The following is a 72,089-nucleotide window of genomic DNA, read 5'->3' on the forward strand; positions in this document are numbered from 1 at the left end:
AATTCCTCCTAGCCCAAGGGGTAATCAAGCATGCTCTACAAGCTGGTGAAGACAGAATTCAGTTTCATCAAGTCTACAGTGAGATCCAAGCTCTTCATCAAATCTGCAGGTGACTTTGATAAAACAGAGATTAAGCTTTCATTATTTGGTCAAATCTTGTGTTTCTTGGCTTAATCCTCTACTAGACTCATTGCTATTGATGCCTTTGAAAGCATTTGAGCTCATTTGAAGTGGAAGGCACCAGATCTGGACTCCCCGCACTCTGTTTTTTGCACACAAAACAGAGCATTAATTTGCTTATCAGTGATTAATCAGTGCTAATCACTATACTTTTGGTGCAATTGAGGGTTCAAATTAACCATTAGGTATCTGATACAGATCCCTATAACTTCAGATTGCAAATCGGAGTTGGTTTGATACTCCAACCATCCCGTACAAATTGGTTACCCTTGATTTAATGTAATTTTTGGGAAATTTATGCTGATAAAATTGTGAAAATCATCATTTTGCGTTTAACCCTTGGTTAATGCCTGTAAATCTCACTCAAAATCAAGATTATTCACAGCCAGAGTTGCATTTGGGAATGTGCATAAGAATGAATGCTATACGCATTATGTATTGGGCACATTACATCAGTGTAAAAATGGGAACAGTCACTGCCCTTGTCCAGAATAAGGCAAGAGGTAAGACCTCCCGCATAAATTTGGGTTTGCATTGCATAATGATACAAAATAAACATAAAAAGCCCAAAGGAACTGTCAGCAAAACATTGAAACATGTTGCTCACATGGAGCAAAATGACCTGACGGACAAGCTCATGGCCCCAGCCATGGAAGAAGAAGAATATCTCTTCCCAAGAAGAGGATCCACACCAAGAAGAAGATCTGAAGGAAGACATGGACATGAGAAAAGAAGCTGCCACAAGAAGAGAAGCTGCCCCAAGAAGACTGAAAGAAGAGACGGACGCGTGGAGAGAAGCTGCCACGACAAGAAGACTGAAGAGAAGAGAAGATGTGAGGCTCCAAAGAGTGAGGAGCCATGTGAAAATCTCTGAGAGAGAGAGAGACCCCACAACCCAATGTAACCTGCCCCAATAAAGTAAAACCACCTCTGAGCCACCGATGATGTAGGCCACGTGGTAGATGTATGTGTGAGCACTTTAGTCAAGGTCACGGGCACTTATAGTAGCCTTGGACACATAGAGAGAGAGAGTGTCAAGGACTATGGAGTTTAGGGACTTGAGGCACTGGTCGCGGACTGTCAAGTAAGAAAGAAACTTGATACAGGGTCCAGGTGTGCTGAGATAACTTGAGGGGAGGAGTAGACACTGGTCCCGGACTACCAAGTAAAGGGAGGCAAACTTGGTATAGGGTCTAGGTGTGCTAGGATTATTCACTTGTTGAGGGGAGGTGTTGAAATATACAAGTGAATAGGGTGTGTGTGGGAACAAGCTCTTGGATAGAGGCTGTCAAAGAGGAGATGTAATTGTGAAAGAACCTGTGAAAAGGTTAGAAGAATCTACTGGGAGAGAATAATGGGTAGCATGAGGGAATTTAGGAGTGTGGAGATATTCTGGGAGATATTCAGGGAAAAGAGAAGAGGTGGAGAGAATCAGGCAAAAGGTGGAGATATTCTGGGAGTGAATCATGGAGAAATCAATGGGATTTGATGCTTGATGTAAACTCTATAAATTGAGGCATAGCCCTAATGAGAATTTGCTGGTTTTTGAGTATCCATGCCTACATTAATCTATTTGCTAATTATTCACTAATTACGTCTTAATCATTTGCTAATCACTTTGTTAATGATGTTGATTCTAGTGTATGATCCACCATAGCTCATCATTATGCTCAAATTTCAACAAAGCACAACCCCTCTATCACCATGTCTCACATACAGCGACAAATCTGCATTGGCTACATGAAAGCCAATAGTGACAAGATATTCAGAAATCTTGTCAAACCATGCTCTTGGTGCTTGCTTTAAGCCATACAAGGCTTTCTTCAACCTGCAAACATGCTCGGGGTGACCCACATCCTCATAACCAGGTGGCTGCAACATATACACCTCTTCTTGCAAATCCCCATGCAAGAATGCATTCTTTACATCCATCTGATGTAAAGACCATTGCTTTGATGCAGCCACTGCTATCACAACTCTCACTGTTGCCATCTTGGCAACTGCGCTGAAAGTTTCCTCATAATCAATGCCATATGTCTGTGCATATCCTTTGGCTACCAATCTAGCCTTGTACCTGTTTATGCTTCCATCACTGTTATGTTTAACTTTGTACACCCACTTGCATCCAATGGCTTTCTTGCCTCAGGCAATTGCACTAAATCCCAAGTTTCATTTCCATATAGTGCATCCATCTCCTCATCCATAGCTTTCTCCCAACACACATTTCCAACAGCCTCATCAATGCATGTAGGCTCTACAACCTGCACAACCTTTGCCATATATGCATAGTGATGTGCCACATAACCATCATATGTAAATCTCTGCACAGGGTTCTTCACTCTCTGTGATCTTCGTAGCTTTTCATTCATGGCTTCCATAGCCTTTTACACCAGGTGTTCTCATAGCTGGGATCCCAAGCTCCTCATCAAGGCTCATATCTGAGCCACTAGACTCTCCATCAACATGAGAATGCCCTGCAGAAATGTCAGGCATACCAAGGGGCTCAACCACTTTCTCTTTTCCTTTACGTGATGTACTAATCACATTTGCAGGACTGGTATTATGAAGCAGCCTGCCACTCCATGGTCTATCAATAGACCCACTAGATGAGGACTCTCCTGGTCCACTCAAAGACTGTGATTGCTGACCTGCATTCTGTGCAACCACACTTCCACTCACATCAGCCCCAACAGCTTCTTTTTCAGCAGCATACCAGCTGCTCATCTCATCAAAGACAACATCCCTGCTTACCCTCAACTCACGTGTAGCAGGGTTATAACACCTGTATCCCTTTTGCTCAAGGGAGTATCCAATAAACACACATTTGTCAGCTTTTGGATCCAGCTTAGTTCTCAGCTCATCTGGCACATGCACATATGCAATGCATCCAAAAACTTTCAGAATGAGACAAATCAGGCTTCCTGCCAATAAACCTCTCCTCTGGAGTTACATCATGTAAGGCTGCAGTTGGAGTCATGTTCATGATGTATACTGCTGTAGAAACAGCCTCAGCCCAATAGCTATGCGGCATATTCTTCTCTTCCATCAATGCTCGCGCAATCTCAGCAATGTGCTTGTTTTTCCGCTCAGCAACTCCATTTTGCTATGGAGTGTATCTACATGTAAACTATCTCCGAATACCATTCTTCTTCAAAAATTCAGAGAACTCATTAGAGAAGTACTCTCCCCCTCCATCTGTGTAAACATTCTGCCCACTCTGTTGCCTTTTGCAACCAACCTGCACTTGTCTTTAAAGTCTTCAACATAACAACCATCAGGGTTAAACCGAACCTGCAAACCCTGCTCAATCATCTGGCCAACTGAAACCAGATTCTTTGTTATGTTTGGTACATGAAGTACATCTGCAAGGTACTTCACTTTGCCATCCTGCATAGACAATGGCACATCTCCAACATGGGCAATTGGATGAGCAGTGTCATCCCCTGTTTCCACAAAACCTGGTCTTTTCGGGTTTTTCATCTCCTTGAACCACTCCCCATGACTCGTCATGTGGTTCGAAGCGCCTGAATCCACATACCATACATTATCTTTTTGTGCTGCATCAACATTTTCAGACATGGCATTCACGACATGCTGCATAACAAACAACCTTTCATTATCCTCATTATTTTTGCTTGAGGATGCATAGTTGTTTTGTTGCACTTTCCCATTTTGTATGTCAGCCTGCTTCTTATAACATTCTGCCTGCACATGTCCAGGCTTACCACAGTAATAGCATTCACGTGCATCATTATATTGCCTTTGCCAATTTCCACGGCCTCTTTGACTCCCCCTGCCTCTGAATTTGCCTCTTCCACCTGCGTGTTGTTGTTGTTATTGATTCTGGGACTGTTGTTGTTGCTGCTGCTCTGCTGGCCATAATTCTGATTACCTGTTCGGCCACCTCCTTGACCGCGTCCACGGCCTCCTCTACCTCGTCCTCTTCCTGAACTCGTGTAGAAGGCCTGTTGCTCTGAACTGTTTTTGCTTTGTGAAGACTGTTGGTCTTCACCCAGGCTCTTCTCTTCGATAATCAGCATAGACACCAAATCTGTAAAGTTGGGAATGTTTTCCGGAGTCTGAATAGACGTCGTGAACGCCTTGTATTGTGGCCCGAGACCACATAGACAGACTTCCACCTTGTCATCATCATCTACTGACACACCAATAGATGCAAGGGATTCCACAATACCCTTTATCTTCAGCGCATAGTCATTCACAGACATGCTCTTTTTCTCCACAGTATGAAGTTCATTCTTCAACTGTATCTTGCGTGCCTTGGTATTTGTTTCATAGAGCTTTACTAAGGTGTCCCACGCCTCCTTGGGGGACTTGGCATCCTGAATGTGCCCAATCATGGTGTCCTGTATACTAATGGAGAGCCAATACATAACCTTCTTGGCTCCTTGGTTCCAGTCTTTAAACTCCTTCACATCTGCAGCAGTCGGATTTATGTCCGTTATCTCTGGTGCCTCTTCATGCTCACCTTCTATGTAGTCCCAATAGCCTTTTCCCATCAGGAAATTCGTCAACCTGAACCTCCAAGCATGGAAGTTATTCTTGTCAAGCTTCTCAGCCACAATTTGAGTTATCCCATCATTTGACATCTTGCCAAACACACAAGTTTACCAGAAACTGCACTCTAGTTTTTCTGCACAAACTGCTGTATTTTCTGCACAGCGGTATTGTAGTACTCTCAAATGTCACAACCAGTGACTTTGCATACATACACCCAATGGCAACTGTAGACCTCTTTGCAGCACCCACAGTGTCTGCACAGTCAATCTGTCGTCCTGCAATTCTTAAAACAGAGTTCTACAGAGAATCGATGACTTACCCGCAGTGCTCGAAATCACCTGTTTTTTGAAAAACGGAGGTCCAGACGCGCCCGAAACGCGTTTTCGGCCCTGAAAATTTAGTCCAATAGGACAATATAGTTGCCCTATAGCTTTACTCCCGTGAAGAAAGCTCCTCAATCAGAGATCGTTTGCCGGTGCCTCCCGTAGAGCTCCCGACAAGGGTGTAGTCACCAACACAAATAGGGAAGAGTAGTTGAAGCTCTTACCCTCGTACCGCTTCCTGTGGTTCTCTTGCTTGCAGCTCAGCCCTTAGCACAAACCAGGCTCTGATACCATGAAAAGATGCAGGGGGGAAGAGAGCTTGAGCTCTTGCAAGCACACACACACACTAACAAAACCCTAATAGAGAACACACAAGGTGAGAGGCTGAAAATCTTCTTTTTCTTCACTCAACACTCAACACACCATATACAAGAATAAGAGTACACACAATATGAAAGGTACTCAACCAAATACATACACGGGTTCTCTATAGTGTGAACCCGACTAAATGAGCTGGTGCTATAACTATGCCAGTCTCTAGAATGGCTGTCACACAGCCTGTCATCCCATTGGCCGCATATCACCCAAGATCTCACCAACCATGCCAGTGGTGTAAGTGTGGGGTCTATCCCCCAGGCGGGTCATTTGTGTCCACCGCCTCACTAGACGAGCTCGATATCTCAACAATCTTTCCTCTCTTTCCTCTATTATTATTGCACCCTTGGGTGCTAGGGTTTTGTTTTGTAGGTTTGCACATAATGCTTTATGAATTATGCTCATGCATGCTTTATGCATAAGGCCTCATGCATAGCTTTATGCTTAAGGCCTCATGCATAGCTTTATGCATAAGGCCTCATGCATAGTTTCATGCTTAAGGCGTTATGTATAGTGCTTTATGCAGCATAAGACTTATGCATAAGGTCTCATGCATAGTTTTATGCTTAAGGCCTTATGCATAGTGCTTTATGCATAAGCCTTATGCATAAGCTTTATGCTTAAGCCCTCATGCATAGCTTTATACATAAGGCCTCGCATGCTTTATGCATTAAGGCCTAATGCATAATGCTTTATGCAAGGCTTGCGTAATGGCTTGCATAACGCATAGTGCTTTAAACATAATGCATAGTGTTTTAAGCTTATGCATAGTACTTTAAACATAATGCTTGCATAAGGCTTGCATAATATTTTTTTAATATTCTCTTTGTTTGTATAGATGTGGCATGGGTACTTGTCCTCTTGTCCGACAGACCCATAGGTTGAGGCTTTCATCGAGTCTCAACAATGGTTTTCTAGGGAGGCAAAGGGCATCTTTGGCTATACTCCCACCCCGTGCAGTTGGTAGCCTATACAACAGGCACCCCTTTACCATCAGGTCTGCCGCCCCCCACAGCCCAACAAAGTTCCTTGCCGGGCACTTTACCCTTGCCAAGCATTTCACCTGCCTTTACATTCACCCCTCATCCGTTAGCCCCAGTTAGTGCTACAGCATATCCTACACCTCCACCTTGAGGAGATGTGACACCTCACAATTATCATAGCTCTCATGAGAGTGGCAGTCGTCGTCATAGGGAGGGTAGTCGTGGAGATAGTGGCGGTCGTACCTCACGCTGCACTAGCATTAAGAGTGGAGGTAGAGGAGATAGAGGATGCCTAGGTGTAAGATTCCTCTCCCAACCCCTTTTTGATGTCTAGTATCTTCCCCTGTAATCAACCCCTCTTCAGAAATATAAAGACCTTGTTTCTAACTATTTTAGCCTAGAGAGAGAAAATATTCTAGAGAGAGAATATTCAGAATTTTAATATTTTGGATAAAAAATTATCTCATCTTATTAAAATAAGTTCCCCTGAAACAGAAATTCAAAAAGAACTTTCCAATGTGCAATTGGACTTAATTAGAAATGGGTATAAAGGACCTTAGCCTAAGGGTCTAGATTTTCAGAAATTTTTGGATTATGGTCCAATTAAGGTTCCTATGGGCCAATAGCATCAATCCATGTGTAGGAAGGAGATAAATCCAATTTGTAAAGAAGATACCCAAAAAAATGAGTAAATGCTCACATAAGATGAAGAGTTGAAAATGTACAATGTTTATTAGTAAAAAACTATGAGCAATATTAAAAATATGAGATATGTAAGGAAGGGGAGTTCTTTAAAGGAGGTGCATATTTCACATAAGATGAAGAGTTGAAAATGTACAAGGTTTATTAGTAAAAAACTATGAGCAATATTAAAAATATGACATATATAAGGAAGGGGAGTTCTTTAAAGGAGGTGCATATTTCACATAAGATGAAGAGTTGAAAATGTACAAGATTTATTAGTAAAAAACTATGAGCAATATTAAAAATATGACATATGTAAGGAAGGGGAGTTCTTTAAAGGAGGTGCATATTTCACATGCTTGAATGAGTTTTAAACTCATAAAAATTGAGATATTTCATCTCTCCTCTCTCCTAATTCAAGTCTAGTTCCAAAAAGTTAGCTTAGCTGACCTAAAAATGGTCAAAAATTGACCAAACTGATTTGGAAAATTCTAGAATCAGTTTGTTTTGGTTAGGAGCTCAATTTTTCCTATAAATAGAAGCCTCCCCCTTGTTGAAAAATAGATAGTGTTTATGCATCGTTACTCTACTCCATCTAAGCCAAGAACTGTGAATTCATTTAATAATTCACTAGTTTTTGGAGCTTCCCTCTTTCTTCAATCCCCATTAGTGGCTCCATCAACATACTTAACCAATTGATTGGTTGGGGGCCTCTACCGTGAATAAAGAATCAAGCAAATTATAAGGTAATTAGTGAATTTTGATCATTTTCTATAATTTCTCAATGTTTCTCTCTTCTCAACCCCTCTCAAGCTTGAGAAGCTTAATTGGAATGGTTTTTGAATGCTATTCAAGTTAATTGATGAATGTTAGTGAAGAGTTACATAATTTGATGAATGCTATTGAAGTTAATTGATTAATGATAGTTAAGAATTACATAATTTTTTTTTTGTTTAATTCTAATGGTTTTTATGTAATTTCTCTCTCTCACTCAAGAAATGGTCATACTCATGACCCATTCTCAATCCAAATGAAGCTTTTCATAAAGCTTTTTCTTAATCCAAGATTAAGCTATGCTTGAGGCCAAATTAATGGTTTTTTTTCTATGCTTTTAGTTTATGTATATTGATGATTCAATCCATTATGGATTGATGATCCAATTAGAGACCATTCTAATTATTTCCTTAATGATAAGCTTTATCTCTTAGAAAAATTGAGATATTATCAGTCATAGCAGCCAGCGGAGCTATGGCAAAAATTTTATAAAAATTATGCATAATATAATTTTATTCAAAGCATGAAAAGAGGACTTCCTACCATATTCTAGGAATTATCATCCTAGATTAATTGAAAGATATTCATTGTAATCATAGAGAAATTGATATTATGCATAATTGATTTTCATGCATAGAGGTATGCATAAAAGATTATTATTTTAACATAAAAGTGTTACTTTTATCAATTTTCATTTTCATGCATAGAAGTATGCATAAAGGATATTTTTTTTAATATTAAAAGTGTTACTTTTATCATTTTTAATTTTCATGCATAGAAGTATGCATAAAAGAAAATTTTTATATCAAAAGTGTTACTTTTATCATTTTTAATTTTCATGCATAGAAGTATGCATAAAGGATAATTTTTTTATATCAAAAGTGTTACTTTTATCATTTTTAATTGTCATGCATAGAAGTATACATAAAGGATAATTTTTTTATATTAAAAGTGTTACTTTTATCATTTTTCATTTTCATGCATAGAAGTATGCATAAAGGATATTTTTTTTAATAGTAAAAGTGTTGCTTTTATCACATTTGAAATTATTGCATAGAGGTATGCATAAAAGATGATTATTATATTGTAAAAATGTTACTTTTATCATAATTGGTTTTGATGCATAGGGTTATGCATAAAAGATATTTTTATACTAAAAGTGTGATTTTCATCATAAATAGATTTTATGCATAAATTAGATGCATAAGAGAAATTCTTTTATTCTAAAAGTGTAATTCCTACTAAATTGAATTTATGCATAAGAAGATGCATAAAAGATTGATTTTAATTCAAAAGTGTCTTTCTCATCTAAATTGAATTTATGCATAAGAAGATGCATAAAAGATTGATTTTAATTCAAAAGTGTCATTCTCATCTAAAATGAATTTATGCATAGGAAGATGCATAAAAGATTGAATTTTAATTCAAAGTGTCATTCTCATTTAAAATGAATTTATGCATAGGAAGATGCATAAAAGATTGATTTTTATTTCGAAAGTGTTAGTATCCTTAAATGGAATTTATGCATAATTAGATGCGTAAAGAAATTTTATATCAAATATAAGAATTCTCTTATATTCTATAAATAGATATGGGAAGGGATAGAATGTGATAAGACATATATGAGAAGAGTTATGATGTGATAAGATGAGTTAGGATGTGATAAGATGAGTTAAGATGTGATAAGAGACCTATGGGCTGAGTTAGGATGTGATAAGATGAGTTAAGATGTGATAAGAGACCTATGGGATGAGTTAGGATGTGATAAGATGAGTTAAGATGTATATGGGATGAGATAAGAGATGTATATGGGTTGTGATAGGGCGAGAATGGATGTGATATAAAAGAATAGATGTGAAGGCGTATGAGGCCATATGAATGGAAATGTAGAAATAGATGAATGTAGATGTGGATGTATGAATGTGAAAGTGGATGTATGCATGAAGATGTATATGCATAGATGTGAATGTGGATGTAGATGTATGCATGAAGATGTATATGCATAGATGTGTGAATGTGGATGTAGATGTGGATGTGGATGTATGAATGAGGACGTGATAGTGGATGTATGCATGTGGGTGTGGATGTATGGATGTGGATATGGATGTGTATGTATGAATGTGGATACGGGATGTGGATGTATAAATGAGGATGTGAAAATGGAGGTAAGCATGTAGATGTGGATGTATGGATGTGAATGTGGATGTGGATGTGGATGTATGGATGTGGATATGGATGTGAATATATGATATGTGATGTGAAGGAATCTGAAGTGAAGAGATGGAAAATGATGTGATTGGATGAGTACATATATAAATGGAATGTGGAATAAGTAATGTGGATTAATGAGGGATAATGTGGAAAAATGAGAGTTAATATAGAAACTGTATTTGTAAACTATTGTAAATGCTGTTTGTAAATGGCTGTTTTATGTCAAGAATGCTGGGGAAGCATTTTGACCGTCTTGTGATTAAGGTCGTGGAGACCTAACTGTTAAAGTTGCAACTGCTGACGGAGAGTCAATGGAGGACGTCTCGCGTAGCAAGGTCGACCGAGGTCTTGACCAGCCTCGGTTCAATTAAAAATGGTGAGCTTCCGGTACGGTGGATGAGGGACCAAGGAAGCGGCCTATGAGTGAAGCGCAAGGTCACCTGCGAAGAATCCTAGAGGGTGCTGACCATACGGTGCTCGGGCTCTAGGTCGCCTAGGATACCCACACGTGCGTCGAGGAAGATATTGGAACAAGGAGTAATAGATGTTTTGTGAAACCGGGCATGGATCTGGTTGATTGACCTTGCTGGTCTTCAATGGATGAGTCCATGGCTCTTTATATGGATCTGTTGGTTGATCTTGCTGATCTTCAACGAGAGTCCATCTTGATTTTTATAAGTGATTATATTGCCGAGTATTATGGGCTAGGAACTATTGAAAAGGCCCCTGTGTGGACAGGTGGTGAGCGTTCTAGTTGCCAATGATGCCATAGATACTCTGATGAAGGAATGATGGGAAATTATGAATCAACCGGATAAATTGGAAGATTGTGATCAGTGGTACTATGGTTTCATTAAAGGATTGTTTTAAAGTTAGCTGATGCTAAGAAAAAGGCAATTTCATATTGGGTGTGTAAGTAGTGTGGCTAGTTTTATGTTTGCATGAACTTCCGGCTAGGGGGCCTTGGAACTCTTTTCCTTGGTACCCGGGACAAAACCTAACCAAATTCCAAATTGGATCCCATCACTACAGTGGTTGGGCGGTTGGCTATGGGCGGTTGGCTAACCCATGGGATCGGAGGGGGTTAGGCTGGACTGATGGATCCGTAAATCGAGACTCAATTTCTGTTATTACAATAGATAAAGTAAATCTCGGATAGTAATTGTTCTATGGATAGGAATCAACGGCTGTGCCTCTTGATGGGGAAAAAAGCGTTGATCCCAATGATCCAAGTGCAAGTTTCTTCCTTGATCCGACCGAGTATCTTTATAGGTGCAGTCGGATCAGCGTGATCAGTAATGATCTTGACTACGTTAGAGTACAAAGTTATCTTGGTGGAATCGCCCGTGCTTTCCGGGTAAGGGAAGTTTTTCCGGGTTCGGTTTTGGAAAAATCGACGGATTAGTCTCTTGTCCGGATATCCGTGGACGAGGCCCCGAGTGTGGGTCCCTGCCCCGCGCATGAAGTGCTACTTCCGCTGCTAGTACCCCGAATCCGTCGCATGGTGGGGACAGGGATCTCACACTAGGGCAGTGCTTTGGGGGTGGGGATAGTTCTTCAAAGTCACCACCACATCATGGTGATATATCATATTATGATATCACATATGTGGGTGGCATATTTGATGACTCTTGTGGGAAGGAGGTGGTAAACTACTTGCACAAGTAGTTTTTGCACACTATTGTTAGAAAAAGTGATCTATGTCATATCATAGACAAGGTCAAAGGGATGTGGATGAATGAGGTGAAGGCTAGGAGTTATCCCACATGCAAAGGCAAAGCCCATATGGTACTTGGACCTATATAAAGGGTCATTTCAATGTAATGTATCACAACAACTCATTCTCAAGTACACAATCTCTTGGTCAAGTAAGTGCATCTTGTGTTGCTTTGTATTGCTTTTGTCATTTGTTTATAATCATGTTTAGCATTATGTTTGAGCCTCCATAGGCTAGCCTAGTCCTAGATCCATGATTTCCAACATGGTATCAGAGCCTGGCAGTTAGCTTAGATTAGTTGTTTTGCCATTTCTCTTCAATATGGTGCCCGCAAAAGGAAGTGCCATTGAGAAGAAGGAATAACAAAATTATTGCATTAGTCTTTGCACCATTAGGGATCTGGTAGGTTCAGCTCTCCAATAGCTTAGGTCTATCTCTCTTAGCTTAGCTTAGTATTTTTCACATCATTAGCACTAATCTCTTTCATTAGGATTATTGTGTTGGTCTCTTTAGTTTAGAGCCCTTTAGACTACCAAAGAAGAGGCTACAAAGGCCATAGTAAGAAGGGAGCACTGCACAAGTAGCTGGCCGCATCAACAGCAGAATAGCTGTGGCTTGTGAAGGACGAGGAGGCCCGTCGGCAGAAGGGACCAGGCGCGTTGAAGGTGTGGGTAGCGCAACAACTCGTTTGCAAGCTATGGACAATGATCAGCACATAAGCAGCATCAGAGGCGAGTGATGAGCAGCAACGAATGCGCCAAAAGCTTAGATACAGCCAAAGCCAAAACTGCAGGCGGTAAGGAGGAAGTGGAGCTCACCATTTTTCAAGTGGCAACGAGCAAATCCAAAGTAGTGAGCATCTAAAGAATAGACAGTACAAGAGGCAGCAGATAGCAGCACAGACAACAACAACGGGAGAAGCTGACGGCAGCGAAGAGGTGATGATCAGCAAGCAAACACGATTCAACTCAGCATTCATCAGCACCCACAACAGCCGAAAGAAGGAGTGCTTGAAGAGAAGCAGGCGATGCAGTTGACCAGATCAGAGTAGCGCAGCGTGGAGCTCCTGACAGATCCGAGATCAGCGCAGTAATAAACGCGCAGCGCCGGTGGAATAAAATCTGGCCATTTTTGCATTTGAAATAAAAGATTCTAGATTTATTATTTTTTTGAGACTAAGGTTTAAAAACCTTTAAGAGGTTGTTCATATGGTACGAAAGAAAGAGTGTTCTTTTACTCTTTTTGGAAAATTCTCTGCATTATGAAGATGCCTCAAGGATGGGAATGCACAGACAGTCTATGAGCAATGTCAGGACGAAGAAGATGCTATGCAAGATGAAGATGCAGACAGAGATGCAAAAATGGATGGAGACAAAGACGAAGATGTCAATGAACAAGATGCTGTCTATGTTGATTATTATGTCATGGCTCACATGTCATAATAACAATGTTTATGCCCTCTCTTACCCAAATGTTTATGTATGGACACCTCTAACCACCGATGATGTAGGTGATGTGTTATTATGATGCCCACAATATCTTTCAGTAGGCCATGTAGCCCTCAACAAGGGGGGATTGATGGGGAGTTGGGTCTCCATGACCAACAAATGATGACAAATGATGATGATGCCCATGGATATGATGATGATGATGCTATGATGATGATGGGGTATGGGAGAGGAATGTTTTCATGTAGGAATGTTTTCATGTCATGTCATTTTCTTTTCGCAATGTAGAAGCTATGCTCCCTATGAGCGATGCTAATTTCTTTTATGTACTGTAGAGCTATACTCCTTATGAGTTAAGCTTTTTCTTTCATGTAATGTTAGAAGCAAGGAAGGGCATTATGATATGCCATGATCAAGGAAGGGTGTTAGAAAAAGTGATCTATGTCATATCATAGACAAGGTCAACGGGATGTGGATGAATGAGGTGAAGGCTAGGAGTTATCCCACATGCAAAGGCAAAGCCCATATGGTACTTGGACCTATATAAAGGGTCATTTCAATGTAATGTATCACAACAACTCATTCTCAAGTACACAATCTCTTGGTCAAGTAAGTGCATCTTGTGTTGCTTTGTATTGCTTTTGTCATTTGTTTATAATCATGTTTAGCATTATGTTTGAGCCTCCATAGGCTAGCCTAGTCCTAGATCCATGATTTCCAACAACTATAAAGACTGCTTTATACATTTTAAGTAGCAAAGGGAGAGCTTAGTGGATGATTTCATTAAAGCTATCCATAAGAAGTATCCTAATCCTCATGACCAAAGGTTAAACAGTAGATGGGCGCGTCATAAAATCAAAGACAGACTAAGAATAGGAGGTCTCTAGTAAGGAGACATGCAAAGGAGAAGAAAGCCTGAATAGATGCCGGTCAAAATGGACACGGTAAGCCATCTACTACTCATAAGGGCGAGTGGAAGAAAGCCAAGAAGGAGATTTTAGAAGGAGTAGTGAACCAGCAAAGTGCAGCGACATGGATCATCGCACTTCGGATGTGGAGGTCGTGCATCATGGGAGGCCGAGTTTGTATGTATAGTGTAACTTCATGTCTTTTCTTTTTGTTCTCTCTATTTGAGTTGTGTTATAATGTTTATCTTGTGATGTAGCGTGACATTGTGGGTAGAGATCCTAATCCAATAGAGACTCGCTACCATCGTCACCAAGTAGAGGAGATACATGGGATTACCTTCACGATGAAGGGATCATCTCCTGACGAACAATACAATCGAGCAAGGAGAACACCAATGTAGGTAATACTTTTAATTTTCATTTACAAACATGTTTCGACCTTTATAATACTTTCTATTTTTATTTATATATATCTTTACTTTGTGTAGGCACAAGGTGGACAAGATGACTCAGAGTGATGACTCCTCCGAGTAGTCCGCTAGTTTTTCTTCATGTATAGTTTTGGTTTATGCAACTATGTTTCTTTTTCAAGCCTCATGTGGCTACCATCATGTATGGACAACTTCTTGGATATAAGATGAAATTTTTTATCTTCTTTATGTATCTATGTTTTTATTCAAGCCTTATGTGGCTATGATCATGTATGGACAAATTTTTGGATATAAAATGTAATTTCTCATCTTCTTTAATCAATATTCGAAGTGTGTTCACAAATCTTTTTGTGCATATCTATCTTTAATTTAAGTTTTTATGTTGATATCTTTGCTGATCTTGATTCGTCTGTGTACAAGTAAGTAAAACCTTAAACCAGAGAGCTTTGTGTGCAAAAAATGCAGTTGTACATTTGCACAGGTAGCTCTCTGGAAAAAAAATTAATTTCAAAGCGCATCTATAGGCACGTCTATAATGATATAGACGCGCCTATAGATGATTTTCTAGATAGATGCGATTTTAGACGCGCTTATAAATGCGCCCGTAACATTTTATCTTTTAGATAGTGAAAGCATGTTTTTTATCTTTAGGATATTGGAAAGCACTTTTGTAGTGCCCAAAGAACTTTTTATTCTATTTAAGATTTTGGAAAGAACTTTTGTAGAGTCCAAAATTCCTTTTATTATGCCCAAAGCACGTTTTTTATCTTTAGGATATTGGAAAGAACTTTTGTAGTGCCCAAAGAAATTTTTATTATCTTTAGGATCTCGGGGGCTTCACTATAAGTAAACCCTCTATATCACGTGCGTTCAAGGCCTATTTTAAAAATCCCTTATCTTTGAATTTTTTATAAATAAAACATACCCTTTTTCTATTCAACCCGTGAATACCCCCTTTAAATGGTACCCTTTTGTATATAAAAAATGTGTTTAAAATCCCTTCTGTTGAACCCATGTTATGCTTACATATTTATGAGTGACCCCTCCCCCCCCCCCCCCCCCGAGTTTATTAGAAAGCACTTTTGTAGTGCCCTATTAACCACTCTGGTTAACATTATTTTTCAAGCATGGTCACGCTTCTTGTAACTTATCTTTTTGTAACCGTGCAAAGTGCTGATTGATAAAAGAGATATGGGATGAACCAGCTTACAGCTTCTCTAATTCCAATCGTAGGAATAAGATGTACATAGAGCTAGGGGCCCCCAATTGTAAATGGGCTGGTGACCATTGCAAAAAGTGAGCTCTTGTATATAAGACATTTTATGGAATATGAAAGGGACAATCCCATTAGTCTCAATTGAGTTTCTCTCTCTCTCTCTCTCTCTCTCTCTCTCTCTCGCTTGAGCTTGTGGTTGCTTGATTGTGTTGTATATGCTTTCATTCTTAATTGTTGTTGTGTGTGCATGTTGGGATGGTGATGATCTAGCTTCTCCTCTCCTCTCCTCTCCCCTCTCCCCTCTCTTGTCTCTCTACCAAGATCCCCCTTGCATGTTGGGATGGTGATGATCTAGCTTCTCCTCTCCTCTCCTCTCCCCTCTCTTGTCTCTCTACCAAGATCCCCCTTGCATGTTGGCACATGAAGTGAAGGTAGAGCTTTCCATAGCTCCCTACTTCTTTGCTCTTAACCTAGCTTGTGAGTCTCCACTTGGGTGACACAAGTGGTGGTGCAGTGAGCCCCTAGTGGCCTTACATAGGGGAGTTAACCCCATCATTAGGGTTGGATAAGTTTTAATCTTCGAATCAACCCTTGCATGTTGTTTCTCTTCTTCTGTCTCTCTCTTTTGTGCAATGTTGTATATCTATCTTAACATCTTTGGCACCGCTGCTGGGGGGAGAGCACTTAGCTTAGGGTCCTCCACACATTTCATGTGCTACAGTCTTAATTTTTCCTGGTTTAAGTGCAAATCCATCGGTTGATTACATGTTGTCTGAGCTTGTTTCTTGTTTTATTGATTGTTCAATGGAGCTATGGAGGTCAACGGAGCATTGGAGCATCTAAGTCTTGACCAAATGCGAGAGACACAAGTAGATGCTTACTTTTTGCTCTTCACATTCATACAATTTCTAAATTTTTGCTCAACTTTTGTTAAGTTTGCACAATAGTTTATTCATCAAATTAATATCAATTTATTACGTTTCTTTATGCATTCTAAGTATCAATAGGTAGCTAAAGACTAGCTCTATACCTCCATAAAAATAAAAATTCAAAAACATAGCAGGGAGACACCTAAATCTGCAAAAATTAGAGGAGGGAAGTAAGCAAAAATTGCATTCTACATGAACCTCTGAGATATGAACTCCCATTCCATTCGTAGTGCATAGTCGTTGGGCAAGTTTGTCAAGCTCGTACCATCTCTCCCTTCTAAAGCGTATGCCTATGGTGGCAGCCTTGCCACGCCCGTACCATTTACTTGCCACGCAAGTTTGTCAAGCTTGTACCATCTCTCCCTTCTAAAGCGTATGCCTATGGTGGCAGCCTTGCCATGCCCATACCATCTACTTACCACGCCTATACCATCATCATTCAAAAGTGCACGTCCATTTTGTCTTGAAGCCACACGTGTCTTCTAGGAAATGTATGCCCGTGTCATATTATTTCTCATAAGTGTACACGTGTGTCTCAACAAAGCATACACCCATACCATCTTAAAGTGTATGGCCATACCATTCCCAAAACAAAATAGACTCTTCAAACAGGGGGTCGAACATAGTAATTCCACACATTCATGCACCTATGTTAGGAAAATTGGTGCGAAAAAACCCACTTTTTAATAATATAAACTCTCTTGAAGCTCCCTTGCTCATAAGATCAGACCCATTGGTCAATACAGCTTGGAGGCAAATGATGCTAGTCATTGATAGCACGAGTGAGAGTGACGATCATCCTAGCATGGGATGAGATACTCCTAACCTCGAAACAAGAGAACTTGAGGCTCAGTGCATGGATAGACTACCTGTCTAGGAGAAAGACCCTACCTCTCCTACACATTCATAGACAAGCCTTTCTTCGATGCTCCATAACTTTATTCTGGGAAATACATAGTTAGAAGAGCCACATCCCAGGATGAGAGATATGGAAAACTAATAGGAAAGAGAGCCCAAGCCACCTCTAGATCCTACAATGAAAATAGGGCAAAGTGAGAGCCAGCAAATCAAGACTCATCCACCACAGTCTGGAGGGCCAGGCCCCCGTCTCAAGGGTGGCTGGCCCATTCCAGACCTAGAGACCATACTAAACCCAGGGCCAGACCCAACTCCCCAAGCGCAGGAAACGTTGTATCAGAGAGAAAGGGCATACCCGACCCCATCATTTGAGCCTACGCCACCTACATATCAACAATACCCACCTTGGGGAGCATACCCAGGGTACCACATGGTGCCACATGAGGTACAACCAAATCCACCCAGTTCCAGCAATGGAATTCCCCCCTCATCATCCTCTGAGCTATCCTCTTCTTTCTCAGAGTCCTCTGTTTCATAATCCTCTAAGGAACTAGTTTCTGCAGCCTCATCTTCATCCTTTGAAGTATTCTTTGGGATCATTTCTCTCCCCTTGGTGATGTCATATCTAGCTTGCTTCCTAGCTGGCTGATCTAGACCCAAAATGAGGTGCTCTCTCCACCAATCTTTCTCTGATCTCATTGTTGTCAACCACAGTCTCCCCAAAATCAAACGGTAAGCTTCTATCCTTGCTGGCATGACATGAACATCCATCTCATCTTCCAACCTAAGAATAGTCACCTGTAGCCTCTTCACTACTCCCAAACATCTAACCTTCAAATTATTGGCCATTCTAACTTTGAATTCTAAAGGTGCACTCAATGTAAGTCTTCCATAGTTGGCTGGGTCATTACACAAACTTGGGCACCACCATCAATGTACACTTAAGGAACCTTAAACATGTTTATCCTAGCATCCATGATAGGCAGATAATCCTTGTATCCTTTGACACATACTATATTCAACTGTCCTACTTTCTTCTCCTTATCCTTCTTGGAAATCCTTGTACTAACTAGTTTGCACCAGGTTCTCTTGAGTTTGGGGCACATATGTATCAGTTGGGGGACAAGACAAAGTAGGACCCTTCTATTAGAGATCCTTCTTCAAATCATATTCTTTCACCTGAACCCTAGAGGAAAATCTTTCATTCCTATACACCTCTTGGGTCTGCTCTTTTTCTTAACCTCTTTCAAACAACTGGTCTTCTACCTGCTTCCCCTTCTTCCTTCTGGATGGTCCTGCTTAATCTTCACCTTCTGCACCCCTGGTTCTTTTGTTGGCTAACATATCTGCTTCCTCATCCCTTCTTGGTCTAGGCCCATTTGCTGGCTGTGGCTAAACCTAAGGTCTTGGTGGGTGTGGAATCTCCTCTTCCCTTTATGACGTCTCGCCTTTCCTCCATTCTAGGTGCTAGAGGATATACATCTCCTCCCATTCTCTTGGGGTAGGGACACTGAGGGGAGATATGACCCGTTTCCATACAAATAAAACATTGGACATTCAAGTTAGGACCTCCTCTGTATCTGGCTCTCATACCTTCCCTTTCTCCTGGCCTAGGGAAATTTATGCCTCCTTGCAACAAACTCAAATTTAAATTTTCCATTTGTTCAGTTAACTGATTAATACCTTGCATTAGTTGGTCAGCAGTACAACTGGAGCAGTCCTCCCTTCCTCTGTCCAATCTTAGCAGATCTACTCTCAATGTGAATCTCTTTGTGCTTCTGAGCCATCCTTTGAAGCTTCCACTCCTTATCTCTTGCAATCCTTAAAGCTTCATCAAAGGTTCTTGGGCTTATCAACTCAAACTTCTCCTTCAAATCATAATGAAGAGATTGAATGAGCATATCCTTTTTAAGAAGTATAGGTTGGTGCTCTGCTGCCAACAATGAAGCATCCATTTGCCCCACAAATCCTCAAAAAGATCAAATACATCCGACAAACTTTCCTTCAAGTTCTGTATATCTTTCCAAATAGCATCCGAATATTCACCTTTCTTGAAATGTTGCACTAGAGCTCCTTTAACATCCTCATATGCATGCCCCTAATGTGGCTGACTCCTCCAAGTCTGGAACCACCTTTTTGCATCCCCTTTCAATAACATGGACCATAGGGCCAATTTGTCCTCATCTTTGTCCTTTCTAAATGTAAAAGCTGCCAACTCCATCCCAACCAAAAATTCCTATGGACCCTCATTAGTATGCTCATGAAACACATGATAAGACATCATCGCCGCAACCATCTCCACAACTGACACTTCTTAGCTTCTACCAACAGTCTGAAAGGTGCCTTGAAATCCCTCCTCTCTGGAGGCACCAAAACAATGATGGCTTCAAGAGATACTGCCTATGTATCTCTTTCTAAAGCACACCACCATGAGAGGAGTCTATCACAAGCACCATAGCCCAACAAAAATAACAATAGAAGGCACTAGAACACCTAGCCACTATTCATTGGTCCTCAACTACCCCAATGGGATATTTCAATACCCTCCCAGCCTCCCTAATCAATCCAGTAGCTAACTCAGGTTATTCTCTAAGGTCATATCCTATTTCCAATAACTTTGATCTACTACCTAATAGCCTCTCCTGACCATAGCTGACATCCAGCTGACTAAACTCATCTCCAGCTAATACAAAAGTGCTCAAATTCTGCCTCCGAAGTCCTCTCTTTGTATCCTATTAGAAATATTCTCTCCACAGTCCAAAGTATCTTCCGTCATCTGCTAGCCTCAAATCTTTGTCCTAAAGCCTCTTAGAACTGAGTTGACCTCTATCTGACCATAAACTCTCCTGGCTGCCACATACAAGTCATATTTTTTCTGTCTTGTCCTTTTGAAATTGGATGGCTTACTCCAGTCCAAAATTGATCCTCCAGTATCCGCCTCGATCCTGCAGTGTCCGCGGACTTATAGACACACTCCCTAGACCTTCCTGATTGTCCTGCCAAACCTCCTCTGACCTTTTCTTCACCTTCCTCCTCTAGAGTTCTGCCTCCGAATTCTGCCACACAGAGAGTTGTGTACTTCTTAAGTCTACAGTTAATCTAAAACATCCCAAAATGTCCTCTACAGCTACAGACCCTCAGATGTCACTTATCTTAACAAGATATCACCTCCTAATCTCTCTGTTGACTATTACAAGTTCAGAGCTGCCTCCAAATGGACTGTTTCCACGCAACTAGCCTAAGTGACCTCGCTGACACATAAAAGCTTTCCTTTGAGTCAGCTAACACCATAGGGATCTCAAAACACTTAAACACAACTAGCTCCAATCCTCAAAAACTATCAGTTGACCACCAATGTCAGACTGCTGACACAGACACCCTGTGAGATAACCAAGCCTCCTCATAGTTGTCCTCAAACACAGATCCAAAATTGTCAGCTATACCTCAGAATTTCTTCCTATCAACCCAAATAGATTAGAATAAGATCCCAACAAGACTTGTTGACTATTCTGATGTCTGGCGGCTGACACAGAATCAACCCCACTACTCAGGCTGACTGGCCCAAAACAAACTCAACCTTAAATAGTTCTTCAGTTATCGCCTAGTCTTCTAAAGAGCTCCACCCATGCAACACAAAATTGAACCAAAACCAAAGAAAAACTCTTTAATTCACAAAACTTGATTATCTGTACATTCTGACAAGACTGTGTGACACATAACAAACTTTGGGAGTCGGGATTGAGCAAATGAATGAAAACCACAACAGAGCAAGAGAGCTCTCACACATATGACAATGACAAAAACCACATATATGTTCTCAACTTCAACAAAATCATCAACAACAACTATATAAACTGCTCCCACAGCTTGTAGGCTTCAACTGGCAAATATAAATGCGAGATGCTTGAGCAATCCTTAATCTAGCCCAACAACTATATAAACTGCTCCCACAGCTTGTAGGCTTCAACTGGCAAATATAAATGCGAGATGCTTGAGCAATCCTTAATCTAGCCCAAGTTCCAACAGTGGTGCACTCTTAGAGGTTCTGGGACATAATCTCCCAAACATAACCCTTAATCACTCTGGCAATCTCCTGCTCTGGACAGATATAAATCTTCTCAACAATTCCCCGTCGCCCTCTAAGCAGAACAAATCCTCAGAAAGCTAACCCACTTCACAGCTATCTTCACAACCATATACCAGCTCTCTTACCAAAACTCTTCTTCCAAAAACCAAAGCTCTCACACAAGGCTCTCTACACAACAAAAACTCACTTCCCCCCCCTTCCCCCCCCAAAAAAAAACCTGCTTTTACACACCCTCTCCTTAATGCGCAACTATGCTCTATCTCCATGCATATTCTTACCTACCCTACCCAATTATGTCAGCTAGCCACCATGCAACAGTCCTAACATCAACAGCTTATTACAAAGGAGTTACCAATGCGCAGCTACCCATGCAAGATCCTATGTTTCCTAATGTTTTTGATCATACCCAGTGTAATATTTTCTTTTTCTTAGGGTTGGGCTGAGCATCTTCATGGAGCATATCCCCTTGGCCACAAAAAAACCCTATCACCGAGATTTTCTATTTAAACCGAGAAAAATACACTATGAACCGGTTTTTCGAACACATGTGATACATCATGTGAAAGATATGTTATGTGCATAGAAATGCATGCCCCAAACATAGGCTTACGCACGTTACGTTGAAGCTAAACAAAGTGTGAAACCTTTGAAACGAGGAGGGTCTCTCTCTCTTTCTCTCTCTCAAAAGGAGCGCCGCGAGACAAGATGTGCGTCCGATGTCCGCAGATGGCACTGTCCACCACCCACTCCAGATTCCACATGGCAATGCTCGAAGTACTCTCCGTCGTAATTTTTGTATATTTCACAAAACCTCTAGAAACGACCAATTCTTAAACCTTCAAACTCAAATTCTGAAAGCGTTACGAAACATTTAAAATAAGAATTGAAGCTCCGATTACAAATTTGAAGTTCCAATTACAATGTAATGGAGTTTCTTTCTGGCATTGACCCCCTCCTCTCTCAAGTATGCCTCCTTTTGTTTCACAATCTACATATAAGGACAAGCGACCATTACCACTTACTTGAAAAAGTGACTCGTAGAACGGTTGGGTCCCATTATGGGACCCGGGTTCGATGCCACCACTGAGCTACACGATGGGGCTTGGTTGTGAGCCGATGGAGAATTCCACCTTCCCACCAACCAAAAAACTGATTAAAGATAGGTTCGCTTAAAACGTAGGCACGATGCTTTAAAAAAAGTGCTAAAAAATGTTTTATTGAGCCAATCAAAATAAAAGTTGATGTTGAAAGAGGAGATGATTGTGAAAATCAAACGTTGATTTGTTAATTGTATAAAATATAGAAAGGTCAACATCCTTCAATAGCTACATAAAAAGACAAATGTCCTTAGCAGCTTTCCATTGGTCTTCCATTGGTCTTTTTGTGAGGTGCTAGAGAGAGAGAGAGAGAGAGAGAGAGAGATGATTGTGTCTCCTTAGAAAAGCCACATGCATGTTATGAATTTTGTATGGTTATTTATATTTTTAATCATAATATTTATTGGCATAGTTTATGTAAGTGCGAATCCTTGGGTTGGATAATGGAGGTGAGCTGCTCTGGTGGTGGATCATGAAGATTTTGAGACACTTGATTTTGGGTGTTGGGGTTGTTGTATAATAAGGGTCCTCACTTTGGGACCGCGTGTCATGTAGATGGGCTTGATTGAGTTATAATTTCAATCAGAAATATCCCAAGTGGTAGTCACTAGATGCTTATGAGGTAACTTGACCAAGTCACTTAACCTACCACCTAGGATACCATTGATGACCATGTAACTCAAACGAGTTGTTACATGGTTGAAAATATCCACAAGGCACCATGTATCTCAACCAAATTACATAGCAGACATCCATGTATGGTCAATCGAGGTATAGGAGGTGAGCATCCACATAAATCGATTGAGTTACATGGTGGATATTCGCATAGATGCCACGTATATATCAATTGAGTTACCTAGTGGGACATCCAATTTGGAACTCGACCAAGTTACAACCTACATATGTGGATGTCCAATATGTAACTTGACCAAGTTACTTACATAAACCATGCATTCATGTACATTAAGCATCTCTCAAGCATGCACCTCAACGACTATGTAAAGAAAGAAAAAAAATCAATAAAATAAAATAAAATCCCACGTAACTCGATCGAGGTGGAGGATACCCAAAATCGTAGATGAACACGTGTGTAACTCGACCACTTGCGCGATGGAAAAAAATTAAAATTTTAAATTTCCACGTAACTCGACCGAGTTATGTGGATACCCAACCAATGATGGACATGTGTGCAGCTCCATGATGTTGCAAAGGAAAGGAAAAAGACTAAAAAATCATTTTTAAAACTTTTTCACGTGATTGGACCGAGTTACGTGGGTATCCAACCCATGATGGACACATGTTTTTTTATTTTGAAGTTGTAAAGGAAAGGGTTAAAAAACCAAAATAATAAAAAAATTTAAATTTTCACGTAACTCAATGGAGTTACATGGATACCCAATGATGATGGACATGTGTTTTGTTATTTCAACATAGCAAAGGAAAGAATTTTTTTAAAAAATATTTCTCCATGTAACTCAACTGAGTTATGTGGATACCGATGATGATGACCAACACGTGTAAAGCTCGAGGACATTGCAAAGGAGAGAAAAAATGCCCAAAAAATCATTTTTAAAATTTTTCACGTAACTCGACCGGGTTACATGTATACCCAACCAATGATGGACATGTGTCCACCTCGACGGCATTGTAAAGGAAAGAAAAAATCCCAAAGAATCCAAATTTTAATTTTTCACATAACTGGATTGAGTTACGTGGATATCCAACCCATGATGGACACATGTTATATATGGTAAGCAATCGTGGGGTGCCACATGTTCCTTGTCTCAAAACCCGAACCCTAACTTGATCGAGATATAAAAACTCCATGTTCCCCCCCCCCTCATTCTCACTATTCACTCTTAGAGCTCCCTCTCTCCCTAATCTACATTGGCCTTTCACATAATTACTCATCTAATCTCCACATTTTTTCCCTTCCACACCTAGCTTAGGGTTCTCATTAGGGTATCCTCACATCATCCTCTTTAGCATGGACTCACGCGAGTCCATTAAAGGACCTCATACCTATGATTCACTGATGATGGTCCATGAGATGCGAGTCCATTAAAGGACCTCATACCTATGATTCACTGATGATGGTCCATGAGATGCGAGTGCAGGTGTGACACACCATCTACCTTGCACATCATGGTAGACCTAGAGATGATGTTGTCCTCCTTACACAACCTAGGTAGCATCGTGTCTATAGATGAGTGGCTACAGACGCTGGCTACAGACGTAACATATCACTAGAGTTTTAGGTGCCTCTTTCTATCGTGACTTGGATAAGCTCCCTGGCATTCGGGATTTTTTAAAAGATGTATATAGAGATGGCCAAGGTGTCCATCCTTACGCTTGGGAAACCTCTTCTTCTTACTGGGTTCTCCCACCTAGATATAGTGGCACATATCTATTGCTGATATGTAGCTACTTATGGGAGGATGTCCCACTATTGCCAGGTTTCCTTATACTTTACAAAGCAATTATATGCAGAGTTTATATTGGGATTTGAGGTGGATTACAGTACTGATCATCCTAGCAGGGTGTGGGCATGGGTCGCGTTAGGTGAGCAAGGTAAACCGTGACCACACCGGCCCTTCAAGTTGTTGTGGGAGACCCAATCTTTGTATCACTTTCAGCCATTGAGGCTCTTGGATCACAGATTAGGGTCAATATCCACTTGGTACAAAGAACATTCAGCATGTGGTGTGGTTATTTTCACACAGCGTTTACAAGTGGACTGAAGTTGGTACCTATCTTTGATTTGTTTACTTACATGTATGTTAATGTCATGCACATTTTTTCTATGTATCTTATTCATGTTTTCTCTTTCATGTAAATGCCACCCATGCATTCTACTATGGCGCCATCATCATAGGCAATGTAGAGACTAACCATGAGCATATGAGGTTATAGATGGAGCAGATGAGAGCACATATGGGGGATCAAAAACATAGGCTATATGAGGAGTTCATGAGATGCTGCAAAGCTGAGCATAGAGCAGAGCACTTTTTTCATTTACTTTGAAGCTAAACTAAGTGTAAAACCATCTAGATAAAATCCTAGAAAAATCCATTGAAAAAACTTTGGACTCAAAAAGGACCCTCTAAGAAGAGCCATGTCATCACTCTTCTAGAAAAAAACAACCCTAGTGAACCTTATGTATCTTATGGTCAAAACCCCCACACGTGACATATTGTTGGAAAACTCTTGAAAAGTAAATTATTCTAAATCTACCACCTTCGATAATTTTGGAGTTGATATACTGATGTTTATGTCTTCTCGACTAAAAGGTTAATCTCAATGATCATTGAGATCCACCTTTTAGTGGGAAAGGCATAACTTGAGCATATCTAGATTCTAACGATTATGACATCCATAATGTTACAATCATGGGAATTTGAACACCTTTTAGTGGGTAAATAACTTGAGTATATCAAATCCAAATTTTTAATAGGTTGTGGATTTAGAATCTACTTTTCAAAGGCTTTCCAATGGTATGTTGTGTGTGGGGGTTTTGACATCAATACACCACGGCCTCTTTTTTCTAGAAAAGTGATGACATGGATATTCTTAAAGGGCCCTTTTTTAGGCCAAAGTTTTCGTAATCTCATGGGTTTGTTAAGATGACAGATAACCTATATACTATTAATCTAGATGTAAAGCATATAACAAGTGAGCTTCTGTAATACTATTTTTAAATGATTACATCATGTTCTTGTGCCCAGTGTTAAACTTTGGTAGAAGTCATTGGAATAAAATTATGGGGTCTGTAAGATACTTTTTGTGGAGAAAAAGGAGAAGTAGCAGGAGAGTGGCAACTTGGCTTGCATGGGACAAGCTGAGTATGCCAAAGAGTGAAGGAGGCATTGGTATCCTACATCTACCCACTCATTCTATAGCTAGAGTAGCTGTGTATCTTTCCAATTGTCTACACCAAGAGGAGACATGGGCTAAATTGAAAAGGTAATTAGTGGAAGACTCTCTTATCCTTATAAAAGGTAGATGGTTGGGGCTAAACTCAAAAGACAAGTTGCTATCCTATGCTCCTTTGAAAATTATAGGTTCTTCATTTTACAAGTTTCTATGTGGTAGATGGAAGGATGTGCTGGGGTTGGTGTTTTGGGATGGTTTTCCCAGATGTAGAGGTAATTCTTTTTTTAGTTTGGGGCTATGGTGGACTCATAAGTTTAACCCCCTCTGGCACTTTTGGACATCAACTTAGCTAAAATGATAAACAATAGGATTATGAGAAGATTGGCTAATTGTTGGGACTCATCATTGGTGGGATGGAAAGAGCTAGACCAGATGGAAGGAGAGTTTAGATTACTTCCAAGAGAGAGGCAGTTGGTAGGACAAGTATTGGCAAAAGTGTAGATAGAATGGGTCTCTACAGCCTTTGATGAGCCCTGGTGGTGGATAAATGACTGGGTGTGGTCTGATGGAGCTAAGCTAGACAAAGGGGCAACTAGGGTTATATATGTGTAACTAAGAAAGAATGAGGTGAATGTAGAGCAATGTAATAGAATCTAGAAGGTAGGATGAAATGCTAGTATTTGGAGGAAGAGGTGGAAAGCTATATGGGAAGTACACATTCCAGTGAAAGCTTAAGTATTCTTGTGGAGGGTGTGTATGTGGGCCTTGCCTATATAAAGAAGCTTCACTTTTGGTTGTTTTTCTAGGTGAAAAACTATTCTCGAGGATGAGAGGCATGCCTTCTAGAGGGGTATGGGATAGAATTGGAAAATGGGTCTCAACAAGTAGCATAGGGGTGCAAGGGTTTTGGGCGGATTGGGTTCTAGAGGCAGGCAGACTGGCAACCTCCTGTGAGAGTTGTAGATTTAATATTTAACATTATTAGATTCTGTTACTTGTCAGAGATTTGGAATTCTAGAACCAATATATTTTTCAAAAAGAGATTAGTATTGGGGTAGATGTTCTAGAGCTAATGTATAAATGCATTCATATGTGTTGGTCAGTATATTATGCTAATAAATTGAATGATGTTGCTTGGTACATTTAATTCAGGCCCTTAAGGTTGGGATTAGATGATCTTCTTTATAGATTGGTAGACTATTATAATTCTAGACCATCCTAAGTTGTTGGCATCATGTAGGGATATTCAGATTGTGATCTGAAAGTAAAGCAACCTAAGTTTGGGACAAAGACAAGAAGGTGGTACGTGAAAGAGAAGAAGCATATCTATACTTTTGTGGATTTTATTGAGAACTGTAAGATTCCTCCCCCAACCCCTTTTTGATGTCTAGTATCTTCCCCTGTAATCAATCCCTCTTCAGAAATATAAAGACCTTGTTTCTAACTGTTTTAGCCTAGAGAGAGAAAATTATTCTAGAGAGAGAATATTCAGATTTTGAATATTTTTGGATAGAAAAATATCTCATCTTATTAAAATAAGTTCCCCTGAAACAAAAATTCAAAAAGAATTTTCCAATGTGCAATTGGAATTAATTAGAAATAGGTATAAAGAACCTTAGTCTAAGGGTCTAGATTTTCATAAATCTTTGAATTATGGTCCAATTAAGGTTCCTATGGGCCAATAGCATCAATCCATGTGTAGGGAGGAGATAAATCCAATTTGTAAAAAGAAAATACCCAAAAATGAGTAAATGCTCACATAAGGTGAAGAGTTGAAAATGTACAAGGTTTATTAGTAAAAAACTATGAGCAATATTAAAAATATGAGATATTTTGGGTATCCAAAAATGAGTAATTGCTCACATAAGATGAAGAGTTGAAAATGTACAAGGTTTATTAGTTTAAAAAAAACATATGTAAGGAAGGGGAGTTCTTTAAAGGAGGTGCATATTTCACATAAGATGAAGAGTTGAAAATGTACAAGGTTTATTAGTTTAAAAAAAACATATGTAAGGAAGGGGAGTTCTTTAAAGGAGGTGCATATTTCACATAAGATGAAGAGTTGAAAATGTACAAGGTTTATTAGTTTTAAAAAAAAACTATGACACATATGTAAGGAAGAGGAGTTCTTTAAAGGAGGTGCATATTTCACATAAGATGAAGAGTTGAAAATGTACAAGGTTTATTAGTAAAAAACTATGAGCAATATTAAAAATATGAGATATTTTGGGTATCCAAAAATGAGTAAATGCTTACATAAGATGAAGAGTTGAAAATGTACAAGGTTTATTAGTAAAAAAGCACATATGTAAGGAAGGGGAGTTCTTTAAAGGAGGTGCATATTTCACATAAGATGAAGAGTTGAAAATGTACAAGGTTTATTAGTAAAAAAAACTATGACACATATGTAAGGAAGGAGAGTTCTTTAAAGGAGGTGAATATTTCACATGCTTGAATGAGTTTTAAACTCATAAAAATTGAGATATTTCATCTCTCCTCTCTCCTCATTCAAGTCTAGTTCCAAAAAGTTAGCTTAACTGACCTAAAAATGGTCAAAAAGTGACCAAACTGACTTGGAAAATTCTAGAATCAGTTTGTTTGGTTAGGAGCTCAAATTTTCCTATAAATAGAAGCCTCCCCTTGTTGAAAAAAAGGATAGTATCTTATGCATTGTTATTTTACTCTACCTAAGCCAAGAACTGTGAATTCTTTAATAATTCACTAGTTTTTGATACTTCTCTCTTTCTTCAATCCCCATTGGTGGCTCCATCAACATACTAAACCAATTGACTAGTTGGGGGCCTCTACCGTGATCAAAGAATCAAGCAAATTATAAGATAAGTATAGTGAATTTTGATCTTTTCTATAATTTCTCAATGATTCTCTCTTCTCAATCCCTCTCAAGCTTGAGAAGCTTAATTGGTATAGTTTTTGAAATGCTATTGAAGTTAATTAATTAATGATAGTAAGAATTACATAAAATTCTATTTATATTTAATTCTAATGGTTTTTCTCTCTCTCACTTAAGAAATGGTCATACTCATGACCCTTTTCAATCCAAATGAAGCTTTTCATAAGGCTTTTCCTTAATCCAAAATTAAGCTATACTTGAGGCCAAATTAATGGCTTTTTTCTATGCTTTTAGTTTATGTATAATGATGATTCAATCCATTATGGATTGATGATCCAATTAGAGACCATTCTAATTATTTCCTTAATGATAAGCTTTATCCCTTAGAAAAAATTGAGATTTATCAGTCATAGTAGCGGAGCTATGGAAAAATTTTTATAGAAATTACGCATAAAATAATTTCATTCAAAGCATAAAAAGAGGACTTCCTATCATATTCTAGGAACTATCATCCTAGATTAATTAAAAGAGTTTTATTATGCATGGAGATGTGGATGTTTGCATGTAGATGTAGATATTTGGATGTGAGTGTGAATGTGGAGGTGGATGTATGCATGGAGATGTGGATGTATGCATGTAGAAGTAGATGTATAGATGAGGATGTAAATAGAGATGTGAATGAATGCATGTAGATGTAGATGTATAGATGTGGATGTGAATGGAGATGTAGATGTATGCATGTAGATGTAGATGTATAGATGTGGATGTGGATGTATGCATGTAGATGTAGATGTATAGATGTAGATGTGAATGGAGATGTGGATGTATGCATGTAGATGTAGATGTATAGATGTGGATGTGGAGGTGGAGGTGGATGTATGCATGTAGATGTAGATGTATAGATGTGGATGTGAATGTGGAGGTGGATGTATGCATGTAGATGTAGATGTATGGAGGAGAATGTGAATGTGGATGTGGATGTATCATAGAGATGTGGATGTATGCATGTAGATGTGAATGTACGCATATAGATGTGGATGTGAATGGAGATGTAGATGTATGCATGTAGAAGTAGATGTATAGATGTGGATGTGGATGTATGCATGTAGATGTAGATGTATAGATGTAGATGTGAATGGAGATGTGGATGTATGCATGTAGATGTAGATGTATAGATGTGGATGTGGATGTGGAGGTGGATGTATGCATGTAGATGTAGATGTGGATGTGGATGTGGAGGTGGATGTATGCATGTAGATGTAGATGTATAGATGTGGATGTGAATGTGGAGGTGGATGTATGCATGTAGATGTAGATGTATGGAGGAGAATGTGAATGTGGATGTGGATGTATGCATAGAGATGTGGATGTATGCATGTAGATGTGAATGTACGCATATAGATGTGGATGTATGGATGTGAATGTGCATGTAAATGTGGATGTAGATGTGGATGTATGGATGTGGATGCATGAATGTGCATGTAGATGTGGATGTGAAAATAGATGTATGGATGTAGATGTGGATGTATGGATGTGAATGTGGATGCGGATGTAGATATATGTATGGATGTGAATATATGATATGTGATGTGAAGGAATCTGAAGTGATGAGATGGAAAATGATGTGATGGGATGAGTACACATATAACTGGAATGTGGAATAAGCAATGTGGATTGATAAGGGATAATGTGGAAAAATGAGAGTTAATATAGAAACTGTATTTTGTGACTGTTTGTAAATGCTGTTTGTAAATGACTGTTTTATGTCAAGATTGCTGGGAAAGCATTGTGACCATCTTGTGATTAAGGTCGTGGAGACCTAACTGAAAAAGTTGCAACTGCTGACGGAGAGTCAATGAAGGACGTCTCGTGTAGCAAGGTCGGCCGAGGTCTTGACCAGCCTCGGTGCGATTAAAATGGTGAGCTTCCGATACGGTGGATGAGGGGCCAAGGAAGCGGCCTATGAGTGAAGCGCTAGGTCACCTGCGAAGGATCCTAGAGGGTGCTGACCATACGGTGCTCGGGCTCTGGGTCCCCTAGGATACCCACGCGTGCATCGAGGAAGATATTGGAACAAGAGTAGGAGTTGTTTTCTGAAATCGGGCATGGATCTGGTTGATTGACCTTGCTGGTCTTCAATGGATGAGTCCATGGCCCTTTATATGGATCTGTTGGTTGATCTTGCTGATCTTCAACGAGAGTCCATCTTGATAAGTGATTATATTGCCGAGTATTAAGGGCTAGGGATTAGGAAACGGCCCCTGTGTGGACAGGTGGTGAGCGTCCTAGTTGCTAATGATGCCATAGATACTCTGATGAAGGAATGATGGAAAAATTAAGAATCAACTGGATAAATTGGAAGATGGTGATCACTGATACTATGATTTTATTAAAGGATTGTTTTAAACTGGTTGAATCTGTGAAAAGGCAATTTCATATTGGGTGTATGAGTGGTGTGACTAGTTTTATTTTTGCATGAACATCCGGCTAGGGGGCCTTGGAACTCTTTTCCTTGGTACCCGGGACAAAACCTAACCAAATTCTTAATTGGATCCCATCACTACAGTGGTTGGGCGGTTGGCTAACCCATGGGACTGGATGGGGTTAGGCTGGACTGATGGATCCATAAATCGAGACTCAAACTTTTGTTTTTACGATAGATAAAATAAATCCCGGACAGTAACTGTTCTATGGATAGGAATCAACGGCTGTGCCTCTTGAATGGGGAAAAAAGCGTTGATCCCAATGATCCAAGTGCAAGTTTCTTCCTTGATCTGACCAAGTATCTTATAGATGCAATTGGATCAGCTCGATCAGAAATGATCTTGATTACGTTAAAGTAAAAAGTTATCCTGGTGGAATCGCCCATGCTTTCCGGTAAAGGAAGTTTTTCTGGGTTCGGTTTTGGAACAACCGATGGATTAGTCTCTTATCCGGATATCCGTGGGTGAGGCCCCGAGTGTGGGACCCCTGTCCCGCGCGAGGAGTGCTACTTCCGTTGCTAGTATCCCGAATCTGTTGCTCGGTGGGAACATGGATCTTACAGTTGGTATCAGAGCATTTGGTTAATAAAGATCAACTGAGAAGACAAATGTATCAAAAATTTATCAAGAAACACAAAAAGGTTAAAATTTTTGAGTTAATTCATACAATTTGATATTCAAACTGAAATTCGTAATTTGGTAATTGGGTCTTCAGATGGAAGTACTGCAATTATATAGAATCCCTGACTTGCTTGAGGCCTAGACATGATAGTATTTACCTTATAATTCCAAGGGCCGTGACTACCCGTATATACCGAGAGTATACTGTAGCTCTTTACTGACAGTATATACGAGTAAATCTAAGACTTGAAATTATAAGCGTTAATGCTATCCAGATGATGATTTCGAATGTGATTGATATGATTTTTAATTCTGTTTGAGAATTGATGAATTGATTTGGATTCTGATTGAAAATGCTGATTGAAAAATGATGATTTTTAAAAATTAGTTGAAATATAATGAAACCACAATGAGGGGGAATGGGACGAGTCCCTGTGATGATATTCATAACTAGAATGATGATAATGAATTCAGCAAATCACTATGAGGTTAGTGGGTTGTGCTGTTAGATTGCTACTGTTAATACTTGATCGGTAGATCAAGTTAAGGGATGTCAAATTGAGAACTTGCTTGATTGAAATTTCCGTGGAGGAATGTTCCGAAGGAAACTTTTCGGTCTAATGGACCATTATCATGTTAAAGATATGAATGACATGATCTGAATGAATTGTTATTTAATGATGAGTTCTATATAAGGGATATTTATCCCAGTGTTCTGTTGGGTTGACCAGAATATAAGGAACCCCAGAATAAAATTGGATCTTAAGAAAAAGAGCTGTCCTCTACCTTACGAGATGAGGACATCTCGCACTTTTTAAGTGGGGTAGAATGTAAGATTCCTCCCCAGGCTTCGAGGTATACAGGAGTAAGAATCTCCCTTTCTGATCTTAGAATTATTCCCTCTCTAAAATAAAAGAAAGTTTCTGTTTAAAAAAAGGAAGACCCTTTTCCTAGAATACTTCTCAGGAGTCCCACCTGTTTTAAGGATTTAGAACAATGAGTTCAGAAGTGAGAATCGGTGTTTTGGATACCAAGGTTTTGGTTTTCATTCGAGTACGGCCCAAAAGAAGTTCTTTATCTCTTGGGTAGTATAAGAAGTTATCCCCCAGATATTGTGAGCCTTATATCTGAATTCAATGAAAGTAGGTGACTTAGCCTACAAGCTTCTTTTATCTTCTCATCTCAAAATTCTTAATGCCTTCTATAGAAAAATGTGTCAAACCCAAATCATGGAAAGACGGTAAAACTTCAGTGGTGGCAAGTTACCGTTGGCTTCTAAGTTACGCTAGCTCCTTCCTTTATATAAGTCGTAACCTTTAACTGTCGCTCACAGTAATCTTACTTCCATCGATCTCCCTTCTTCTTAATCTCCTTCATGGCTTGGCAACAGGAATTAGTTTTATCCATGATGATTTCTCACCTTCAAGACGCAAGAGAGTCTGTGAAGAAAGACTTTATAGAACAGTATGAGTGCTCACTTTTTCCTCACCTAGGAACTTCTGTAGCTCAGACCAAATGGCGGACCTATCAAAACATAACTAGGGTAACACCCTGGGGTCAGCAGCACTTTCGTAACAATGTCCGCTTGGCCATGGTTATTGAAGCCTTGGGTTTGGGTCCCCGATACTACTGTGTCATGAGATCAAGGCATCTTGGGTTTTCTGAGCGGGTCTTCTTACTAGCGTGTTTTCTTCCTCATGAGAAGATATGCCTTTACCCCATTTTTGGCTTGCCTCTCAAAGGTCCTTTTGTTAGATCACCTCATACCACTGAGATAGGTGCGGCAATAACCACCAGAATCATTTCCATAGATGAGTTACCCTATACTTGTGCAACTTGTGAGGACTGCTTTTGTGACCCTATGATGGACGGGCTTATGGAAGTGTAAAGAGTTCTTCTATCTTTGCTGTATAAGTTTCGAGAATGAATAAAGTTTAAATCTTGTTCTTATTTTGAATCTTGCTCTCTTTAAGACTTTTCTTGGTGGTTAATCTTGATTAAAATTTTTCTCTAAGTCTCATATTCGTGCATCTTGTGAAATTATCCCAACTTGCGAGATGAGGACATCTCGCGTTTTTTAAGTGGGGTAGAATGTAAGATTCCTCCCCCAACCCCTTTTTGATGTCTAGTATCTTCCCCTGTAATCAATCCCTCTTCAGAAATATAAAGACCTTGTTTCTAACTGTTTTAGCCTAGAGAGAGAAAATTATTCTAGAGAGAGAATATTCAGATTTTGAATATTTTTGGATAGAAAAATATCTCATCTTATTAAAATAAGTTCCCCTGAAACAAAAATTCAAAAAGAATTTTCCAATGTGCAATTGGAATTAATTAGAAATATGTATAAAGAACCTTAGTCTAAGGGTCTAGATTTTCATAAATCTTTGGATTATGGTCCAATTAAGGTTCCTATGGGCCAATAGCATCAATCCATGTGTAGGGAGGAGATAAATCCAATTTGTAAAAAGAAAATACCCAAAAATGAGTAAATGCTCACATAAGGTGAAGAGTTGAAAATGTACAAGGTTTATTAGTAAAAACCTATGAGCAATATTAAAAATATGAGATATTTTGGGTATCCAAAAATGAGTAATTGCTCACATAAGATGAAGAGTTGAAAATGTACAAGGTTTATTAGTTTAAAAAAAACATATGTAAGGAAGGGGAGTTCTTTAAAGGAGGTGCATATTTCACATAAGATGAAGAGTTGAAAATGTACAAGGTTTATTAGTTTAAAAAAAACATATGTAAGGAAGGGGAGTTCTTTAAAGGAGGTGCATATTTCACATAAGATGAAGAGTTGAAAATGTACAAGGTTTATTAGTTTAAAAAAAAAAACTATGACACATATGTAAGGAAGAGGAGTTCTTTAAAGGAGGTGCATATTTCACATAAGATGAAGAGTTGAAAATGTACAAGGTTTATTAGTAAAAAACTATGAGCAATATTAAAAATATGAGATATTTTGGGTATCCACAAATGAGTAAATGCTTACATAAGATGAAGAGTTGAAAATGTACAAGGTTTATTAGTAAAAAAACACATATGTAAGGAAGGGGAGTTCTTTAAAGGAGGTGCATATTTCACATAAGATGAAGAGTTGAAAATGTACAAGGTTTATTAGTAAAAAAAACTATGACACATATGTAAGGAAGGAGAGTTCTTTAAAGGAGGTGAATATTTCACATGCTTGAATGAGTTTTAAACTCATAAAAATTGAGATATTTCATCTCTCCTCTCTCCTCATTCAAGTCTAGTTCCAAAAAGTTAGCTTAACTGACCTAAAAATGGTCAAAAAGTGACCAAACTGACTTGGAAAATTCTAGAATCAGTTTGTTTGGTTAGGAGCTCAAATTTTCCTATAAATAGAAGCCTCCCCTTGTTGAAAAAAAGGATAGTGTCTTATGCATTGTTATTTTACTCTACCTAAGCCAAGAACTGTGAATTCTTTAATAATTCACTAGTTTTTGATACTTCTCTCTTTCTTCAATCCCCATTGGTGGCTCCATCAACATACTAAACCAATTGATTGGTTGGGGGCCTCTACCGTGATCAAAGAATCAAGCAAATTATAAGATAAGTATAGTGAATTTTGATCTTTTCTATAATTTCTCAATGATTCTCTCTTCTCAATCCCTCTCAAGCTTGAGAAGCTTAATTGGTATGGTTTTTGAAATGCTATTGAAGTTAATTAATTAATGATAGTAAGAATTACATAAAATTCTATTTATATTTAATTCTAATGGTTTTTCTCTCTCTCACTTAAGAAATGGTCATACTCATGACTCTTTTCAATCCAAATGAAGCTTTTCATAAGGCTTTTCCTTAATCCAAGATTAAGCTATGCTTGAGGCCAAATTAATGGCTTTTCTCTATGCTTTTAGTTTATGTATAATGATGATTCAATCCATTATGGATTGATGATCCAATTAGAGACCATTCTAATTATTTCCTTAATGATAAGCTTTATCCCTTAGAAAAAATTGAGATTTATCAGTCATAGTAGCGGAGCTATGGCAAAATTTTTATAGAAATTACGCATAAAATAATTTCATTCAAAGCATAAAAAGAGGACTTCCTACCATATTCTAGGAACTATCATCCTAGATTAATTAAAAGAGTTTTATTATGCATGGAGATGTGGATGTTTGCATGTAGATGTAGATATTTGGATGTGAGTGTGAATGTGGAGGTGGATGTATGCATGGAGATGTGGATGTATGCATGTAGAAGTAGATGTATAGATGAGGATGTAAATAGAGATGTGGATGAATGCATGTAGATGTAGATGTATAGATGTGGATGTGAATGGAGATGTAGATGTATGCATGTAGATGTAGATGTATAGATGTGGATGTGGATGTATGCATGTAGATGTAGATGTATAGATGTAGATGTGAATGGAGATGTGGATGTATGCATGTAGATGTAGATGTATAGATGTGGATGTGGATGTGGAGGTGGATGTATGCATGTAGATGTAGATGTATAGATGTGGATGTGAATGTGGAGGTGGATGTATGCATGTAGATGTAGATGTATGGAGGAGAATGTGAATGTGGATGTGGATGTATGCATAGAGATGTGGATGTATGCATGTAGATGTGAATGTACGCATATAGATGTGGATGTGAATGGAGATGTAGATGTATACATGTAGAAGTAGATGTATGGATGTGGATGTGGATGTATGCATGTAGATGTAGATGTATAAATGTAGATGTGAATGGAGATGTGGATGTATGCATGTAGATGTAGATGTATAGATGTGGATGTGGATGTGGAGGTGGATGTATGCATGTAGATGTAGATGTGGATGTGGATGTGGAGGTGGATGTATGCATGTAGATGTAGATGTATAGATGTGGATGTGAATGTGGAGGTGGATGTATGCATGTAGATGTAGATGTATGGAGGAGAATGTGAATGTGGATGTGGATGTATGCATAGAGATGTGGATGTATGCATGTAGATGTGAATGTACGCATATAGATGTGGATGTATGGATATGAATGTGCATGTAAATGTGGATGTAGATGTGGATGTATGGATGTGGATGCATGAATGTGCATGTAGATGTGGATGTGAAAATAGATGTATGGATGTAGATGTGGATGTATGGATGTGAATGTGGATGCGGATGTAGATATATGTATGGATGTGAATATATGATATGTGATGTGAAGGAATCTGAAGTGATGAGATGGAAAATGATGTGATGGGATGAGTACACATATAATTGGAATGTTGAATAAGCAATGTGGATTGATGAGGGATAATGTGGAAAAATGAGAGTTAATATAGAAACTGTATTTTGTGACTGTTTGTAAATGCTGTTTGTAAATGACTGTTTTATGTCAAGATTGCTGGGAAAGCATTGTGACCATCTTGTGATTAAGGTCGTGGAGACCTAACTGAAAAAGTTACAACTGCTGACGGAGAGTCAATGAAGGACGTCTCACGTAGCAAGGTCGGCCGAGGTCTTGACCAGCCTCGATGCGATTAAAATGGTGAGCTTCCGGTATGGTGGATGAGGGGCTAAGGAAGCGGCCTATGAGTGAAGCGCTAGGTCACCTGCCGAAGGATCCTAGATGGTGCTAACCATACCTTGCTCGGGCTCTGGGTCACCTAGGATACCCACGCGTGCATCGAGGAAGATATTGGAATAAGAGTAGGAGTTGTTTTTTGAAATCGGGCATGGATCTGGTTGATTGACCTTGCTGGTCTTCAATGGATGAGTCCATGGCCCTTTATATGGATCTGTTGGTTGATCTTGCTGATCTTCAACGAGAGTCCATCTTGATAAGTGATTATATTGCCGAGTATTAAGGGCTAGGGATTAGGAAACGGCCCCTGTGTGGACAGGTGGTGAGCGTCCTAGTTGCTAATGATGCCATAGATACTCTGATGAAGGAATGATGGGAAAATTAAGAATCAACTGGATAAATTGGAAGATGGTGATCACTGATACTATGATTTTATTAAAGGATTGTTTTAAACTGGTTGAATCTGTGAAAAGGCAATTTCATATTGGGTGTGTGAGTGGTGTGACTAGTTTTATTTTTGCATGAACATCCGGCTAGGGGGCCTTGGAACTCTTTTCCTTGGTACCCGGGACAAAACCTAACCAAATTCTTAATTGGATCCCATCACTACAGTGGTTGGGCGGTTGGCTAACCCATGGGACTGGATGGGGTTAGGCTGGACTGATGGATCTGTAAATCGAGACTCAAACTTTTGTTTTTACGATAGATAAAATAAATCCCGGACAGTAACTGTTCTATGGATAGGAATCAACGGTTGTGCCTCTTGAATGGGGAAAAAAGCATTGATCCCAATGATCCAAGTGCAAGTTTCTTCCTTGATCTGACCAAGTATCTTATAGATGCAATTGGATCAGCTCGATCAGAAATGATCTTGATTACGTTAAAGTAAAAAGTTATCCTGGTGAAATCGCCCGTGCTTTCCGGTAAAGGAAGTTTTTCTGGGTTCGGTTTTGGAACAACCGATGGATTAGTCTCTTATCCGGATATCCGTGGGTGAGGCCCCGAGTGTGGGACCCCTGTCCCGCGCGAGGAGTGCTACTTCCGCTGCTAGTATCCCGAATCTGTTGCTCGGTGGGAACAGGGATGTTACAAGAACCCCTTGGGAGCCATACCATTTTTGTCAAGATCTGGTCAAGTGGAGAGGTCTTAGAGAAGCAATCTCCCAAGGGCTCTCCAAGGGCTTCACTTTTGAAGCCATGATGATTGCTTGTATGCAGCTAGGGTATCCACATCTCATGGGGGGACAGCCTTCTTTTGTTTTGGGAAGATAAAAGGTGGGACCTCGTATGTAGCCAAGAAAAAATTAAAAAACTCAATCAAAATTAGGAAGAGCTTTTATTTTGAAGAGTTCAAATTTATGAAAATTATTAATCGTTTAAAAATTTACATAGTTAAATTTTTAAACGATTAATAATTTTCATAAATTTGGTTGGTTGAAAAAAAATTTAATCATAATTTCTTTTGAGCATTGTCCTTAGGTTGAAGCAGCCTATCTTCTTTTAGTGGTAAAAATTGCTCCTACTTGTGTATAAAATCTAGACAAAGGCAAGCACACTTAAGAGAGAGGAGGAAGCTAATGCTAGAAATAAATCTAAGTACATTGCAATTAGACTTTCAAATTTCAAACAATATTGCTAGAGAGATGTTATGTGCATATACTAGGAGACTAACCCACCCTAGGCATGTGAACATGGGAGTATGGGAATATGCTCTAGTGGGGAAAGGGTTAGGTCTAACCTTGGGTTGAGCTTAGGGTTAGGCAACCAAGGGTCACACATGGAATTAGAGAGTCAAGAGTCACTTGAGGGCCCTCCTATATGATAGGGGCATGGGGCACTCTCAAGGGATATTCTCTTGTGTAGAGTATTGTGTCTACTCTCTTGCCATTTCATGCTAGAGCTATGTGTTGCTGGAGTGAAGTCATATCACTTGGTGGTATGGGACACTAAGGTAAGATATGTGGTACTTCATTAATAATTATGTTTATGTGTGCACCCTTGGGCTTGGGGGTGGTCGGGTAGATGGGTATATGCCTGGTTTATGGATGCTTATGCATCGTTATTATTTAGAGAAATCTTTAGGTTTTAACAGTGGTATCAAAGCGGTCTCTAGTTAATTTTTGATGTTTTTTCTCCTCTAAGTTTTCTCTCATTATTCCAAAAATTTTACATTTTTAAGTAAATTTTAACATTTACTAAGAAAAAGATATTGTTTTTTGGTTTGTTTTGGTGGTCTATGCATTGGGAACATCAATATGGTAGTCGAAATGTTGTGCTTCTTGGCTTGGATGGACGTATCGATGTTGCGGGGAGATTCTATGAGTGGAAATGCTATTTTTATCTAATTTTATGGCTAGAATAAGCATTTTATGAAAATTTTTAACCAAAATACTGCACATGCTATTGTGGGTATTTTTTGGTAGAAAGGATTCCCTAAATTTCTACAATTTTTAGAGAACTTTTTCTATTTATTTAGAAAATTTTAAGAGCATTTCATGGTTAAAAAAGACATTTTAAATTCATTTTTTTGCGGGTTTCCCGTAGGAATGCTATCAAGGGATAACACCAATCTTTCTATGTCCTCTTTCATATAAGAAATTGGTATTTTTATATACTTATTGATATTTTTATAAGAAATTGATATTTTTATAGCAGGAATGCTATCAAGGGATAACACCAATCTTTCTATGTCCTCTTCCATATAAGATTTTTTATATACTTATTGAAGGGACAATGTTGATCTTTCTATGTCCCCTATGATTAAGAAATCAACATGTGACTTTTTTATATCCTCTATAATCAAGAAATAAACATTATTAAAGGGTTAATGTCGATCTTTCTGTGTCCTCTACTATTAAGAAATCAACAAGTGACTTTTCTAAGGAGACACAGTCATCTCTCTCTCTCTCTAGCACCTCACAAAAGACCAATGGAAAACTGCTAAGGACATGTGTCTTGTTATGTAGCTTTTGAAGGATGTTGACCTTTCTATGTCTTCTACCATTAAGAAATCAACATGTGACTTTTGTAAGGAGACAAAGTCATTTCACTCTGTGCACCACACAAAAAGACCGATGGAAAACTTTTAAAGGATGTTGACCTTTCTATGTCTTCTACCATTAAGAAATCAACATGTGACTTTTGTAAGGAGACAAAGTCATTTCTCTCTGTGCACCACACAAAAATACTGGGTGGCTATTCAAGGATGTTAACCTAAGAGTGTAAGATTTTAAAGCTTATACCATGGATAAAGTAAAAAATAGCGCACATCCCAAAAAATGGAAAATTAACTCAGTGAAAAGGGATCGGCATGTGCCTTTGAAAGAGGAAGGAAGATGAAATTGGCAAAAATTTGTAATAATAATGGTTTTGGAGCTTGTGGTAGACAAAGGGAAATAGATTTGTGGTGGGGTCAATTTACAAGAGGGAGACGTTTGGAAAAAACCACTTTCAAATTTTGGGTGGTTTTGAAAAATGGTTTTCCACGTTTGGTTGGCTTGTGGATAAAAGAATTATGGGTTTTGGTTATCCAATGGGTAAAAACAAGCTTTCTTTTGAACCTTAGCCTTTCCTTGCAGTTTGTAATTGAAGAATTACCTCCTCTTGAATTCCAAATCTTCTTTATCTACTAGTTCTTCACTAGCTCCAAACTTTACATTTAATCTTGGCTTTGACTGAGTCCATGCTTCTTCTCGGTGTATTTTAATCCTATTGCTTGAAATAACTTATGGGCTCAAAATAGTGTCCACTTTTACAAATATGTCGACTTCTACAAAAATAGCTTGCTTTATTGGACATGCAAGACAAACTACTTAAAAATAGGTGTATATCTTGAACCATATAAATGCATACATCTCTTATAAAATCAAATACGCACAAAGGAGCTTTCACATGTCCCAATAAATATATACATCAACAATAAATATGTACATTGCCCAAAATGAAATAATCGCGTGCGTTGTCACAAAATCAAATAGTATTCTGCCGACACCCAAAATCAAGTATCTCAAAATCTTCTTGATCACCACTAGCTCACTTCCATTATCTAACCCAAGGATTTGCACTTACATCAACTATGCCAATCAATTAATAAATTAATTGATTAAAAATACAAACAACCATATGAAGTTCATAACATTAAGACGATGTAACCCATACTCTCACACATATACGAAATCGCCCGTGTAAACGTAAAGTAAGCTATGATCATTAGGATTTCAAAAGGCATCCTAAACTAAACTTGTCTAGAGAATTAATCATAAATAAGGAAGAATGTGGGAATATAGCATTCCATGATTAACTCCTCCTAAGAGAGAGAGAGAGAGAGAGAGAGAGAGAGAGAGAGAGAGAGAGAGAGTAAATCAAGAGAGAATAAATCAGGATGAGCACATAAGAAAGGAGAAAGACATGAAAGATGGGATTTGCTTTGCAAACTACTTAATTGTAAGAAGTATGAGTTGGATTAGGCTTGTTCTTTTTGATAAACTCTTGTAAGTCAAAATAGTGCTGTATACCTTGGCTTTCAGCTTTAATATTATAGATATTTTCCTTTAAAAAAAGAAAGGAGAAAGACATGCCAATTTTTGGAGACATTAGCATTATAAAATATCTATGTAGTGGCACTACCTTACCAATGAAATATGACCATAACATATGATAATTCAAATCCATTTTAACTTTGGCATGGTACTCAAAATTTAGTGGACATGTAGCCTAAGAGCTCTAAAAAAGAGAATAGCGCTTCACCCACTACACCGATCATAAAATTGCCTCCACAAGTTTTTTTTTTACATGAAGAAAAAAATCATATGGAGAAAATTGTCTGATCTCCGTCTCTATACCTTTAGAGCAAGCAAGATGGCCATGAGCCTGCTTTCGATCGTACGTTTTCTCTCTGCTTTCGAGACGTTTTCTCTCTGCCTCAACTCATGCATTTACTGGCATCGCCTTTACATACAATCCCTCTTTATGCCCTTCTCCTGAGCCTGAGAATAGTCATGCGCGACAGTCTTTTTTCATTCAACCTTCAACCCTCGCCTACCTTTGTTCGAACTTCTATGTCGGTGAAGGGAGAAAGGGCGACAAGATGCGAGGAGGAGGAGAGAGAGTCTAGGAGATCGTGGGTGGCAAGTGATGAGACAAAGGGAGATAGGGAGTTGGAGGCGATGAGAGAAAATTGCAACGATGCACATGAGGCAACACCTCACACCTCTTGCATGGCTTCGAAATAGAAATAGTTTAATTTTGGTAAAACCTTTGAAATTGTTTCATTTTTCACTCATTGTTGTCCCCTATTGGCTTTCTGATGGCATATTATTCTCTAAACTTTCGATTGTGTGGAAATTTGAAGCAATTTTAAGCGCGTCCACACAGAGGAAGCCCCACCTGGCACCGCTAATCGACGAGATTCCGGGCCCCGTGCTCCTTTATCACTTCTGTGGGCCGTACATGCAAACGACAGTGTAACACATAGAAATCCTTCAATAAAAGGCTGAAGCAATGGGGCGCCTAACCTCGACCCTCCTTGCCACACCAGCTTCCACGTGCCCGCCCCGCTGCCATGCTCATTTGCGGCGCAGCCACCTTCTAACGCCGCCCATGCTCCACTGCCTGCTCCCGCGCTTTCGCTGCCGTGCCATTCCGAACACAGCTAATCCTTATCACCAAAATCCTCCTCCATCATTCCCAGCCGCCATTCGCAGCCGCCATTCCAAGGAGACAGAGACACACACACACACACACACACACAGAGAGAGAATGGAGCGCCTGACACGCTCAACCCTCCTCACCACCAGCTTCCACCTGCCCGCCCCGCTGCCATGCTCATTCGCGGCGCAACTTCACCCTGACTATGAGCTCATCCAGGCGCAATGCGACCCCTGGATTGTGTCGGTGGCGCAGCCACCTTCTGACGCCGCCCGACAGTTCCTTCTCGACTGCTTGCTCCCCCGTTTTTGCTGCCGCGTCATTCCGAGTGGCCCCAGCGCCCGGCTAGTCCATATCACCAAAATCCTGTCCTGGCTATTCGTTTCCGACACCGACGACGACAACCCGCAAGCCTTGGGCGCCGATCACGTCGGAATGGCTCGTCGGCACCAGCTGATCATGGCCATCCTGCTCAACGGTACTGGAACCATCACCCAGCAGATGCAATGTGATGGCAGGACCCAAGCGCAATTGGCAGCGCTGGCCAAGGTGTGGGAGGAAGCGCGCGGGGACATGCCAGCGGTTCTCAGGGATCGCTTCATCCACTCCATGGAGCGCTATTTGGAGGCCGTAAAGCTGCAAACGCTCTACAGAAGCGCACACTCGTTGCCGGACATAGACAGTTACATCCAGATCTGCCGCGCGGCTTCCTTTGTTCTCCCGGCATTCGCCCTCATGGAGTACGCGATGGGCAACGAGCTCGATAACGACACCTATGGTAGCCCGCTGATCGTTCAGCTCCAGAACGCCGTTACCGACCACATCTGCTTCTCCAACGACCTACTCTCCTGTCGTGTCGAGAGCACCGTGGGGGACTTCTTCAACATGCCGTCCGTTGTGTTCCACTCCGCCGCACATGATGACAGCTTTCAGCTGGCACTGGACCGCGTGGTGGACATGGTGGATAAAGCGGACACCGAGTGCATTCAGCTGGTGGCAACAATCCGCGGATCCAGCCTCGCGGACAAGCCTGGCGTACTCTCCTACGTCGCGGGTCTCTGCTCGGGCATGGCCGGCCACCTCCGCTGGTCGTACGAGACCGCCCGCTACACTGATAAGCTCCTGGTTGCACCTCGGGAATTTGGAAAATAAAAGAGTCGTAGGTTTGAAAATAGGAAGATTTAGAGGTCCAGGTTTTTCACCATTTGATGGATAACTTTTTTTTAATTTAAAATTTGGCTACCATTTGATGGATAACTTTTTTTTAATTTAAAATTTGGCTACTATTATTAGAAGGGAGTAACATCCTCAGCGAGGACCCCTCATATCCTCTACAAAGTGAAGGCGTGTGACCCCTCTCTACAACCATCTCTCTCTCTCTTTCTCACACACACACATACACACACACGTACACATGCGTGCATACACACACTCAAATGTTGAAACTCTCTCTCTCTCTCTCTCTCTCTCTCTCACACACACACACACACACGTGCACACACACACACATACACACATACACACACTGTACACACCCTCTCTCTCTCTCTCTCTCTCTCTCTCTCTCTCTCTCTCTCACACATACACACACACACACACACACACAAGCGCACATGCACACATCGAGCCCCTCTCTCTTCTCACACTCTCCCACACATAAAAGCTCTCTCTCTCTCTCTTTTACACCCACACTATAGATGCATAAATTCATATACACATTGTATTTAGACCTTATTTAAAATAACCATAGCAGAATGGATATCAATGTTTTGGGTCTTTAAACCTTGTAGGCCTAGCATGATAATCACGGTAATGCCCGACACGAGCAAGAGTTATTGCATGGCATGCTTAGGCTCGTGTATACACAAACTTGCTTCTCTTGCATGACTAGCATTTTGAGGGCATTATCGCCTAATTTGGCAATATATGAGTATGGGGCAATTGGTTTTTTGGCGGACTGTGGTATGGTGCTCTGTAGATTATACTAACGGATTCGCATTGACACCCCAAGGCAATGTGAGTTGGTTGCTTCGGCACTTGACGGATATAAAACGGCTTGGATACCTATGAGTTTGCTCACTTAGCCTGTGTATGTTCTACGTGGTTCTTCTGCCCTTGTTTTCTGGCTTCTGCAAGAAGTTCGTCTTCTTCTAAGGTATTTGTAGTGGGAGTTTGTGGCTACTTGCCCTAATGTCATGGATTTATTACGTACACTCTTTGTTAATGACTTATGTGAAAATCATATGATGGTTTTGTGGCTAGGGCATACACTTGATAATGGTATTTGAATCATCTACTATCCGTGATGCATGGTGCACTTCTTAAATTGTTCATACAAAAACCTGCATGCACTACCTTCTATTATCATTTTAATTTTTGATTGTAAATGCTTCACATGCATGCTTGTGATTTTTATCTTTACCTACATTCTGAATAGGTTTTGCTTGTTATCAGGTTATTTTTTACGATCACGTTACTGAGTGATTACTATTTCTGTAACTATAACCATTTTTTATCTATGTGCGCCTTCTGATAAATTTCTAAGCCTTAGTATTTTAAAAAAATCAAAGAATGCGTGTATTAATGGTGTACTAAATCGAGATGTGGATTTAGATAATCCATTTAGAATTTTTATACCAAATTTTTTTCTTTGCAGATATCTGGATTTATTCTGTTGATAGTAGATGTTGTTCGATTAACGTTCACTGGTTTAAAAAAATATTATCTCTTGGCTCTGTTGTTTATCGACAATTAATATTCTGGGGACTCATTCTATGTGGCTTGATATGACTAGATTTTTGCTATGGTCCATAGTGGCTTACTTAGGGTATTTATATATTTGTTCCCATTACCTTATATTGTCTGAATGAATATTTGGGACTATAGCCCCTTACTGACTTGGGTGTATTGGTACTTTATAGAATGATACCTTATAGGTTACTTACTACTATGGGTTGTGACTGTTTCATCGATAGGATACCTTATGCTATATATCTACATTACTAATGACCTACATAGGTGATTTGGTCATTGGTATGAAGACTCATGTGAAAATCCACTTTTATAATTATCATGCATTTCTTTTGGAAGACTACATTATAAGCCCCAGGTTATCCAATCGATGGAATAGAACAATGATTGGGCCACTCTGAGACTAATTGACCGGATATATTAGTTTATACTTTGGGATAGTTTAGTGAAATCTATAACACATGGTAGGTCTGAATGGGAAGCGAGGTCCTCCACACTCCACCAAGAGTTCCCACCATCACCTCTCCAACACTCCACCAAGAGTTCCCACCATCACCTCTCCAACACTCCACCAAGAGTTCCCACCATCACCTCTCCAACATCTCCGACCACTCCGACCACCATCACCTCCAACATCTCCGACCACTCCGACTGCTACCGAGAGGGGAAAGAAACATGGTCACTGCCGGTATGCTCTGACCACTCCGACCACTCCAACCATCGGTGCCCTCCGACTGCTCTGACCACTCTGACCACTCCGACCACCTCTCTGACCGTCGTCACCGACCACGGACTGCTCCGACCACTCCGACCATCGGTGCCCTCCAATTGCTCCAACCACTTCAACCGCCGGTCTCCCGCCGGTGTGCTCCGACCACTCCGACCCTCGGTGCCCTCCGATGGCTCCAATCACCGGTGCCCTCCGATGACTCCAACCACCATCACCGCCAGTGCCCTCCGACCGCTCCGACCGCCGTCACCGCCGGTGCCCTCCGACCGCCGCGAGTGCTCTTCGACCCCTCTGACCACTGGTCCCCTTCGACATCTCATGCATGCATGGCCATCTCCGATGGCACTCATGGAGGCAACACCCCTATCCCTTTCCCAAGGTAGGGAAAGATCCTCTTCGAGATCTTGAGCACCATCTTCCTTTCCCCTCTCCCTTTCCCAAGGCAGGGAGAGATCCTCTTGAGCACCATCTTCCTTTCCCCTCTCCCTTTCCCAAGGCAGGGAGAGATCCTCTTGAGCACCACCCGAGGAGGAGGAAACCCAAGGAGGAGTTAAGGGAAGCACTCTCTCAGCAGCATACACATAGTTTGGGACACACTCTCACAGAAGAGGACACTCTCCCATGTATCACCTTGAGTTCTAGCACAGTCCTTCTATCGGAGCGGAGTCTCCCTTGTATCATCCCTTTTTGGGTATTGTTATTGTAGTGTTCCGCTCTTCTGTTGGTGTTTTGTCTATCTCTTTGTGTGAGAGAGGTGAGTGAGGTGTGACTGGTGTGTGTGGTGTGAGTGAGGCCTATAGGGGTACTGCGGTGCTAGGTGGTGTTCGGAGAGCGCGGTAGACAGAGCGCGGTAGACAGTGTAGAGCATAGGTCTTGCATGTCTGGCCAGTGAGGTCGACTCATCCTTGGCAGGTATACTTCCCTGAGAGGATCCATGCTCCCTTCTCCCTCAACCATAGTGTTTGTGTCGATTGTCTTTGAGTTCCCTAGCAAGGACCGACGGAGTCATCCACAGCTTAGACAAAATTTGGCGATCACGATGGCACTCTCCAGAGGTCAAGGATAGTCTCAAATTTTATTTTTTTTCCTTTTTTTGGTGATTTCTGATCGTGGTGAGAGGAGTGTTGTGCATGCCCCCAAAGACGAGCTTTTGGAGGTGATTCACCCTTTCATTCTCCTCTTCAAACTAGTCATAGGGTTCTTCCACGTTCCCTTACTCTTCCCTTAGCATCTTCCTCTTCTAACCCTATTGGCAGCTCCTTGGCCAGAGCCATTGGCTACTGTCCTTAACTGCGTGCAAGTTAAGCTACCAACCTTCAAAGGTACCATCACTGAAGACGCGGAAGACCATGTGGAGCGATTCCTCACTATGTGTGACTCAAGAGGTCTCAACCGAGATGATGCACGCTTGGTCTTGTTCCCGAAAATGCTAAAAGAAAGTGTCGACCAGTGGTATAGTCAATTTCCCATCAACCACTTCCCAGATTGGGCCACCCTCAGGCTACAATTATTGGCTACCTTTCGGCTAGGGAACTACTTTGACCTCATCACTCAACAGCTCAACCAACTCTCCATGAAGGCGGGGGAGTCAGTGGCCCAACTTGTCACAAGAGCTAAAGTTTTGGTCGCTCGGCTACCCCAAGATCTTGGAAACTACATGCTACAATAGTGGGTGCTTCAAGCACTCCCTACTCAAATGGCGATGAATATGAGAGAGACTTTTCCACCCCAAGGCACCCTGCAAGACTTCCAGGGTGTATGCATAAATAGGTGGACTTAATACCTATGTCCGGGACATAGCTAGTACATTGATAGTAACCATCTAATACAAAGCAAAAAGTGGGTTGTTTAAAAAAAGAAAAAGAAAAAGAACCATTTTTCGGTTATGGTCAACCACTCCCCACGTCTCTCTCTCTCTCTCTCTCTCTCTCTCTCTCTCTCTCTCTCTCTGTGTGTGTGCTGTGAACAAGCTTCCATGGCGACTTCATGTTTGTGTGTGTGTCTTGTGATTGATGGTAAGGCTTACCCTCTATAGCAGAATCTCTCTCTCTCTCTCTCTCTCTCTCTCTCTCTCTCTCTCTCTCTCTCTCTTTGCCGTGAACAACCTTCGATGGCGACTTCATATGTGTGTGTGTGTGTGTGTCTTATGATTGCTGGTGGTAAGCCTTCCCCTCTATAGAAGAATCTCTCTCTCTCTCTCTCTCTCTCTCTCTCTCTCTCTCTCTCTCTCTCTCTCTCTCTCTCTCTCTCTCTCTCTCTCTCTCTCTCTCTCTCTCTCTTTGCTTTGAACAAGCCTCCACATGGTGACTTCACGTCTGTGTGTGTTTTTGCATTGCAGGTTTCTTGGATTTCTTAACATTATATTAGCATCTGAGGGCCCAACAAGCCAAGGCTTGGCCAAGGCACCAGCCAAGCCAAGGCAGCCCAAGCCACCAGTCGTCGCTCGGCAGCCCGCCAAATCGAAAAAATAGACAATGTTACAAGCAGCCCTTCTCAGAAATTAGAAGCATTGCAGTAGCTGCGGTACAGGGCTTGTGGACAGCTACCTTCATCTCATCTTACAGTGTCTTCGAAGTTTTGATGGGGACAGGTGTGGGTCTATCTGACTCTCTTAAGAGCCTCATGCTATCCACAAAGTGAGCACATTCACGACTTGTTGAACTGATCAAAAGGAGTTTTTTCAACATGGAAATAGTTCCGATTGCACAATCAGAAGATGTTCAAAGCAGCTTATGTACATGTGCTGGCTCCTTCAACAAGTGTGCACCATGCAAATCAAAATTAATCAGGGAGTACGAAACAGGACGGAAGCGTGCTATGAGAAACAAGCAAGGGTATGCCTCACTGTCCTAGGAGCGGCCGCACTGAAGCCCAAGGGTGACAGTCTCCGTGTGTGGGAGGAACTCAAATTACAAGAGCCATTGTGGATGGTGGTTCTGGTGTTAACATCATGCCCGAAGCTACTAGGAAAGTCTTGGGTCTCCGAATTACTGAGCCAGCTCCCTTTGCCATCCGAGTGGCAGACTAAAGAGAAGTGATGCCCATGGGACTAGTTAGGCAAGTTCGAATCAGTTTTGAAGGATTAGTATGTGAAATGACTTTTGTGGTGTTATACCTCCCACCAACTCGAGGGGCCTACAGCTTACTCATTGGAAGGCCTTAGTTGAGTGCAGCTCAAGTGATCTATGATTGGGGTCGGGACAACTTGCATATCCCTAACCCAGAGGGGACAATGACCTTGCCCTTGGAAAAAGGCCCCGATGAGAGTGCTCGAGGCACTGCCCTACATGACATGATTCCCATTCGGGAGGAAGGATGACGAGGAGGAATAGGAGGAATGGCAAGGCTTACCAGTGGATGAGGCCTGGGATCCATTCGGTTCAGAGGGGGAAAGGCGACAGAACCTCTATGGAATTGGTTAAATTCCTATGAGGGATTCTAGTGCAACATGGACATAGTAGAGTTGGCGGACCCAGACCCTATTCAAGAGCTGTCCCAAAACAAGAAGAAGAGCTCTCAAAAGCAGCAAGAGTACATGATTGGACAAAATCTTTACTCACTCTGGCCTCCTCCTCTACAATAGTGTCTCAACAGGAAGAGATAGAGGTCATAGGTCTAGGGAAACCTGAGTTTTCTCGACAACCTCACAAGAAGGTCTCTCAAGAGGAGTCATCATAGGCACCTGAGGTGGGTAGAGCACCTCAAGGCTTGGGAAGAAGCATTACACCAATAGAAGAGATACCCCCCGTTGATGAGTGGACAGAGAAATGCATTGGTGATTTCCCTGTGGACAACACCCCCCATTGATGTGACTGAACAGAGAAATGCATTGGTGATTTCCCTGTGGACAACACCCCAGCCCATGACCCCTTATCTCTCCATCAAGCAGCACTCCGCACGCTTCCACCCACCACTTACCCACGAGGAGGTGAGAGAGCTGAACCTGGGCACATCAAAGGAGCCACGCCCCATCTTAGTGGCAGCTTGGGTCTGGGAGGACACTTCCACTCTTCATAGAATCACCGACTTTTTCAAAGAACACCAAGAGGCATTTGCATGGACTTACAAGGATCTTCCACAGCCATTGGCACTCACAAAATTTCACAAAAAGAAGGCAGTTGGCCAGTCACAGGAAGGGCATCTACTGCATGAATCTAAAATATTCCGAAGTGTGGGAAGAAAGAGCTAGACAAGATGGAAGAGGCAGGTATCATCGTTTTCCCATTGAGCACTCCGAGTGGTTGTCACCTATAGTGCTGATTCCAAAAAAGAAGACCCTCAATCAAGGCACTTCGGAAGATGTGGCTAGCCAAGGGTGGTGGTTCAAGCGAAACGCCTGTCTCAACTCACTCTGGTGTTCGTGAAGTGCCAGGTATCGGGTCTCCGTCTCCAAATAAAAAATAAAAACAACCCCTCTTCGGTTTCTTTTTTCCTTCTTCTTTTACAGGAGACGCAAAATATATATATATATATATATATCTCACCCAACCTCCTCACACGGACCAATCTCTCACTCGTCACCCACCCTTTTCCTCTCTCTTCTCCCCTCAATTCTCCTCACCAACCAACCCAACCTTCCCTTCTCCCCGATTAAGTAAAATTAAAAAAATCCCCCCTTGTATTTTTTTTCTTTCCCAAAAAACCCCTCCCTTAATATTTATTTTTCCAAAAAAAATCATTTTTTCTCAAAAAAAATTCGACTCCCCCTCTTAGTTTTCTTTTTTCTATTAAAAGACAAAACAAAACCCCCCCCAAAAAAAAACAAAAACGAAAACACCCGCCACCTCTCTCTTTCTCTTTCTCTCTTTTCCCCCTTACCTCACCCACCGACCACTCCCCTCTGACTCATCCCACCAACCACCCCCCTCACACAACTCACCGACCAACCGACCAACCACTCCGCTCTTTCTCCCCCTCACCGACCACCCCCTCTCTCCCTCTCCCTCTCTCTCTCTCCCCCTCACCGACCACCCCCTCTCTCCCTCTCCCTCTCTCTCTCTCCCTCCCTCACCCCACCGATCACCCCCTCCCTTCACTCACCGACCACACACTCCTCACCCCCCTCACCTACCCCTCACCCTCTCTCTCCCTCCCTCCCTCACCCCACCGGCCACCCCCTCCCTTCACTCACCGACCACACACTCCTCACCCCCCTCACCTACCCCTCACCTCACCAACCACACACTCCCCCAATCCCTCACTCCTCTCCCACCGACTAACCATCCTACCCCCCCTTGCTTCTCTTCCCCCACAGCTCTCTCCCCCTCATGTCATTCTGCACCGACCAACCCTCCTTGCTCACTCACCCATGCCCCCTCTCTCATCGACCACCCTCTCTCTCTTAACCGACCTCACCTCCCGCAACCCCCACCTCACCGAACCTTAATCACCCCTTATCTATCACTCACCGTCACCCCCAGTGCTCACTAACCCTCTCTTTCCCCCCTCAGCGACCAACCCAACCACCCCCTATCCCTCTCTCTCTCTCTCTCTCTTTCCCCCCTCACCGACCACCCCAGCCTCCCTCTCTCGCCTCACCCCCTCTCCCTCTCTCCTCTCCCACACCGACCAGCCCGCCCCCTCTAACTCATCACCCCGCCTCACCGCCCCCCCTATGCTTAGCCATCCCCTTCGCCAACTCATCGGCCCCCTCACCCGTCCTCTGTCTCATTAGTGCAACCCCCCACCCCCTTCGTTGCACTCACGACCCCCCACTCCCCCATCTCCTTCTCTGCCTCACCCACCCCTCTCTCGTGCACCGACCCCCCACCCCTCCAGCGCCCCCTCCCCTGTGCAACAATCACCCCCCCTTCGTCCTCCTCTCTTTCGCAAACTGTGCACCATTGCTGGAGTTTGTTGGTGCTATAAGACATCGCAATAGTGCTAACGGGCTATCCTCAACCTTCCACCCCTGACGATCATCATGGTTCTCTCTAATGACATTGACTTACTGCACCCTCCAGCAGAGGTGGAAAAAAAAAACACAAATTGAAACCTCTTGTGCAGTCTCCAAATTCTTTCTTCATGGATGGGAAATGTCATGATTTTTCAGCCTCACCACGGTGTTGTCACTCCCAGAGTGTTGTGTTATGTGGAAGCCGCTCTACCATCTTATGCCAGCCAACAGGAGGCCGTGCCCGACTTACTGAGGGCAGTTCATTTAGAAAGAAAGGAGATTGATCAATTTTAGCACATTGTCAAGCTGAGTTCTTTGACTAGCCTCTTGGATTTGTACTACGGGCAAACCTTCCTGCGACGCCTCACCACACCATTCCCCCCTTTAAAAAAAACAAATATGATAATAATAGTTATTAAAAAAACAAACAAACCAAAAGGTTGCTCCCCCTCTTACCTCACCCCTCATCAACCATGCTTTTCCCCCACCCCACCCCACCCACCCCACCCCATAGACCAACCACCCCCCTTTCCCCCCACCCCCTGACCAGCCTCCCCTCTCTCACCTTACTCGTCTCGTCAACTTACCCGATCCCCTCCCCCTCTCTCACTTCCCTCACTTCCCTCCGTGTGCGGTCACCGTCCCCCTCTCGTCACTCCCCATCGGCACCCTCTCTCATAACCGCCACCTCACCTTTGCATTATGATGCCTCACATGGCCAATCTGAGGTACTTTTGCTGCTGTTGGAGAAGGGTGTGTGGTTGAATGCAATGAATTCTCATAGACAGATGCCTCTCATGCTTGCTTACAAAAATGGAAGGGTATTTTGCATTGAGTGGCTTGTGGCATGGGGAGATGATATCCTCATGTTTGCTGCTCCCAATGGGAGGACATGTCTCCATTATGCAGTAAAGAGCGGCCACTTTGATTGTGTCCAACAAGTTTTGGATGTTGTCCGCGGATGCCCATAGTGGCACAAACATGTGGAGCTACACCTCTACACTTGGTAGCCTGATCCAGCCATTCTATAGTAGTTTGCTTGCTTTTAAGTAAGGCATCTCTCATGTGTGCAACGCCTACAAGATCTAGTGGAAGTGGCAGTGGTTTTGGAAGCACATCATTGCATTTTGCAGCACATATAGAAGATCATCTAAATGTGTTGAAAGAGCTCTTGGCATGGGGTGCAGCTAGGTTGCAGAGAAACTCTCAAGGGCACACCCCTTCTTCATCGCTCTGCAATACCATAACACAACATGTACATGTGCAGCTTTCCCCTTTGGCTGCACAGCCCTTGGTATGGCCATCTCTGTTAGTTTATGGAGCAATCTTGACCGTCACTTCATTAGGAACTCATTGGAGTCTTTTTGGGCCCTTTAATTTGCCATGAGGTTATGGAAACGTTTTAACTTTTTGACAAATAGAAGCCCGCCATGTAAGCAAAAACCATTGGTGATTAAGAGAGGTGTAACAGTGGTCAAAGGGTGCACTTTTCTCCCAAAAAAGGGGGGGAGGCAATTTTACAATTTTCGGACCTCCATAACTTCTACATACAAGCTCCGATTTGAGCGGAGATTACAGATCCGTGATCTACGCATCAAGAGCTTTCCATAGATATGTTACATGATATGGTTTTATCCGCTAGATTTTAAATTCCATTTTTCCTCCAAAATTCAAATTCGAATAAAGTAGCCGTTTTGAAGCTTCAAATTAGAAAACGTTTCTTCTTAACAGAAAAGGTTTGACTCCCTTAAACTGCCAAATAAAAGGGCCCAAGAAGACTCCATTGAGGTCCTAATGCATCCAACAAGCTATCACTAACTTGATTCATTTTTATTTATTTTGTATCTCTCTAGAAGGTTTTCCTGGAAGGATCATTGTATGAGGTATGCTTGGGAGCCTGCCTACCGGCAGATGTTTTACCCAGAGGCTAGCTTGCCAGAGAACTACCTATGTTTTTTCTATGGCATTCACCGAGACGGTGAATTAAGTAGTAGTGGACTACCTGTGGATGGGAAGCCAGGTCCTCCACACTCCACCAAGAGTTGCCACCATCACCTCGGACATCTCCGACCCCTCCGACCACTCCGACCACCGTCATCGCCGCCGCTGTGCTCCGACCACTCTGATCGCCGGTGCCCTCCGACTGCTCCGACCGACCGGTGCCCTCCGATGACTCCAACCACCGTCACTACTAGCTCCCTCCGATCGCCCTGACTGCCAATGCTCTTTGACCCCTCTGCCGTTGGTCCCCTTCGACATCTCATACGTGCATGGCTAGCTCCGATGGCACTCATGGAGGCAACACCCCTCTCCCTTTCCTCCCAAGGCAGGGAGAGATCCTCTTTGAGATCCTGAGCACCATCTTCCTTTCCCCTCTCCCTTTCCCAAGGCAGGGAGAGATCCTCTTGATGAGCACCACCCGAGGAGGAGGACACATGAGTTAAGGGGAGCACTCTCTCGGAAGCATACACAAAGTCTAGGACACACTCTCACAGAAGAGGACACTCTCTCTGCCTTGGGAAAGGGAGAGGGGAAAGTAATATGGTGCTCAGGATCTCTCCCTGCCTTGGGAAAGGGAGAGGGTGTTGCCTCCATGAGTGCCATCGGAGTTGGCCATGCACGTATGAGATGTCGAAGGGGACCAGCGGCAGTCAGAGGGGTCGAAGAGCATTGGCGGTCGGAGGGCACTGGTGCTGACGGTGGTTGGAGTCATTGGAGGGCACCGCAACAGTCGGAGCCATCAGAGGGCACTGGGGGTCGGAGTGGTCGGAGCACACCGGCAGTGGTCGGAGGGCACCGGTGGGTCGGAGCACACCGGTGGTGACGGCGGTCAAAGCGGTCAGAGTGGTCGGAGTAGTCAAAGAGCACACCGGTGTTGATGGCGATCAAAGCGGTCAAAGTGGTCGGAGCAGTCAGAGGGCACCGACGGTCGGAGTGGTCAGATCGCATCGGCGGTGATGGTGGTCGGAGGGCACTAGCGGTCGGAGCGGTCAGAGATGTTGGAGGTGATAGTGGAAACTCTTGGTGGAGTTTGGAGGACCTGGCTTCCCGTCACAGTATGGCCTAAGACACCTGTAAGACACATAGAGAGGCTAACTATTTGTTTATTGTCGGTGTGGGATGGATGCAGGTAATAGGTTCTACCCTCTCAAATATCTCGCAATCTAAGCTTTTGGACACATGGTGTACTACCTAAGAGATTGTCTCATAATTCTGATAACATGATTATTGTAATGATACTCTTGTTTTATAATCATGTTAAACATTTTACTATTGTGGTTCCCGAAATCTTTGGGTTTGGCTGTAGATATGTTATATATTTTAAAAACACACACACACTATCTCTCTCTCTCTCTCTCTCTCTCTCTCTCACACACACACACACACACACAAACACACACATACACACATGTAAATATTAGTATATACAATATTATGTTTTAGATACATATACCTATAAATAGAAACATATACTTATACACATATATACGTGTATTTAAAAATATAAATACATACACATACATCATTTTAATTAAATTTGATTAAATTTTAATGTAGGCAGAGATGCATGGTAAGGTGTGCTCAATTTTAATTATATAGATGGATATATTATACACACATACATATATGTATGTATGTATGCATGTATGTATGTATGTATGCATATATAAATGTAAATAAAAACACACACATATACATATAAATTTTTATTTTTATTTATAATATATTAAAAGCTACTTTTTATTCTCTATCTCTCTCTCTCTCTCTCTCTCTCTCTCTCTCTCTCTCTCTCTCTCTCTCTCTCTCTCGCTCTCGGCCTACCCCATCTCACTCTCTCACAAGCACACACACATAGATGCAGATGTACGCACATGAATGCTCTCTCTCTCTCTCTCTCTCTCTCTCTCTCTCTCTCTCTCACATGCATGCACACGCATACATACACACACAAACTCTCTCTCTCATACACACACACATGCACGCACGCACGCACGCACATGCACACCCTCTCTCTCTCTCTCTCTCTCTCTCTCTCTCATACAGATGCACATACTCTCAAATGTTGAAGCTCACACACACACACACACACACACACACACACACATGTACACACCTGCACATGCACTAATGCAAGCACACACTCTTTTCCCCCCCCCTTCTCTTCTCTTCTCCTTTTTAAAAGTTATCCCTCTCCTTTCTTCACGTGAAGGCTAGGTTTATAGGGTAGGAACCCTTGCTCTATCTTGTATAGATATAGACGTGTGTGCATATGTACGTGCATATGTGTGTGAGTGTGTGCATGTACATGTGAAAATTTGTATGCGTGCTATGTATACATATGTGTGCTCTATATGTAAGTGTGTGTTTGTGCTTATGTGTGCGGATATGCATCTATGTTATGTGCAAGCTTGAGTGTATGTATGTGTTTAAGTGTACATATCTCTATTTGTGCACGTGTGTCCATGCATGCGTGTGTGTGTGTTTATGTAGGTGAGGTTTGTGTACGTGTGTCCATGCATGCATGTGTGTGTGTGTTTGTGTAGGTGAGTGGACACATATGTATATCCATATACATACGTGAAACTATGTGCATATGTTTATGTAGATGTGTATGTGTATACATGTGTGTACATGTGAGCAAGTGTGTGTACGGTTGTGTGTGCATGTACTATGTGGTGTGCATGCCATGTGTATGCACATGTGTTTATATATGCAAGTGTTTATGTATGTGTGTTCATGTGTGTGCATGTATGCATGTGCATTCATGTGTATGTGTGCATGTGTACATGTGTGTGTGTGTGTGTATCTCACAGAGACACACAATCTCCCATGCATGTGTGTGGATGACTTCGCGGATCCTTGCTAGGGAACTCGAAGACAACCGACACAAACACTATGGTTGGGGGAGAAGGGAGCGTGGATCCTCTCAACAAGGAAGTATACCCACAAAGGATGAGTCAACCTCATTCACTAGACACGCAAGACCTATGCTCTACACTATCTACCGTGCTCTCTGACCACCACGTAGCACCGCAGTACCCCTATAGGCCTCACTCACACCACACACACCACTCACACCTCACTCACCTTGCTCACACAAAGAGATAGACAAAACACCAACAGAGCATAACACTACAATCACAATACCCAAAAAGGGATGATACAAGGGAGACTCCGCTCTCTGATAGAAGGACTGTGCTAGAACTCAAGGTGAAACACGAGAGTGTCCTCTTCTGTGAGAGTGTGTCCCAAACTGTGTGTATAATGTTGAGAGAGTGCTCCCCTTAACTCCTCCTTGTGGGTTCAAGTCCCACCGTGATCGCTAAATTTTGTCTAAGCTCTGGATGACTCCGCCGGTCCTCGTCACTAGAGAACTCTAGGACAATCGCGACACAAACACTATGGTTGGGGGAGAAGGGAGCGTGGGTCCTCTCAGGGAAGTATACCCGCCAAGGATGAGTCGACCTCACTTGCTAGACATGCAAGACCTATGCTCTACACTGTCTACCGTGCTCTCCCACCACCACCTAGCACCGCAGTACCCCTATAGGCCTCACTCACACCACACACACCACTCACACCTCACTCACCTCGCTCACACAAAGAGATAGAAAAAACACCAACAAAGCGCAACACTACAATCACAATACCCAAAAGGGATGATACAAGGGAGACTCCGCTTCGATAGAAGAATTGTGCTAGAACTCAAGGTGATACAGGAGAGAGTGTCCTAGACTATGTGTAGGCTGCCGAGAGAGTGCTGCCGTTAACTCCTCCTTGGGTGTCCTCCTCCTCGAGTGGTGCTCAAGAGGATCTCTCCCCTGCTGCCTTTGGAAAGGGAGAGGGGTGTTGCCTCCATGCACATATGAGATGTCGAAGGGGACTGGCGGTCACAGGGGTCGAAGAGCACTGGCGGTCGGAGGGCACTGGCGGTGATGGTGGTTGGAGTCAGGGGTCGGAGTGGTTGGAGCACACCGGCGGTTGGAGTGGTTGGAGTCATCGGAGGGCACCGACGGTCGGAGTGGTTGGAGCACACCGGGGTGACGACGGTCAGAGCGGTCGGAGTGATCGGAGAAATTGGAGGGCACCGGCGGTCGAAGTGGTCAGAGCATACTGGCGTTGATGGTGGTCGGGAGCGGTCGGAGGGCCGCATTAGGGGAAGGTTGAGGTCTATAGGGGGCCATGTGATTAAAAGGTTATTAAGGAAAGGGCCAATCATGTGATGCCATGTATACAAAAATGTTGGGTGATTAAAGGTGGTCAAAAGATTCTCTAGAAGATGCCTTTTTGTACTTTTCATTCCCAAAAAGTGGGGGAAAAAGTTTTTGAAATTTCGGACATCCATAACTTCTACATATGAGCTCAAAATTTGTCAGAGGTTAGAGATCCAAAATCTACTCGTCTCGCTGAGCTCTTTCCATATGTCACATGATATGGTTTTGCCCACTCAATTTTAAATTCAATTTTGGCGGGAAACTTTGAAATTCAAAATTCTAGCCATTTGAAGAATAACAAGGTACTAAAGTCAAAGAAACTTAACATTTTAACAAAAAGTCATTAAAAATCATAATATGGCAGCTTAAAGGGCCCCTATAGACCTCAACCTTCCCCTAATGACTGGCAGTCGGAGTGGTCGAAGATGTCCGAGGTGATGGTGGCAACTCTTGGTGGAGTGTGGAGGACCTGGCTTCCCATCTGCAACGTGCATACAAATAGCTTCACATACACATATACACCCGCCCTCTTTCTCTCTCTCTCTCTCTCTCTCTCTCTCTCTCTCTCACTCACGCATACACATGCACATGCACTCTCTCTTCCAACACCCCCTCATACACAAATAGAAACTCTCCCTCTCTTTCTCTCTCTCTACACACACACACACATGACACACATGTTGAGATATCGAGCTCTAGTGAGGCGGTGGACACATGTTGAGATATCGAGCTCTAGTGATGACCCGCCTAGGGGATAGGCCCCACACTTACACCACTGGCATGGTTGGTGAGATCATGGGAGATATGCGGCCAGTGGGATGACAGGCTGTGTGACAACCACTCTAGAGACTGGCATAGTTATAGCGCCAGCTCATTTAGTCGGGTTCACACTATAGAGAACCCGTGTATGTATTTGGTTGAGTACCTTTCATATTGTGTGTACTCTTATTCTTGTATATGGTGTGTTGAGTGTTGAGTAGAGAAGAAGAAGATTTTCAGCCTCTCATCTTGTGTGTTCTCTATTAGAGTTTTGTGAGTGTGTGTGTGTGCTTGCAAGAGCTCAAGCTCTCTTCCCCCCTGCATCTTTTCATGGTATCAGAGCCTGGTTCGTGCTAAGGGCTGAGCTGCAAACAAGAGAACCACAGGAAGCAGTACGAGGGTAAGAGCTTCAACTACTCTTCCCTATTGTGTTGGTGACTACACCCTTGTTGGGAGCTCTACGGGAGGCACCGGCAAACGATCTCTGATTGAGGAGCTTTCTTCGCGGGAGTGAAGCTATAGGGCAACTATACAGTCCTTCGGACTAAAATTTCCGGGCTGAAAACGCGTTTCGGACGCGTCTGGACCTCCGTTTTTCAGAAAGCAGGCGATTTCGAGCATTGCGGGTAAGTCATCGATTCTCTGCAGAACTCTGTTTTAAGAACTGCAGGAAGACAGATTGACTGTGCAGACACTGTGGGTGCTGCAAAGAGGTCTACAGTTGCCATTGGGTGTATGTATGCACATTGAGGTCACTGGTTGTGACATTTGAGTGCACTGCAGTACCGCTGTGCAGAAAATACAGCATTTGTGCAGAAAAACCAGAGTGCAGTTTCTGGTAAAATTGTGTGTTTGGCAAGATGTCTAATGATGGCATAACACAGATTGTGGCTGAGAAGCTGGACAAGAATAACTTCCATGCTTGGAGGTTCAGGTTGACGAATTTCCTGATGGGAAAAGGCTATTGGGACTACATAGAAGGTGAGCATGAAGAGGCACCGGAGATACCGGATATAAATCCGACTGCTGCAGATGTGAAAGAGTTTAAAGACTGGAACCAAGGAGCCAGGAAGGTTATGTATTGGCTTTCCATTAGTATACAGGACACCATGATTGGGCACATTCAGGATGCCAAGTCCCCCAAGGAGGCGTGGGACACCTTGGTAAAGCTTTATGAAACAAATACCAAGGCACGTAAAATACAGTTGAAAAATGAACTTCATACTGTGGAGAAAAAGAGCATGTCTGTGAATGACTATGCGTTGAAGATAAAGGGCATTGTGGAATCTCTTGCATCTATTGGTGTGTCAGTAGATGATGATGACAAGGTGGAAGTCTGTTTACGTGGTCTCGGGCCACAATACAAGGCGTTTAAGACGTCTATTCAGACTCGGGAAAACATTCCCAACTTTACAGATTTGGTGTCTATGCTGATTATCGAAGAGAAGAACTTGGGTGAAGACCAACAGTCTTCACAAAGTAAAAACAGTTCAGAGCAACAGGCTTTCTACACGAGTTCAGGAAGAGGACGAGGTAGAGGAGGCCGTGGACGCGGTCAAGGAGGTGGCCGAACAGGTAATTAGAATTATGGTCAGCAGCAGCAGCAACAACAGTCCCAAAATCAACAACAACAACAACAACACGCAGGTGGAAGAGGCAAATTCAGAGGCAGGGGGAGTCAAAGAGGCCATGGAAATTGGCAAAGGCAGTACAATGATGCACGTGAATGCTATTATTGTGGTAAGCCTGGACATGTGCAGGCAGAATGTTATAAGAAGCAGGCTGACATGCAAAATGGGAAAGTGCAGCAAAACAACTATGCATCCTCAAGCAGAAATAATGAGGATAATGAGAGGTTGTTTGTTATGCAGCATGTCGTGTATGCCATGTCTGAAAATGTTGATGCAGCACAAAAAGATAATGTTTGGTATGTGGATTCAGGTGCTTCGAACCACATGACGAGTCATGGGGAGTGGTTCAAGGAGATGAAAAACCCGGAAAGACCAGGTTTTGTGGAAACAGGGGATGACACTGCTCATCCAATTGCCCACATTGGAGATGTGCCATTGTCTATGTAGGATGGCAAAGTGAAGTACCTTGCAGATGTACTTCATGTACCAAACATAACAAAGAATCTGGTTTTAGTTGGCCAGATGATTGAGCAGGGTTTGCAGGTTCGTTTAACCCTGATGGGTGTTATGTTGAAGATTTCAAAGACAAGTGCAGGTTGGTTGCCAAAGGCAATAGAGTGGGCAGAATGTTTACGTTGAATGTAGACATGCCTGAAATGAGTGCTGCGATGTTTGCAAATGGTTCAGGAGTTGTTGCAGACACAGACATATGGCATAAAAGAATTGGACATGTAAATGTGCAGAGATTGAAGTCTATGCAGACAAAAGGAATTGTGACAGGGCTGCCAAAATTTAAAGTGGAAGGTATGGAGAAAATATGTGAAGCATGCCAATTTGGGAAGCAAACAAAGCATGTGTTTCCACGTAACAGATATGTGAGCAGAAATGCACTAGATATTGTGCATTCAGATGTATGGGGTCCTACGAAGACCATATCTATGGGAGGCTGCAGGTATTATGTGACTTTCATTGATGACCACACAAGGAAAGTGTGGGTATATTTCATGAAGGAGAAGAGTGAAGTGTTCACTCACTTTCAGAATTTCAGAGTTTTGGTTGAAAAGCAAACAGGGAAATATGTTAAGTGCCTAAGGTCAGATGGAGGGGGAGAATACTTCTCCAATGAGTTCTCTGAATTTTTGAAGAAGAATGGTATTCGGAGACAGTTCACATGCAGATATACTCCGCAGCAAAATGGAGTTGCTGAGCGGAAAAACAGGCACATTGCTGAGATTGCGCGAGCATTGATGGAAGAGAAAAATATGCCGCATTGCTATTGGGCTGAGGCTGTTTCTACAGCAGTATATATCATGAACAGGACTCCAACTGCAGCCATACATGATGTAACTCCAGAGGAGAGGTTTACTGGCAGAAAACCAGATTTGTCTCATCTGAAAGTTTTTGGATGCATTGCATATGTGCATGTGCCAGATGAGCTGAGAACTAAGCTGGATCCGAAAGCTGAAAAATGTGTGTTTATTGGATATTCCCTTGAGCAAAAGGGATACAGGTGTTATAACCCTGCTACACGTGAGTTGAGGGTAAGCAGGGATGTTGTCTTTGATGAGATGAGCAGCTGGTATGCTGCTGAAAAAGAAGCTGTTGGGGCTGATGTGAGTGGAAGTGTGGTTGCACAGAATGCAGGTCAGCAATCACAGTCTTTGAGTGGACCAGGAGAGTCCTCATCTAGTGGGTCTATTGATAGACCATGGAGTGGCAGGCTGCGTCATAATACCAGCCCTGCAAATGTGATTAGTACATCACGTAAAGGAAAAGAGAAAGTGGTTGAGCCCCTTGGTATGCCTGACATTTCTGCAGGGCATTCTCATGTTGATGGAGAGTCTAGTGGCTCAGATATGAGCCTTGATGAGGAGCTTGGGATCCCAGCTATGAGAACACCTGGTGTAAAGAAGGCTATGGAGGCCATGAATGAAAAGCTGCGAAGATCTGGGAGAGTGAGAAATCCTGTGCAGAGATTTACCTATGATGGTTATGTGGCACATCACTATGCATATATGGCAAAGGTTGTGCAGGTTGTTGAGCCCACATGCATTGATGAGGATGTTGGAAATGTGTGTTGGGAGAAAGCTATGGATGAGGAGATGGATGCACTATATGGAAATGAAACTTGGGATTTAGTGCAATTGCCTGAAGGCAAGAAAGCCATTGGATGCAAGTGGGTGTACAAAGTTAAACATAACAGTGATGGAAGCATAAACAGGTACAAGGCTAGATTGGTAGCCAAAGGATATGCGCAGACATATGGGATTGATTATGAAGAAACTTGCAGCCCAGTTGCCAAGATGGCAACGGTGAGAGTTGTGATAGCAGTGGCTGCGTCAAAGCAATGGTCTTTACATCAGATGGATGTAAAGAATGCATTCTTGCATGGGGATTTGCAAGAAGAGGTGTATATGCTGTAGCCACCTGGTTATGAGGATGTGGGTCACCCCGAGCATGTTTGCAGGTTGAAGAAAGCCTTGTATGGCTTAAAGCAAGCACCAAGAGCATGGTCTGACAAGATTTTTGAATATCTTGTCACTATTGGCTTTCATGTAGCCAATGCAGATTTCTCGCTGTATGTGAGACATGGTGATAGAGGAGTTGTGCTTGTTGTCATCTATGTAGATGACTTGATCATTACGGGGGACCATGATGCAGAGATCTTTGATGTAAAGATCTTGCTAAGACAGAAGTTTGAGATGAAGGATCTGGGGGAGCTCAGATATTTCTTGGGCATTGAGGTGATTAGGTCACCACATGGTATTGGATTACTGCAGCGACAGTATGGCTTGGACATGTTGTCCAAGTATGGTATGACAGGCTGTAAGCCTATTTCTGTGCCATTGGATCAGAATGGCAAATTGAGTGCAGATTCAGGAGAGATCTTGGGTGGAGGATCCTACTATGTACAGACGCATAGTAGGAAGTTTGATCTACATGACGATCACCAGACCAGATTTGAGCTATGCTGTTGGGTTGGTGAGTCAGTTTATGCAGGTTCCACGAAAACCGCATTTGGATGCAGTGAGACGCATACTGAGGTATGTGAAGTCTACTTTGCATTGTGGACTATTCTATGAGACTGGGACAGAGATATGTGTACATGGGTACACAGATGCTGATTGGGCTGGTAGTATCTCAGACAGAAGATCTACCAGTGGATTCATGTTTTCTTTGGGGAGTGCTGCTGTGACTTGGAGCAGCAAGAAGCAGCCTACGGTTGCTCTATCCAGTACAGAGGCCGAGTACAGAGGAGCTGCTATGGCAGCATGTGAGGTAGCTTAGTTGAGAAAGCTACTTGAAGATTTGGGTCTATCAGTGGATAGACAAGTTGTCATTTTCTGTGACAACATTAGCAGTATACAGTTGGCCAGGAACCCAGTCTTTCATGCTCGTACGAAGCACATAGAGGTCCACTACCACTTTGTCAGAGAGAGGGTCTTGGCAGGAGACCTTGACCTTGTTTATGTCAGCACAGAGGATCAGGTAGCTGACATCTTCACCAAAGCATTGGGTACAGAGAAGCTCCGCAGATTCAGGGCTTCGCTTGGTGTACATGAGATGGAGTTGAGCTCGAGGGGGAGTGTTGAGATATCGAGCTCTAGTGAGGCGGTGGACACTGATGACCCGCCTAGGGGATAGACCCCACACTTACACCACTGGCATGGTTGGTGAGATCATGGGAGATATGCGGCCAGTGGGATGACAGGCTGTGTGACAGCCACTCTAGAGACTGGCATAGTTATAGCGCCAGCTCATTTAGTCGGGTTCACACTATAGAGAACCCGTGTATGTATTTGGTTGAGTACCTTTCATATTGTGTGTACTCTTATTCTTGTATATGGTGTGTTGAGTGTTGAGTAGAGAAGAAGAAGATTTTCAGCCTCTCATCTTGTGTGTTCTCTATGAGGGTTTTGTGAGTGTGTGTGTGTGCTTGCAAGAGCTCAAGCTCTCTTCCCCCCTGCATCTTTTCAACACACACACACACACACACTTTCACGCTTATCTGTGTGACTGTGTGTGTACATACACATATCTATGATCGTGTAATATCAACGTCATGCTTGCATATGCATCGTGCAAGTGTCTTGATCGTGCGCATGTGCCAGTGTGTATATGTGCACATGTTTGTGTGTATGGTGTGAGTGTGTGTATGTGTTTATGTGTCCATGTGCGAGTGTGTGTGTGTGTGTATGTGTGTGCAATCATGCAAATGTGTCCGTGTGTGCATCTTTGTGTCTATGTGTGTGCAAGTATACATGCAAATGTGTATGCATGTGCATCTATGTATACATGTGTGCATGTGTGGGTTTGCATGTCCATGTGTGTACACGTGTACTTATGTATGTGAGTGTGTGTATGTGTGTATATGTATGTGCTTATGTGCATGCATGTGCATATATGTGTGTGAAAGCTTGGGTGTGTGTGTGTGTGTCTTCACGTGTACTTATGTATGTGAGTGTGTGTATGTCTGTATATGTATGTGCTTATGTGCATGCATGTGCATATATGTGTGTGAAAGCTTGGGTGTGTGTGTGTGTGTCTTCATGTGTGTGCATGTATACATGTACGTTCATGTGTGCATGTGTGTGCATGTATGCATATCTCTCTCTCTCTCTCTCTCTCTCAGACAATCTCCCACACATGCACACAAACATCCTCTCTCTTCTCACATGCACGCACATACACATGTAATATACCCTCTCTCTCTCTCGCATAGAAACACACCTCTCTGTCTCTCTCATGGATACACATGTACATGCACTCTCTCTTCTCACACCCCCTCACACATGCCTAGAAACACACATCCTCTCTCACGCTCTCTCTCTCTCTCTCTCACATACACACACACACAGACACATATACATGCACACAGACACACACACAGACATATATACATGCACACACGTACACACACACACACACTTGCATACGTGATTGTGTAATGCCAACTTCATGCATGCATGCATCGTGCAAGTGTCTTAATTGTTGTGTGTATGTTCTAGTGTGTGTATGGTGTGATTGTGTGTACGTGGTGTGTACGTTTGGGTTTATGTGTATCCGTGTGCAAGTGTGTTCATGTACATGTGTGTGACCATGTGAATATGTCCATGTGTACATCTTTGTGTATGTGTGTGCACACGTGCATGTGTGTGTGTGTGTGTGTGTGTGTGTGTGTGTGTGTGTGTGCATGCATGTACTTGTGTGTTATGTATGTACTTGTGTGCATGTATACACATGTATATTGTGTATGTGCAAGCTTGCGTGTGTGTGTGTGTGCGTATAAGTGTGCATATCACTATGTGTGCATGTGTGTCCATGTGTGCAAGTGTGTGTTTGTGTATGTGTGTATGCATATCATGTGCGTGTGTCTGTGTGGTGTGAGTATGTGTATAGATCTATTTATATATACATGCTTACATACCTATATATACATAGTATATGTATGTATAGGTATCTATATCGTCTCTCTTACACATGGACATAATATAATATTAGAAGATGTGTGTGTGTGTGTGTGTGTGTGTGTGTGTGTGTGTGTGTGGGGAGGATGAGGAGGGGGAATTCTTTCTAATGTATTATATGTATGTATATATATATATATATATATATGATCTATTTATATATACATGCTTGCATACCTATAGATACATACATACATAATATATATATGTGTATGTGTATGTATGTATATTCTCTCTCTTACATATACAGATAATATAATATTAAAAGATATATGTGTGTGTATGTGGAGGGGTGAGCAATTTGCTTTCTAATGTGTGTGTGTGTGTGTGTGTGTGTGTGTATATATATAACTCATTCAATGAGCAACTGACTTGATGGTGACAATTAATTGTGAGCCCCAAGGCATCTAGGCATGTGGGAAAGAAACCCCCAAAGGCTATCTTCTCTTCTCTTTTCTCCTTTCTCCTTTTCAAAAATTCTCCCTCTACTTTCTCCATGTGGCACAGCAAGGAAAACACATGGATAATATGTAATAGATGAACCACCTAATTTAATTTATCATTCATTTCCGTAATGAAAAAGTTTTGGCAAGTCAACTATGCCTATTGTTCTAGCTACTCTCCAAAAACCATTGGAAATTAGAAGTTGCTAGTCGATAGACCTTATTACCTTTGGTAGTGATATTTAATTATCTTTACTTTGTCCTCAATTTTATGATCGCAAAAGCTATTGAATCGAAGGAGTTGTTCTCTTTATCTTATTTAAAAGGCAAGGTGGATACTCAATTGCAAAAGTTATGGAAGAGTTCCACCTAGACTTGAATTGGTGAGTGACTTGCGATTGAGATCTAAAAGCTGCAGTGTTATTTCTTACATGGGTGAGGGGTTTTTTTCACACTTGTCAGACTCGACTATCACACTAGAACACAATGAATGCCTAAAGAAGCCTCCAGTCGACCATTTGTGGCATGGACCAAAAATTGCCATACGAAACTCGCCTAGCGGGCCAACAGCTGAGCTAGTAGCCGTGTCAATAGTCAGGTGATAGCCACATGAGAGCAGCCAGCTTTGAGCTAGTCTAGTAGCTCGGCCAATAGCCTGGCTAGGCCTACAACAAAAAAAACATGGGGCTTCCCTTCAATGCACTCCAGAAACAACAACAACTGATAGTTTTTAAAGTGCATGCATGGGGAGTCTACTATTTTCTTGCTTGTGCATGTGCAAGTGAACATGAAGACAACCATATTCACATTTAAACATTTAAAGACGGCAAATTTTAAAGTGCATGCAAGGGGAGTCTACTATTTTCTTGCTTGTGCATGTGCAAGGGAACATTAAGACAACCATATTCACATTTAAACATTTAAAGATAAAAGACAACAAATTTTACTGTGCATGTGCAAGGGAACATGAAGACAACCATATTCACATTTAAACATTTAAAGATAAAAGACAACAAATTTTACACAACACTAAAGCCAAATATAGTTTTCATTACTTAATCCCTGAAGAAGTACAACCCGAATGGGGTAAAAATTAGTAATGCCTTATCATAGGCAAAAGAAAACGATAACAAAATAATAGCCTAGGGAGTTGGAGCTATATTGAGGTTCTCATCACAAAAGGGATGTTTGTCGTCATCATCTCCACCTTTCTCATCAATCATCAATGCCAAGATGTACCTCAATCCTCTTGACAAAGCCAATGATAGCTTAATTAAGTTGCTCCTCGTTGACTCCACCCACATGCAACCATTGCCAAGTCTCATTATCTAGATGGTAGCGTTGGTAATCCATATCTATCCCTATAAATAGATGAACAAGAATCATTTCCTACAAAGAAAGAGAAGTGGTCAATAAATTGATCATTCATTTAGAATAAACATAAACATGCGAAGCAATAACTTATATGATGTGAAGGATTCAAGAACTTACAAAACGGTCCTTCCAAAAACGATCCTTCTCACCCAATCCCCAACTCATCAAGCCAAACTTCTCCATTTGTGAGTGACAGGTTGAATTTTTATTATTACCACTCCTATTTCTCTCTTGCATATTAGATGCACTTTCTAAAAGAACACATAATGGATCAACATAATATAAAGCACTGGATTGCAAAAGGAAGGGGAGAATAAACAATATTACTTGTAACAACTTGATAACAAACTGATGGTGTCTGTGCCTTGTGGGTAAGGAGCTTTGATAGCGATCTAGGCAGACTTTGGGGGATGGAGAGAATGTCTTTTTTACAAGAGTCTTGAACACAATGAACTCGATGATGAACTAAGGCTACCAAACTAGTCTATATATAATAGTACCTAGGGTCGATATGGATGTAGGTTGGCTACATTGGCCTAGTCCCAAATTACTAAAACTAACCACATCATCTGACTAGGAGAGCAGTTTCCATAGCCATCTAAGAACATCCACTAAGCATGCACAACACTGCACACGAACACTTCATCTATCAAGTGTAACACAAGATGTAATTGACTAGTGAGGATAGTTCTTGGGAGATTCTCCTCTATCATGCACACTGCCTCTACTGCCATTACTAAGGCTACATCAATAGTGGATGGATGGATCTCCTTAGAAATTATGTACCTAAGATGGATCTCCTTAGAAATTATGTACCTAAGATGGATTTGAGTCCATTTAATTAGCATGACATGTCTCACAAACTAGCACAACATGCTAGAAATTTAGTTTTTCATACCTCACCACTGCCTCCATTTTGTAGATGGCCTGCCGTACTTTTTGATCTCCACAACAATACTATCATCTTGACTAGTGAGAATAGTTCTTGGGAGGTTCTCCTCTATCATGGACACTGTCTCTATACTACCATTACTAAGGCTACATCAATAATGGATGGATGGATCTCGTTAGAAATTATGTACCTAAGATGGAGTTGAGTCCATTTAATTAGCATGACATGCCTTACAAACTAGCACAACATGCTAGAAATTTAGTTTTTCATACCTCACCACCACCTCCATTTCGTAGATGGCCTCCTGTACTTTTTGATCTTCACACCCGCTAATGCATATGGAAGAATGAACTATATAACAAAAAATATTGCAATCAATGTTATATAATTACAATAAAAGACCATCATGCCACTTATATAAGTAAATTGAACATACCTGAAACATCTTGTGACAATTATGCATTTTTGAACCATATAATTGAGTTACGCCTTTCTTCTTTGTTTTTGTGAATACCCCCTTTAAAGAATGCATGACACCCGTAGGGGTACAAAAGAAAGCAATTCAATCCTTCAGTCTATTCTCCTCATTATTTATCCAGATCCAACGTGATTTAGGTAAAATTGCACTCATGTTTTCTTGAACTATTGTCCAAGTGTTGGAGAGACGTTCAATCAATCTCAAGTCCTCTCCAAACTGCTAAAGAATCAATGTTATATTTTTTATGATGTGTATCAGATCTAGAAGATGATTGATTCTTAGCTTTGTCCAATATGGAAGACGAAAAAAGTTTGAGTACCTTGTCATTCTCGACAGTGGTGTATGGGATGATCCTCTCCACAATACTTCCCAATCTCTTACTATTAGAGAATGTGGGGTACTACTTTGTAGGTAGAGCAAACTTCTCATGATCAAATGAAAAAAATCGACGATGATCTTCTTGAGATACATAGGCTATGACGTAACAAGCAATGGCATTGTGACCGGATGTTGTGAGTACTAATTATGCACAATGCACAAATAAAATATATTCAGAGCCATCTAATATTAGATAATTCAAATCAAATGGAAGGTGAATGAGAATATAAAACATATCAGACATCCATACCCAATATAATTTGTAAGTGAAGTGGCTCGTCCTTGAATTCCAACCACTCCTCTTCTATGTGTTACCATGCCAGTGCATCCAGAGGGACCCTCTTCATGCCATCGGTGGAATGATTATGTGCATGCCATGTCATGAGTTTGGCAAAAGACTAGTATCAGAACATGTGTTGAATGCAAGGTATGATAGGAAAATGCCTCAACACCTTTTGAGGAATTATCGTACCTTGGAAATCACTTCGGTAACAAGAGACTCCACATTTCGGACATTGAGTTGCACCCTGAAATAGCACACAATCATTGACACATGCATCTATACATTTGTCATCCATGCCAAGTGCCATCAATACTCCCCTAGAATGTGGCCTTATTTTTGGCATCTTGTTGTCTGAAGGACGCATATTCTTCATGATCCTGCAAAGGGTTTGAGAGAATTTTAAATATTATTTATAAAAGGTATGTTATATCAAAATTGTAAATTGCTAACCACAAGCGTTAAGGACTCACTAAAAGAGGCTTGTAACACTAGCATTGCTCCAACCATACATGGTTTGCAAGTTTAGGAACTCCAAGGTCGCACGAAGGGTGGAGTATGCATACCCCTCATAGAGTGGAGTGCAAATGGCTTGTCGTAAATAATTGATCTTCCTCAATTGAGGCTTGTCGTAAATAATTGATCTTCCAATTGAGGCTTAGGGCTCCTCCTCTCCTTCTTTCTCAAAAAGTCATCCATTATCTCGTTCAAGCCCAAATCTTCATCACCTTATGTCGAGCATGTGGGCTCACCCCAATTGAATCATGGAGGTCTTTAAAGCCTTTACATAATTATCCACTAAACGTAGAGTAACGAGGCAAAGACTCCTTCATTCTACGACATACCTCCTCGTCCTCGTCCTCGTCCTCAAAAACATGTACTTTATGAATAACTAAATCATGTGCGTATGAACTTATGTACACTCACCAAACTAGCCGTGTCGTACATATTCAAATTGCCTATAATCTTACATATTCGAATATCGTGATTCGACATAAACGCACAATTTCTCCCTTGCATCTCTTGCACGGACATG

General features: G+C 41.6%; 1 protein-coding gene and 1 pseudogene across 1 annotated transcript; both read left to right on the forward strand.

The window, feature by feature from the left end:
- The first annotated feature begins 43,869 nt into the window (after positions 1 to 43,869).
- On the forward strand, positions 43,870 to 44,910 carry LOC147617857 (microbial Terpene synthase-like protein 13). The gene has a single exon (XM_086775516.1). It carries the CDS (start codon positions 43,870 to 43,872, stop codon positions 44,908 to 44,910), a length of 1,041 nt encoding a protein of 346 aa, XP_086631642.1.
- Positions 44,911 to 53,162: 8,252 nt separating this feature from the next.
- Positions 53,163 to 53,419, forward strand: LOC147617858 (small ribosomal subunit protein eS27y pseudogene; annotated as a pseudogene).
- The last annotated feature ends 18,670 nt before the right edge of the window (positions 53,420 to 72,089 follow it).

Source organism: Cibotium barometz, chromosome 36, assembly GCF_041138505.1.
Source record: "Cibotium barometz isolate CiBa-2024 chromosome 36, ASM4113850v1, whole genome shotgun sequence".
Classification (NCBI taxonomy): Eukaryota; Viridiplantae; Streptophyta; class Polypodiopsida; order Cyatheales; family Cibotiaceae; genus Cibotium; species Cibotium barometz.

Coding starts and splice junctions, on each gene's coding strand:
- LOC147617857 (XM_086775516.1), top strand. CDS start 43,870: ATGGAGCGCCTGACACGCTCAACCCTCCTCACCACCAGCTTCCACCTG.